The 72,089-nt window shown below is 36.7% G+C and overlaps 2 protein-coding genes across 4 annotated transcripts; both read right to left on the reverse strand.

Annotated features, from left to right (window-relative positions):
- Positions 1 to 17,894: 17,894 nt before the first annotated feature.
- LOC149830285 (cycloartenol-C-24-methyltransferase-like) lies at positions 17,895 to 33,803 on the reverse strand. 3 transcript variants are annotated; one of them, XM_090016420.1, is made up of 15 exons: positions 33,715 to 33,803; positions 32,903 to 32,946; positions 32,383 to 32,466; positions 27,016 to 27,082; positions 24,983 to 25,056; positions 24,698 to 24,782; positions 24,545 to 24,600; positions 23,697 to 23,751; positions 22,979 to 23,026; positions 22,581 to 22,664; positions 22,337 to 22,453; positions 21,637 to 21,720; positions 21,333 to 21,458; positions 18,557 to 18,654; positions 17,895 to 18,189 (listed from the first exon to the last, which is right to left on the reverse strand). In XM_090016420.1, exons 3-15 carry the CDS (start codon positions 32,463 to 32,465, stop codon positions 18,129 to 18,131), a joined length of 1,038 nt encoding a protein of 345 aa, XP_089872546.1. In that variant the 5' UTR covers position 32,466; positions 32,903 to 32,946; positions 33,715 to 33,803; the 3' UTR covers positions 17,895 to 18,128. The 3 variants fall into 3 exon arrangements, with proteins under 3 accessions (XP_089872546.1, XP_089872544.1, XP_089872545.1); XM_090016418.1 differs by lacking the exon at positions 33,715 to 33,803 and adding an exon at positions 33,513 to 33,646; XM_090016419.1 differs by lacking the exon at positions 32,903 to 32,946 and having other exon boundaries at positions 33,715 to 33,752.
- A 12,458-nt stretch (positions 33,804 to 46,261) lies between these two features.
- LOC149830286 (sterol 24-C-methyltransferase erg6-like) lies at positions 46,262 to 67,230 on the reverse strand. Its single transcript, XM_090015417.1, has 8 exons — positions 67,014 to 67,230; positions 66,424 to 66,471; positions 66,026 to 66,109; positions 65,782 to 65,897; positions 65,085 to 65,168; positions 47,908 to 47,955; positions 46,647 to 46,730; positions 46,262 to 46,282 (listed from the first exon to the last, which is right to left on the reverse strand). Exons 4-8 carry the CDS (start codon positions 65,827 to 65,829, stop codon positions 46,262 to 46,264), a joined length of 285 nt encoding a protein of 94 aa, XP_089871543.1. The 5' UTR covers positions 65,830 to 65,897; positions 66,026 to 66,109; positions 66,424 to 66,471; positions 67,014 to 67,230.
- Positions 67,231 to 72,089: the final 4,859 nt, after the last annotated feature.

Genomic DNA, 72,089 nt, shown 5'->3' on the forward strand with positions numbered 1-72,089 from the left:
ATGGAGCAATGTAGGATCGTCTGTTGGATTTGCACAGAAGTAGAGAGAGAAGGAAGAGAGAGTGAGAGGGTTGATGTTCATGGCCTTCTCCAGGGAGAAGTCTTTGCCTCTCTTGATTTCTTCTCTAGAGAGAGAGAGAGAGAGAGAGAGAGAGAGAGAGAGAGAGTTTTACAGTGTTTTACGGAGAAAAAAGAAGACTTTGAAGAGTCAACATCATCCTCGACTTTCTGGATGGAGGACACGTTTGTCCTTTTTTTGAACGGAGAAAGAAAAAGAAGACTTTGAAGAGTCAACATCATCCTCGACATTCTTGATGAAAGACATGTTTGTCCTTTTTTTAACTGTTTGTTTTTTCTTTTTTGAAAGAAGGGCATTTTTGTCATTTTCTCAAACCATCACTTTATGAGAAGAATAGCAAAAAAGGGTACTTAAGTCTTTGCAACAACACCAGAGTCTGATGCAAAGTTATGTCAACATACAAGGGAATACGAGCCCCATGTGCTTGATTCAAAGCCCCGAACACAGACTTGGGATTCAGTGAATCATCGGGGGGGACATACACCACCCTCTCCCACATCACTTATGCTGTACCAGATAAGATTCCCTGCACATCCACCATTTGCGTGCATGCATGTGGGTTTCTCTGACCAATCAAACGCCCCTCAAAGGTCGACCCACATGCCTTTCAATTTCTAATTAAAACCATTAACCGTATCATCCCATCATTCACATCCTTGGGATCAACGTCTTACCAACTGCATTTATCTTGGTTGCAACCATACACATAAATCTTGTGAGAAATCCCTGCACTTGTCTTGGGTTACTGTCGTAGACATAAATCTTGTCAGACAGAAAATCTTATGACATTATTGACATTCACAACCTATGAAATTCCACGGTATTATTGTAATCTTTTTAGAATATCACCCGTTGCGAGTCCATTACAGTGTTGCTGGTTTTTTTTATATTTTAATTTTTTTGTGCATGTTTGTTTATATTTCTTGAAACGGTATATATAGTCACATTTTTCAAGATTTATGTGCATGTTAGTTAGCTGGGCAGATGGCAAGTGTTACACCCCCATCCGACTGCAGTCAGCTGAGGTAGACTAAGGACAAATAAAAAATAATAATATGATGAAATGGGGTTGATGTCAGTGGGTTTTTGCCCAGCCGATTGTCATCCGCTAAGACCCCTATTCACCTTTGTTTAATCCTGCTATTTAGATCAACATCAAAATCACCTTTAAAGTTTTATCTTGAATTCTAAGTTAACATCAAGTATGCTGCTGCATGTGATTTGTTTTTTTGCTGTCACGTGAACTGTCCTAAGTCTGCTTTTTTAGCCTACACTATTATGCCCAATATATATATATATATATATATATATATATATATATATATATATATATATATATATATATATATATATATATATATATATATATATATATATATATATATATAGAAACCTACCAGATATATAGAAAATGTACTAACCCTACCTACTAAGATTTTTTTGGTATTTTATGTGTTCAGCATGATTGATTTACTAGAAATTGACACTTGGATCATGTATTTTGAATGGAAAAAATGATATATAAAACCTCAAAAATTTATAAAAATTATAGGTTATTGATTTTTGAACCTGATAAAAAACTATCCATGCATAGGAATAAAATGATTCAAGTATCAATTTCTAATAAATCAATCATTCTAAACACATCAGTAAGGTCAAAATTTTGAAAAAATACCAAAAATTTATGGTTCCAAGTAATTGGGTACCATCTGGTAGGGATGGAATCCAGTAGCTTTTCACTATATATATATATATATATATATATATATATATATATATATATTACATCGGGCTTGTGCACGTTCATAAGAAATAGTGAATTTAGAGGTAGTTATGACCATCGCTAAATCTATTTTTTTTGCCAAGACATTTAATGACGGTTAAAGACTGCCACTAAAGGTGCTTTTACATTACATTCAGATGTATTGAGGCCCCTTTGATTTTTGTCTGATGAAAGAGGGTTCGTCATTCATGTATATATACTGTGTAGGTTTCACACCATTATCTCTTAGTCCTTGTCTCAAACCCCTTTAAAAAAATGCATGTGTTTTTTACTTAATCCAAACCTATAAATGTGTTCATCATTACTAACTCACTAAGAACCACACTTTGATTCAAATTAATTTAACAAGATTTCTTGATTTTTAGTTACTCAAGTTTTTTGTGTAACACTATTGATTTTTTTTGTTAAGCTAAAAACACATCTAAACATAAAAAATTTAAACTAATACATATTTTTTAAAATAAACTAATAAAGTATTAAGATAACATATATTGTAATGACCCCAACTCATCCCCATTGAAAAGTGATTTTTTCTTTAAACAATTGCGGAAACCAAACCCAAAAATCCGAGGCCTTACAGACATAATACAATCCAAACTATAAGAAATTTTACATTAACCCAATAGTCAACTAATTAACTATATTCATCATTAATTAAAGTTTAAGATTATAATCAAATAAATATAAATAATAATAGAGTCACATTATCCCAAAGAAAATATCAGAAAATAGTCACGCAACCTCGTAAGCCTTATATAGCAGATGTCAGGTCCTATGAAAAACATAAAGGGTACAAGGTCAAAAACAAAGATCTTGCGTATGAATTTTTCTAAATATCCAAATAGGCAAGAAACACATAAATCAAATCTATGCAATATTTTTAATGGAACATAAACTACAACTATCTCATAATCCAAATAATCAATCATGCATTTAATAATAATTAGCATGCAACAACAATATCTCACATGAAAAGAGAACATGTAAAGATGCATAAACTAATTGCAAAATATTAAATATGAATGATATCAATGCACATGCTTGAGTAACTTATTAAATTATCATCAAAGTTTTTTCTTGTATGCATGTTTCTATTAAATGCACACAAATTTAGTTTCACTTTTCATTAAAACTCGCGCATACTAAAAACAAGCACAATAATTCTTGAAGTTCAAGATAGGTTCTCAGTTTTAGCTTAACACACAATTTATATTTTATTACTGAGTTTCACACTTGACCTTCAACCAATATTATGAATCAACATTATCTATCAGAACATTAGAAATCATCATCTAATGTTGGGATACTAAAAAAATCAACATCCACTGATGCCACTTTCTTGGTATACAAATAACAACAACTTTGTCTACACACCACTCCCAAGCAAAGTAGTAGAAACTCCTTAAAACTGTGGCCGAGAGGTGAACCGCCATATCGGATTCAAGGGCACAATCGCACACAAAGTTTTAGTATCATCACAATTCCCCAAAATCACTACCCAAGATTCCTACACTATAAAAAAGACATCTAGAAAGAAACATTATTTACATTGTTTTATTTCTTTTATCTTTTTATCAAAAGACAGGTTCTTTACAAAAGCTTCATTTTGTAAATCAACATGTAAAACACAATACGTGACCTTTGCCTGTTATAAAATTTAATAGTGCAATTAATTTAGAAATCAATAGTTTAAAATAGATTTTGCAATGCATAAAATAAAACTTAGAGCAACACCTGTTTGTGGCCCACATGGCCTACAATGGTTCACATCTAACCATTGATGCATCTTATGTAAAAACTACAGTGAACATGTTATCACACAATTATCCAAATATGTCCACAAATGCACATTTATTCACACACACTATGAATATACATGAATAAACAATTTAAATATGCATATGAACACATACCTGAAATATACATTTTTATTTTCATGATTCACCTGATGCATATCATGCAAACATGCACATGATCATTCTAATGCAACAACAATGTAAATTTCAGAATTCACGTGTTCACTATATGCATATTTAAGCCAACATAATATTAAAGTTTATGAGCATATGTAAATAACCATATCTTTACCAAATTCGGGCACGCTCGGGTTTCCAATCAAAACATACTGAGCCCAAACCTATCCTGCATGGTACAACACTAAAACTTCATTGGCAATTGGCTGGGCTTAAGCAAAACCATCCCAGCCCCAACCAATAATCATATGCAAGTCTCATGTTACCTTCTGCACATATGTGGTCTCTTCACGACACTTACCCATATAATTTCATTTTGTGACATGTTATGACACATGAAGAGTCATATAAAAGTATGCATAACAGTTGCATAAAAACATGCCTAACAGTCACATAACATAGTTTTAGTAACATTAATAAGGCATGACAGTCCTGTAAAAGTGTGCATAACAGTCATATAGAAGTATGCATTATGTAACATTTTATAGAGCATGAACAGTCTTATCATGACATACATGAACAATCACATGATTATGCATTTAAAATTTATCATGTAATAGGTTGAAAATAAACTATATGACAGGTTCAAAATTTTGCTATGTAACAGGCCATAAATTGGTTATATGACAGGCTAAAAACCTGCCATATATCAGGCCAAGAATTCGATCATGTACAGGCTAAAATGGTCAGACGTGTGTCCATGATTAATTTGTGACAATTAGGGTGGTCACGACCACCACTAATTGTCTTGGTGAAAAACGACAATTAGCAGTAGTGCTGTTGCTAGTTATTTTTCAATTAAAAAAAATCATCTGATGTTGATCCACACACGATCAACGACATAAGTTTGTCCGATAACAATGAATGATTTGCTCATCCACTGTTACTGGTTACTCTATATGTATAAAATAAGAAAATATATTTGTTACAGTCCATTGTAAATATGATAAACTTGAGAAAGTGACAAAACTCTTTTTTTTTTTCAAATCTAACACCATAATGTGATCTACACGTGTTATTTAGTGGGAACCAACTTTTGGATCACAATAATCTGACCTCTATACAGGTTTTTTCAGCAATCCAAAAAATCAATACTATCAATCTATCAATTTTTCTCAACTCATAAAAATATGTTTTTGCGTCAAAAAAGCATGATCCAAGAGACAAACATACTAAATATAGCATGCTGAACACACCTAGTCTAGATTGTGTCAAGACAACTCATTCCAACTCGATTGCAGGTACAATCAATTATAACAAAAGGAACCCAATAAGTGTAAGTTCAATGGTAAAAGGTTTTCAAGTCCTTTCTTGATAAGCAAACTAGTGATAAGCAATGCAGTGTGACCTAACCATCTAACTATCTCATTCGACCCCTCCTAAAGTGCTCACCTTTTTAGCATAAAAATGTGAGTTTGAGTCTTGGAGTTCTTATCAAAACACAAAAATGCTAAGATTGACTTTAATCCAGTCCTCCCCAAAACACTGAAGTACGAGATTGCACTGAGCGTATGGGCTTCTTTTTTTACTTAAGACACCTTAGATCGAGTGCTGGTTTCTTATTAGCAAGCTGAACAGGTCTGTTCCTGTGTTTTCCCAACGGGGATAAGTTGACTTGCTTCCACATATCCTACCTTTGATAAGTTTAACGCATGACCTGGACACAAATATGGATCTTAGTTTCAACCCACACAACTCGAATATCAATTGGACAAGTTTGGATTGTATTTTAATGTTGAAACTACAGACAACTAGCAACAAAACAACAAAGCCTACTCAACCAGGATCCGCAGGATTCGAAGAAACCACCGTTGAGTGAACGACGTTCAGATGAGAGGAGAGGTCTCTAAGATGCATACGTAATATTGCATATACATCAACCAGGATTTTATGGACAAGATGATTAAAGATGACCGGAATTTGACGGAAAGTAGCATCATTGCGTGCCATCCAAACAAACCACCAAGTAGTAAGCAACCATGTCTTCCAGATCAGTCTCCACCGCTTGCATCACGAACATTGACATGAAGAATTCAGAGATAGAAGAAAGAACATGTTTGATTAAAGTCAGACGGCCAGCAATGGAGAGATAAGAAGCCTGCCACGAAAGAAGCTTGCTTTTCACTTTTTGAATAGTTGGAGACCAAGCAGCGGAAGAGAGGCGTTTCACTTGTAACGACAGACCCAAATATGTCATCGGAAACTCAGAGATTGCACAATTAAAAATCTGTTTACCCACTGCAAGCATAGGAGACTGAACATTGAACATAGTAAGAGAGCATTTGCTATCATTTAGGGAAAGCCCAGAAAGAGAAAGAAAGAACTAGAGAATAAGCTTGAATCTAAGCATCTGCTGCACGTTTGCTCGCCCAAAAATAATTATATCATCAGCATAAATAAGAATATGGTCCAAAAAATCTGGAACATCTAGAGGATCTATCAGGCATTTCTCCGCAGCATGCTTGAGCAACACCACGAGACCCTCAGCAATGGCATTGAACAACAAAGGCGATAGAGGGCAGCCTTGCCTTAATCCACGCCCCAAATTGATCTGGCCACCTCTAGTGCCGTTAATCTTAATCATGGCATGAGCATTAGAGACCAATTCCCTCACCCACCTAGAAAAATGACGACCAATGCCAAAATTGTATAACATTTGAAATAAGAAGGGTCAATGCACAAAATCAAAGGCTTTATGAAAATCCAATTTAAGTGAAAAATAAAGTTGCCCACTAAGATGTAAGGAGTGAATGACTTCAGAGGCCAAGATGAATGAATGATGAATCCTCTTATTGTGGATAAAGGCGAACAGAGAGTTCGAAAAAATTTGGTGAGCCATGACCTTCAACCTATTAGCCAATACCTTAGCAATCATCCAATAAAGAGCACTCATAACAGAAATCGGGCGAAACCTAGAGATATCAGTGGCATCATCCTCTTTCGGAATTAAAGAAATAATTGCCAAGTGGGTTTGAATAGGCAATCTAGAGTTGAGATAGAACTCATCAAACATGTTAATAATATCAGGCTTCACACAAGATCAAAATTTTTTGAAGAAATCCACATGAAACCCATCAGAACCTGGAGCTTTCCACCCCGACAAACCTTTGATGGCCCTAAAAATCTCATCTTCAGAGAACCTCATTTGCATAATTCTGGCTTGATCTTGCCAAATCGAACCGACAGAAACAAGGCCAATGACACCCTTCGCAGTAAGTGAAACAGAATATAAATCTTTAAAATATTGAGTAACAGCTGAAATAACGTGTTGATTAAGGTACAAAACGCTCCCAATGGTGATTGATGAGACAACATTCCTCCTATGACGATGAGAAGCATATGAGTGAAAAAATTTAGTATTATCGTCTCCGGCCGCAAGCCATTTCACCCTTGTCCGTTGCTTCCATCTAATTTCCTCTTTGACCCTCCAGTTTTTCAAAAGCGTTGATAAGTCAGTAGATTTGTCCTGCAAACTCTGCATGTGAGAATCAGATAGAGACTCCCGGGAAGACATAGTTTGATACAATGTTGAAATCTCTTGCTCCCAAGTAGCCATTTGATGAAATTTAGCCACATCTTGATTATGGAGCCAAGCTTTGATATCCTTAGCGAGAAGAGACAACTTCTCATGACACCGGATAGCTGCCCACTGCTCATTGGAAGGCTTGTTCCAAAAGTCTGAAATAATAGTGTGAAAGTCTGGCTCTTGGAGCCACCATTGTTCAAACACAAAACTCCTGGCTTGTTTAAAACCATCCCCTCAAATAGTGATTAACTGACCATGGTCTGAGATAGAGGGAGCCATCAAGACACACTTGACATCAGGAATGAGATCCAACAAATTTGGAGTGACAAAAACCTTGTCAAGAACTCTGCAAGTTGGTGACATTTATATTTAATGCACTAGTTGGAGAGAGAGAGAGAGAGAGAGAGAGAGAGAGAGTCTTCAATTCATAGCATTAGGACCACTAGACCTTCAATCCTCAAAAAAATGGACCACCACCGGAATCAGTTAACTCATAATTACTGAGGCAACTCTGAATCGTGAGTAAGAAGAGACCCCTTGTGGTCCTACGCATTCTCTTGTCACCCACATGCCAAGTATATAATTGCTTTCACATTACCAGTGGGGTGGCTGTGAGGGTGCTGAGATGTGGGACGGTACCTTTCAGAAGTGGGCCATGTAAGGCATGGTGGTCGTCGGCCTCACCTGGGGTTTTGCCTTGCTTTCAAGTCTCGCTAGTAGTTTGGATCAATCCATTCTAGAAGACCAGAACCAAAGTTTTGCATTTATCAAGAGTAGAGCTCAAAATTGATAGGATATGGTCAAATATCCGATCCGAGTTTGACATGGTATTTCCATATATGGATCCTTTAAGTAAAATCTGAATGTGCATTCGGATTGTATTAGAGTCTGTCTGTTCAATAGAATTACTTTCGGATCTGGATCAACATTTTAAGTCGGATCTGGAATTTATCTAAATCAAATTCTGATCTGTTTGCATTTTTACATGTAAATAGCTTGCTTTAGTTCTATTTTTTCTGGATCCAGTACTGCCACATGCATTTCAGATTCAGATTCAACCTTGCCACCTTGGATCTGGATTTGAATCCCGATCTACAGTTAAAGATGTGAATTCAGATCTTGCCTGAATTTGACCTGTTTGCACCCCTAAGAGTCAGGAGTACAATTTATTCAGATCCAAAACATCCAGTCCCTCTTTTAATGGGCAGTGTTCCCAATTTTGCACGAACCAGTGTAGGACTCAGCGTTAGTCCTCACTAGATCCATTATATGCACACTGTTGGTTAAATTTCAAGTCCATGTAGATCCAGATCTAAGCTGAAACTTGATATTGTAGCATATTACTGTTGAAAAAGGATGGAAAACAGAGGTTTGGAATTTAGATATCGAGTTAATATGGCTCATTTGAACTAGGCAATTAATTTTCCGATTACTCCTTCCTACTTGAGACCCATTTTTTGTCTTGTATTCTCATTGTACCTGGGTTGGAAATGAAGCATTAATTGTAGCATTTATATTTAATGCACTCGGTTCTAGGTACAATCAAATTAGAATCTTATGATGCAAGTTGTTTTTTTACTATGATGCAGTCCAATGGGCCTGCAATGCCAGGGGTCTGGCCCTGTTTTTTTTCTCAAGCCATGGCCAGCATATCCATACTTTCAAGAGGCATTCCACCACACTGCACACACAACTTCATGCTCGTTGCTGCTTCTGTGCATTTGCAGATGCACATGTCATGCGCTTAAACAACTTACTGCTGAACCTTGGTACAAAGACACATACAGTGACATGCCCTTAGGCACACGCACCTCTTTGGCACCTTGCACTGCACTACGTCCCATACTGCAACATATTACAAGGGCTTTCAAAGTTGGTGCACAATATATATATATATATATATATATATATATATATATAGGGTAACTAAAATATTATTATCAACCAAATATGTTTACTTGTATGAACAAAGATTTTCATAGTTATTTATTTATTTAAAATTTCACAGTATGGGTGTGATCTAGACGCTTGGTTTTATAGAAATAGACTCTTGATCAGAGTTGCCAGTCGAGGAAGCGGGAGCAGGAAGCGATACGGGAAGCGGAAGCGGGAAACGGGAAGCGAGGCACTTTCAAAATTTTAGGAAGCGGGAAGCGTGGGACCACTTAGGAGCGAATCGAGAAGCGTCTCGGAAGCGACATAGGAAGCGAACCGGAAGCGACCTAAGAAGCTATAAATTTCTAAATTGTAAATTATAAGCTACAAAGTTCTAAACTCTAAGTCTAACCTTAAAATTAACATAATCCAGTACTTCACTTCATCATGCAAGATTCAAAATAAAAGTATACCAAAAAAATGTTATAAGACCATGACAAAAAAGTAACATAAAAGTTTTTAAGTTGGACTACTCCAACTACATCATCAAAAAAACAATTAATAATTCAAGAGTTCATTAATCTGTCATCTTTCTCTTCCCCTTCAAGTCAGCAATAGATCGTGAACTTTCTGCATCATCACGTGCTTCTTGTCCTCCACGACCATGTCTTCTGCTCCTTCCTTCATTTCTTATAATGAATACCTTAAAAAATTAAAATGTTCAAAAACCATAATTTAAAATATAAAAAACACAATATCAACATACCTTGCCTAAGTCTCCTGCTAAAGAAACGATCAATCCGACCTTGAGGAATTGATGGTCGCTCTTGTATATCTGCAGTTCTACTAGCTCTGTTGGATTGATTTGTATCCTCTTCAAATTCATTTGTACGTATGATTATTGGAGATAATGGAGCTCTTGGTTGTGCATCTTTATGTTTGGATTTGAAAATAGTGCTTGATTGTTGTGCACTATCATCCAAATCTCTCCATCGCATATCCTCTAATCTCAACATATTTTCTTCTACAATAGGAAGTTCTGGATTGATATCCCATTTTCAACTAGGCCCTTCTTTGTAGCGATTGTTGCACCTTTTATAACAAGAATATAAAATATGAATGCTAATAAACAATCAAATATAGAAAAAGAGAAAAAAAAAATACCAAAACAAAAGTACAACACAGTTTAATTATACCTGTCAATCAATCGAAGATTGGAATAAATATACACTAAGGTATCAACACGATCTTCATTGAATCTATTTCTTTTAACATTGTGAATGTAACTATAGGTGCTCCATACTCTTTCTGCAGAAGATGTGCTAATAGGTTGAGATAAAACTTTAATGGCTAATGCTCTCAACTCAGGTGTATCACCACCATAAAAACGCCACCAATTAAGCACCGACATTGTAGGATTCAGTGCATCTATTCTTGCTGCATTTCGGCTAAATCTTCCACTTCTTGATGCAAAAGCCATAAGTTGTGACCTATAAAGTGTAGATAGCTCTTCATTTCCAAAAGATATGACTTCAAGCGCGAGCATTGCACTGTCTAAGATATCATTATCCTTTTCTGCAAAAAAAAAAATGTTTAGTAACTATAACAAGAAAATACAAATGAAATAATAAAATAATTAAATCATTAAACATTAAACTTTAAACTTTATTAAATAGATAGAATAAAATTTTTACCAGGAGAAACTCGTTTGACCTCTCCTACTGCTGGGATTTTGAGATACTCCGACTCGTAATATTTTGGAGTAAGCATGTGGGCTAGACTATGGAGAGGCACATTCATTCTATCCCATCTATTTGAGACAATCTTATGAATCTGTTCATATAAATCTGGTTGTCCCTTTAGATTGTCTTTGATTTCCCCCAACATGTTGTCCATGCCTTCATACACTTCACCAATTATAGGGCCTTCCTGATCACAAAATTTAATCATCTTATATATGGGTTTTGTAATCAATAATGCTAATCGTACAAAATCCCAATATTCTTCATCAAGAACAGTTGTTTCTGTTGTAACAACCCTTTTTTTCATAGTGTCATCCGTGCATGATTGCTTCCAATCGCTCCATCTATCTGAAATTACCGTGAGCCTTAAACTCTCCTTCACATCAAGCAAGCGTTTTAAAGTAGTATAATGTGAAGCAAACCTTGTTTTTGCAATCTTTATTAATTCTAATTTTTCATTACTTCTAAAGATTGCTAGTGCTTTTGAATGATTTGTGATATACTTCACAATTTCTTTACTCTGCAAATATGTTTCTCCCAACCAATGAAACTCATGTGCCAAATCCTTGAAGATCAAATTAAGTGTGTGCACAACACAAGGTGACCAAAAAATATACTTGTACGTTTGTTTTAATTCTTCACCTGCTAACTTGCAATTTGCTGCATTGTCTGTAATCACTTGCACTACATTAGAAGGCCCCACAAGTTTAAATCCCGTCTTCAAAAACTCGGCAATGTTTGCAGCTGACTGTTGCACATTAGAAAAATTGCTTGCATATAAGAACATCGAGCCAAAATAGTTTGAGGCAAGTATATTTATCAAGTGTTTGTTCTTGATATTTGTCCAACCGTCTGAGACAATGGAAACTCCAAACTCCTCAAACTTTTCTCGAAATTCATTTAACTCCCTGTGCACACACTCTTTCTCACTGTCAAACAACGTTGTTCGCGTTTTTTCATATGATGGGGGTTTATATCCAGGCACTTTACTAACTGTAGATATAATCTCTTCTCAATATGGTGATCGAAGCACATTGAAAGGTATGCCATTTGCACACAAAAATCTGATAATTTTGTGATCTACATCATCTCTTTCTACCTTTTTAAAGGTATCACGAATATCAACTGTTTTTCGGCTTCCACTAGATGATGTAGTCATACTAATAGGCTTCTTCGGAGTATCAATTCTTGATCTCCTCAACTCAAATGCACTTGATGAAACCTCCACTCGACGAACTTGCCTCTTATTTTTTTTGCCAATTCTGCATTTTTTGTAACTACAGGGCAAAAGGCAATCCCAACACTTTGTCCCTTTGGAGATCCCATGAGATGTGCAAAAACTCGAGTATATGACCCATGATAGTTTTTTTTGCAGTGCCTGCACATAAAAACTTGGGTTCCGCCTTGCTTTCCTTGCCCACTCTTCTTTTGTTTCAATACATGGCGCCATAGCACTATTGTTTTATGCATGCTAGGTGGTTCATCATCTTGGTCATCTTCAGAATAGTAGTCATATTCTTCTTCATCTTCCTCATCAAAACAATTTTCATTTCTGTCCTCAAACTCATATGGACAATCAGAAGACCTCTTGGTCTTGCCCTTTCTTGCATTATCCTTCCCAACATCACTAGACGATTCATGCTCCAAATTGTAAAAAGAATCATCATCGTCATCATAATTATCATGATCATAGCTTGTGATGGTCATTAATGAAGCAAAGAACATGCAAATATACCAGCATCATAAAAGTATAGGAATCATTTTAGAACACTTTAAAAAAACTATTATTAACAGCAAAAGATGGAGAGTGGAATGCGAAAACAAAAGGAAAAAAAAAGACTCAAAGTGAACCATGAACGCCCCTTGCAATCGAATTCCCGTAAAATACCGTGGGGTTTACTAAACAACTTCAATGTCAGCGCACATAAACTAATCATGCTCATTTCTTAAAATAATCCAGACAATATGTATCACACAGCTTCGCAGTCACAATCTAAATTTCAGAACTATGAAACCAATCAGATTTCCTTTTTCTAATAGCATTAACACCCGTAATGAATACAGAAGAAAGCATCAAGCCTTAAAATTTAAGTTTAATCAAACTAAATCTCAAACAAACATGACAGTTGAAACTTGAAACACTATAGATTTAATTTAACCCAAGAAATCACAAATAGGTAGAAGCTTGATAAATCCAATCTAAAAAGAACTGCATACTAGTTCTATTTATTCTTATCAGAATATGCCCATCAAATCAAATTTAACAAATCAGTACATGAATCAGCCAAGAGTCCAAGACTCAATGAATATAGCAAAATTTGTGAATCAGCCAATTTTTTTTTTTGAGATAAAATAAAAAATGGCTACAATTATTAATAAAAATCTATTTCATATGGACAAATCGAACTATTTGCTGCAGTCAGGGTTAGGTACTGGGCTGGGCTACAAAAATGGATAAAAATCTATTTTATATGGAATCAGGGCTTGGTTAGGACTGGGCTTTTAAAAAATAAAAAATAAATAACTGTTTCGGGAGGCTACCATAACAGTTATTTATTTATTTTTTTAAAAAGCCCAGTCCTAGCCGGCTAGCCCAACTCTGATTCCATATGAAATAGATTTTTATTCATTTTTGTAGCCCAGCTCAGTCCTACCCAGCCCTGACTGCAGCAAATAGTTCGATTTGTCCATATGAAATAGATTTTTATTAATAATTGTAGCCATTTTTTATTTTATGTCAAAAAAAAATTCGGGGACGCTGCCCCCGAAGTTCAGGGGCAGTGTTGTGAGAGGCGTACGCCTCATTACCTACCAGAGGCGTGCGCCTCATTACCTACCTGAGGTGTGCGCCTCATTACCTGAGGCGTGCGCGTCATTACCTGAGGCGTACGCCTCAGAGGCGAAGCGAGGCGCTTTGCCTCATTGATTCAGTGCAGTGGCGTAGCTAGGATTCATGTGTGTGTGTGTGGGGGGGGGGGGGGGGGGCAGTGTTGTGAGAGGCGTACGCCTCAGAGGCGAAGCGAGGCGTTGAGCCTGTGCACTTACAACCTTGCTAAGCAATGGAAGAGATCGCCGGACGTCAGTGGAAGAGAGAGGAACATACCTGAACAGAGACATTGCTCGATCGAGGTCTTCAGATGTCAACAAAGGAGGAGGTCGCCGATCGTCAGAGGTCGCCGATCGTCGGAGGTAGCAGATCGGCGTAGGTAGCAGATCGTCGGAGGTCGCCGATCGTTGGAGGTCGCCGATCGTTGGAGGTCGCAGATCGTCGGAGGTCGCCGGTCGTCGGAGGTCGCCGGTGGTCGAAAATGAGAGAGAGAGAGAGAGAGAGAGAGAGAGAGAGAGAGAGAGAGAGAGAGAGAGAGAGAGAGAGAGAGGAGTCGGGTGAAAAAGAAAAACCCTGCCTTCGCCCTTAAGTTTTCACAATTTTTTTTAAAATGTCTGTTTTACCCTTATTCAGATTTTTTTTTTGTTTCTTGTTTTTCACGTGTCAATTTCGTTTTAAAAAAGGGTAAATTTGGTATTTTGTAAAGGCGTCCCCCTATAAAGGGGGACGCAATTCCCTTTAAAGGGGGACGCGATTCCCTTTAAAGGGGGATGCGTTTTCCTTTAAAGGGAAACGCGTCCCTTTTTAAAGAGGGACGCGTCCCCCTTTAAAGGGGGACGCGCTTCCCTTTAAAGAGGGACACGCTTCTTCTTTTTTACGTGCGCTTCCCTGTGTGTTTCGGAAGCGCCGCGTTTCGCGCTTCCGAAGCGCGTCTCGGGGAAGCGCGCTTCCCCTTTTAGCTAGGCGCTTCCGGTAACCCTGCTCTTGATCATCTAATTATAATGTATAAGAAGGATATTTTAAGGGTTGAAAATCAATGACTTAGATTTTTATAAATATTCAAGCATAAAAAATCACATTTCTTGATCCGATTACGATGATTCAAGAGCCGATTCCTAGCAAATGGACCATGCCGAATGCATTTACAGAGTTAGATTTGCAAAAAAAAAAAAACATGGAAATCTCGATTCATACCAGCAAACATATTTGGTTGGTAAACATACTTCATTTTTCCTGTATACATACATACAAAGTTACTAGAATATGAGAACTGAAAATATGTATGAGAACTATTTTGTGAACCGTGATTTTCATGGATTTTTTGTTCTTCTCTTTTGAATCTAACCATACAGATGTGATCAACATGTTTAGTTTTATAAGAACCCTCCCTTGAATCATCCAATTTTGATTCATAAATGAGATTTTTTTTAAAGCTTTAAAATCAATGGCTCATACTCTTCATAAATATTCAAGCATTAAAATATTACAGTTTTTTCATAAAAAAATACACGATCCAATGGTTCACCATGCCAAGAACATCTACATGGTTGGTTTTGCAAAAAAAGTGTTGAAAATGCCCATATTTTTAGTTCTCATATTCTAGTTCTTATGAGAACTAATGCCTCAACTATGCTTTTCATGGATTTTTTGTTATTGTCTCTTGTGATCTACATGCTTGGTTTTATAATAACCTGCTCTTGAGTCATCAGATTTTAATGCATAAATGAGATTTTTTAAGTCTTTAAAATCAATGGTTCATAATCTTCATAAATATTTAAGCATTCAAAAATCACATTTTTTAAATAAAAAATACAGGATCCAATGTTTGATTCCTAGCAAATTCACCATGCCAAGTACATCCACATGGTTGGATTTGCAAAAAAAGTGTTGAAAATTCCTATATTTCTAGTTTTTCATATTCTAGTTCTCATATTTCACTTCTCATATTCTCTTCTATCATAGCCAAGTTGATTTATTGTCTAATAACGAGTGATTTATTGGCTAATAGCAGGTATTGTTGCTTAGAAATTTTATCAGAGGTCGTGGGAAGCTCTATTCTTCGGTTTAGCCAGGTGGGCATTTAGGGACTTTGTAAAAGCTTTGTTAACCGTTGACAAGCCACTGTGATAAAATGGCTGTAAGATTATTATAAGCTTTAATCAATAAAATCATAAGAAAGCCCAGATCAATCATCTTACATAAGGACTATGTCACTAAAAATTCTAGCTCAATATGTTTAAATTTTTTTAGAAAAAAGTATCACCAATTAGAAAATCTCAAAGGTAAAAAAAAAATTATAAGAAACTTTTCAGTTTCAATCAAAATTTTATATCAAAACAATAGAAAAAACCCTTTCCATAACAGAAAAACAAGTATCCTTACAATTGTTTGGCGATAAGAATATAGAAACAATGAAAGCTAAACAAATGTACAAATATGCCCATCCGTGACTTGTATAAGTCGCTAAAAAGGATTAAACACAACAGTATTAGTCAGTTTAACGGACTGTCAAGATCTAAAATTTACATATTCTCTTTCGGGCCTAGTAGAAGCCAGCCTTAGCCAATGACTCATATTCTTTAATATTTTTACAGATTTCTCTGTGGCCCTGACAGGTCCTCATCTTCCTAAGGTCAACTCTAGACCTAGATACTTCTGGGTTTAATATGTAACCCATTACAGATTATATACCAGTATCTTACAGGATATATTACAAAGTTAAAGACAGTGTTTTTCATAATATTTTGATCATAATTTTATTTCAGGATCCATTTAATTTGCTTGGTTTGAATACCGAGATACTGGGTTTTTTCAATGTGGGAGTTTTAATTTGAATGGTAGTAGCAGATACTTCTGTTGAATTTTTCTTTTTTTCTTGAACCACATTACTTGTTTGCTTACCTATTGAGTGTAAGAAGATGTGTAAATACTTTGTTCCCAATGTCAAACGTCTTTTCAGTTTCTGTTGTAAAATTAAATCTGATACTGAACCCGATGGGTCAATACCGAATCCAACCCAATTACCCATTTCAATGTGAAAACTGTTACCAAACCTGACCAAATGGGTTTCGTTCAGTCAGAAATCAGACCCCCTCATACCAATAACATCCCTTGCTTCAAAACCTGCCTTTAGTAAAAATTGGATCCAAATTGTTCACCGCAGTTGGTAGACACAAATGGGTCAGGTTCTAACCTGGGTCTAAACTGAACCGCCATGTCGATTTGGATAGTATATATCCTAGTCTGGGGTCAGATCGATAACATAAATAGTTGGGTATATTAATATCCTTGTCAGAATTCCGGATAAGCATACATAATCAGATCCAAGTCAGAGTTGGGTCTGAGTGACCAGCTTCTCAATTTCCAGTTAAAATAATAGATTTTATCTGTATTCACTGGATCCAGTACCATAGTATCTCATTTTCCAACATATCTGAAACTTCATTATAGGTCCAATTCATATCCAAATACAAAGCCAGAGACACTATTCAAATACCACATCCAGTCTAACCTGAGTCAACCCACCATCGATTCATTTGCAACCCTATTTGTCCATAACTATTCAACACCTATGCACGAATCAAGGGCGTAAAATCTCGATTGGTCTTCAAGATGAGGTCAATCTTGTCAGATCTAACATAAGTACATAAGATCTAGGTGGGACACCCAGTGAGACTCCTCTCCATCAGGGAGATCAATCTTGTATAGACTCTAAGAAGCTTATTAATTGTAGAGTCCTTCCCACGGTGGATTATACTAATGAGTGACTTAAACAAAATCTCTCTTGTTATTTAGTTAAAGTTATCCTCCTTCCTCTATGCATAAGCAGAGAAAGAGAGAGTATTTTCCGTGGACATAGGTCACGATATAAGAACCATGTAAAAATGTTGCGTGCGTTGCATTCTCAGAAATTGTGTCTTTGATTCTTTACAATGATCAAATATGAGAAATTGTGTGTTTGATTCTTTACAATGATCAGATATGAGAACTGAAATTCTGTGTAAAAAAAGTCAACCACAACTAAGTTTCTATAATTTTGAAACAATTACTTAACATCAACTACCATTCAAAACACTGAAAATTATGATCACCACAAATTACTAAAACGTTGACAACTTTTTAGACAAAAACATACAAGTCCTTGCATTGAAACATCACTCAATGCAATCTAGTCACAAAAACGAAAGAAAAAGAAACACAAATGCTGAAAGGACGACACTGTCTTGCAGGATGTCACATCTTACGCAATTCAGCATAGACAATAATGCTACAACCACATCCATAAAATTTGGCCTAAAGTTTGGCGAACCGCATGCACATCTTTTTAGGAGGGCGATAAGGGCTTCCGAACCAGGAAGAAGTACAAAGGAGTGAAGAGCTCTTTCCTGAAAAAGATAAGAAATAAATGTTTAGATAACAGTTAACAAGGGATGTAGTTTCGTTACAATGATTTATGATTCATGACTAAATGGACTGTTTCTTGATGAGATGTGAGCCCACTAGAAATCTAAATGGCTACTTTTCATGTTTGACAGTCCATGCAAAGTGCTAAACTTTCATGTCTTTATAATGTTTATTTTGCACTCCTTGAGTTTGCTTGTGTGCATATGTGCATGCACGCATGCAAGAAACTATAGGTCATGCAACAAAGTATGTTGGTACACAGCAAAAGAAAAAACAAAAACAATTCACTTGATATTATAAACTGAATGTTGATTATAATTCTATGTTATGATTATCGATATAACTCACCTTGCAGCTGCATCAAGACCCTCCTTAGCCTTTTGAAGAAGTGCTGCAACACGCTGACTTCCTTTAGGTGCCAAGCCTACGTATTCAAAAGTCTTGATCTGGATTCATAGATGATAAACAATCATAAGCCTTTGGTTGTGCTGATATATCCATTCGCCAAAAAAATAACGGGTATGCGGGTATGGATATATATATATATATATATATATATATATATATATATATATATATATATATATATATATATATATATATATAAAAGGTGCACCTAATAGAAGATTTAATTTTTCAAATTTCTTTAATTTTTTTATTGATCAGACCCTATAGATATGATCTCATAGCATTTTTTAGTCGAAAACAAGTTCTGGATCATGTGATAGTTTGGGTTTGGACCAGGTCTTATCAGACCCAATTCTGAATCGAGTCTAATAGTAAGACCCAAACCCGACACAATCTAATTCGGGGTCAGGTACAACTAGAAGTTGTGGACCCTTATTCATACTGGCCAAACATTTTAGGTTGAAACAAAAAGAATGATATATCATATTAAAAACTATATCAAATTCAATGAGTTCTCAAGTATTATTTTGGGATGCACTTCGATCCAAAATTTCCATGCCAAAAGGGCAATAGGAAGTATATGCAAAAAAGTAAAGTTTAGATTACAAAAATGCAATGCATATTAATTCTAAGCTTATTAACAGCTTTAAATGTTTAATTGAAGATATAATATTTACCAATTAGAAACTTTCAAATGGATCAGGTGTGAAGTGGGTTCGGGTATGGGTCGATTCAGGTGTATAATCAGTTTGGGTTGGTTCAGTTTTAAAATATGGAGAACCATTTGAGCCCAGATACATAATCAGGTTGGATCCATTCTGGTTTGGGCCTTCATTTACAATACCCAAGACCTGACCCATTTTCACTATGGGTATATTTTGTAGCGGACCCAAACTCATGGGTCTACCAATATAAGTTTGGGTCGAGTATATATGTGTGTGTGTACCCGACCGAGTATATGGTTTCTATTCGGTATATATATATATATATATATATATATATATATATATATATATATATAGATAGATAGATAGATAGATAGATAGATAGATAGAGAGAGAGAGAGAGAGAGAGAGAGAGAGAGAGAGAGAGAGAGAGAGAGAGAGAGAGAGAGAGAGAGAGAGAGAGAGGATTATCCTATTCATTTTTTCCATCAGGTCAAAGTTATGACCCTCCAAAAATCACATTTTTTGGTGTTCTATGCTAGATGACAGTTTTAGGTGTTTTATGATAGATGATGCATTTTATCAAATAAATAGAATGAGTTGAGTCAAGTCCAAGACTCAGTTGACCCATACCTGATGTTCCCAAGTGTGAGTATGGATATATATGACATGGATACAAGAGGTTGGTAGAAGTACCCATGTTACATGGGTCAATATTAACTAACCATTGCTAAAATTGGAAAGAATAGAAAACTCTTATTCTTTTGAAGTTGGGCCCAAGTCATAAAACAGGGCCAAGTTAAGACACCAAAGTCCCAACTAGGTGGACATCGGGTTGGGAAGCCCGCGGGCTCTCAAGTACCTGGCTGACTCCGGTCAGGCTCGGCCCCCCTCTTGAGAAACTTGTAGGAAAATTGCCAAGCTCGAGCTTGGGTCCAGGCCTCAGTGGGTCTCTCATAGAACCTATTAAACTAAATATTGAATCACATAATGGGTCATGTTTTATTAAATCCACAACATAAACCCGTTTGGATTTTAATGAGTGTATGTGTTAAAGTAGTAGAAGGCTATTCCTTTTATAGCTAATGGAGAGCCTTCAACTTCCTTCAATCCATTCATATGAGTGTTCTTCCTTAAGGTATTAATGTAAAAGCCACCTTTAATAAGTACATTACTATTAATGTCCTCTTTATCTCTCTCATATAAAGTCATATTCTCTTTCTCAAAACAAAGAGTATTGATATTCTTTTATACTTTTAAGCAAACATTGAAAAGGTATGTTTCTGGTATAGGTCCCATATTGATCAAGGAGAAAAGGAAAGACCTTTCCTAAACCTATAGATAAAGGGTCCTTGAAACATACAACCTTGGGTTTTTGGGCTCTTGGGTTACTTTTCTCTGACCCGACCCATTTTCTTATTCGGTGGGTTTTGGGTAAAGCCCTGATACCGGAGTTCAAATAAATAAAGTCGGGGTCTCGGCAAACTGAAATTCATGTCGAGAATGTCAGGCTCTAATAGGGTCTGGATCGGGCCGGCCAGACACGACCCGATGTCCACCCTTAATCCCAATAGCACCTGGACTTTTCTTAAACTTGGTACTCAATGTGCATAGATCAAGAGCTGAACCACAAACAGTCTTTGTAGTTGGGTGTCTAATCAAAACCAATCAAGCACAATCCCATTTTTAGCAACACCTTTTGCATACTACGTACGCCTGACTTTTGCCAAATATCAGGTGACATCAAGGTAAGGGATGTAAGTACCAGAAACAGGTCCTTGCACTACATAAAATAATGATGCAAGCTTAAACACAGAGTCCAAGTAGTTGCCTACTTGAATGGGCTCAAACCTTCAGTGTGGGCACTAGTGTATATTGTATGTCTACCATCTAGTGAAAGTTATTGCATAAATAGATGACTATTTTCGCATGTTATCAAATTTCCAGATAAACTAAATGAAAATAAACAAACCAAGTTAGTAAGAAAAGAACATCCTTTATTAAGCATGGATTGCTAGTTTTCAAAAAAAGTAAAAAATAGATATTAGTACCATGGCCTTAGTAATGAAACGACCGAGCGCTGCTACAGGCAAGGTACCAACAGCGAAAATACTCGAATCAATTGTCGAATGCCAGGGAACAGGAGAACTCAATGCAAGATCCATCTCTCTCAAAACCTGCACGTCAACCAAGAACCAATTGTATCTAGGTTTTTATGTTTGATGCTGACATTTATATGTCTACTTGCGCTAGTGCGACCAGGTCTTTGTGCCAGGTGCAGTTTCTTCATGTCATAAATATAAGAAAAAAATAAAAGCCAACAAAGTATAAGGCCAACGAAGCATGAAGTGTTACCTCAAAGCCAGCCTGCTTCAAAGCATCCAGGCACTGCCCAGTTGTTCTTAAAACTGGAACGCCAATACCAAGCTCTAAATCCTCCTGTCATGAAAGAAAAAGAAAAAGAAAAAGAAAAAGAAAAGAATGTCTCATTCTGTTTGTGCTTAGGCCTTACCGGATTAAACAAATATTAATATCATCTTTCCTATTGGATGTATGGTTCTTTGCGAAAAGTTTTACAATATTTCAGTAGGTTTTAGATTAAATGCAAATAATCCATACAACCAGTCTGATGCCACTGATGCATTGAGAAGATATTGAATTATTTACAGAAAAGAAGAAAATAATTATAGCTTTTAAAAGCGATTAATAAAAAATGGGAAGCAGTTAATTTAGTGTGCAAACTGCCTTCAACTAGATGGGTTAGCCATCAAATATCCTGAAGCTTCTTATGTAGTAATTCTCCACGTTTCCCTTCAAAATTTCAGGGGTTTTAGGAGACAACTTTAGTGGATCCCATTTCAGTCACATTCTAGAAAATACAGTGCTACATATATATATATATATATATATATATATATATATATATATATATATATATATATATATATATATATATATATATATATATATATATATATATATATGAACATAAACATGATCACCAATAGGGCGTGAAAAAATGTATGCACTGAATAACTTCATTTCAGGTCATCACCTTTATTTTCTGGTGTTCAGGGTTGTTGGGATCGTAGGAGTTTGTCATACATAACTCATATGCAGCAAAACACTGACCGGGCTTTAAAACTCTGTAGACCTCCTTATAGCATTTACCCTGTTTCCACCAAATTATATCATCAAGTTAAATTAGAGAATCATATCAATCAACATTCAGTGATCTACACTATTATATTAAAGGACAAAGAAAGAAAAAAGCCTAGCAAGGCCATGAGAACACATACTGCATCTGGAGAATAGCAGGTGGCTTCAATTGCATATATTGCATCAAAAGTATTGTCAGGAAAACGCATTTTCATGAAGTCAGCCTATGGCAAAAACATGAGAAGTTAATAATTTTTCATGTCATGTCTCTCAAACATGATCTGCGCAAAATTATGTTGTTTTTTGTTGTTAATTGAATGGAGAAACCACATCCAGGATCGGATTCCTGGTGGCGCTGGTCTTAGCCTGCTGTACCTACGGTCACCATCTGGGCTGTGTAAAACTCCATGGGCATACAAAACTATACTACTACTTGAATAGAGTTTAAACCCTAAAACAACAAAGTAAAGAAAAAGAGGAAAATGAAATATTGGCAAGAGAAGAAGAAAAGATGGCAACCATATTTAAGGAAACAAACCTTTACAAGATTACAGAGCTTGTCCATTCCATTCACACGGTTAAGCACCTGTTTTGTCATGAGCAACTTAGCACAATAAGCTTCGAGGTCAAATAATAGGGTCCTGTCTTTATGTATAAAAAGAAAGGGCATACTGGAAACTCTGGAACTTGCAAGTGCATATAAAGAACTTCTTTTTCTCAATACAAGGTTACTACATTTTCCCAAAACAACACATTTTGGTCATGTGCATAAGATACCATTGGTTTCAGACTGTCTAACATCTCAAATACACTGAATCTCTCTCTCTCTCTCTCTCTCTCTCTCTCTCTCTCTCTCTCTATATATATATATATATATATATATATATATATATATATATATATATATATATATATATATATATATATATATATGTGTGTGTGTGTGTGTGTGTGTGTGTGTGTGTGTGATCATGCAATTTTTATCAATTTTAATTTTTTGTTATTCTGTAATTTTCTGCAAAAAAAGTCACTTCTTCTATAATGTTCTGAGATACTGCTATGTTCTGCTTCTTTTGTGTGTGCGTGCGTGCACATGCACATTAACCTCTTCAAACCAAGCTTTAAAAAGGCACACAATTATTCCATTACAATTCCCAATCAAGCAATAGCTTGAAATGTTTATTAAATTTTCAAAACCAAACTCTATAACCATATGTTCAAACTCACAAAGCAACCAAAAAAGAATGAAGGCTTACATTTGCTCTTGATATCTGGTATTCACTGATGTTCAACCCTGTAATATATACATGACTGCAAATATGGCAATAAAAAGATAAACCTTTTATATTCTTTCTGTGGATTATATCAACATACAACTAACATAGATGAGTAAAATTTACCTCTACAGTTTCAATGCAATGAAGAAGTCCATAAATTTAACACATAAAAAGTACTAAAATAAGAAATCTATAAAACATTTTTATGTCATGAACATCTAAAATAATTGAATAAAATTGGAAATTTTGAGAATGGGCAAATATAATATTTTCTACATTTCGGAGTTTTATTTCGAAGGCTATCTGTAGCAAGACCCATGATGTCCAAATAGTTAGTTCCATGTTGGAAGGTAATTCACCATCTACTAGAAAATATGAAGGATAAAGTGGTGGTATAGACTTCTGGCAATTCTTTGGCTACTCCACACTAAAAAACAAGAGAAGAAATAATTTCCTCTTATTATTCACCAATGCCCTAGTTCCATTCACCAACAAAATTAAATTCTAACTATGCTTTTCTCTAAGTTTTTCTTTTTGATGACAAAGGAAAACCCTCACCTAGATGGGCCCACCTTCGTATGAGGTAAAACTCCAGGTTGAGGACTCAACCATCGAGTCTTACATGCCCCAACCGATTGGACCCTCGGCCATCAGCCAGGCACAAGACCCTATTGACCACATGGGTTACTGTCGTGGTAAAACATTTTTATGTCATGAACTCTAAGTTAAATGTGTATAAATCCAAATAGAATCATCGATCATCATGAATACATAATACTAAAAAGAAGAGTTCTGATACCTAAAATAGAGTTATGCATCGAAAATACCTGAATCTAGCAATTTCTCGAAGTGGTCCTCCAATACCACAACCGACATCTAACACCTGCAGCCAAAACACATTTCACTTCCAGACCACCAACTACATAGAAGAATAGGAGGAACTTGCCAATGGTTACTGAACAAATATTTTCTAGATGCACCTTCATTCCGGGTTCTAAACGAAGTTGTAAAGCAAGAAAGTGTTCATGACGCTTTATACTTTCCCGAAAAGATTCTCCTTTCCACCTGCAAAATGCAAGAGTTGCAGGTCACTTAAACAAAACATTGAACACAAAGATATGGGCAACTAAAAACGAAAAGTTAACTCTGCTGTTTTCTGCAAGAATCCTCTTACATGTGTTGTTGTACTCAAGAAAAGTGAATGCATGCACATATGAACTTAGCAAAAGCGTATTGATCAATGTAAGAAAAGTAGGATTGCAAACCTAGCAGCAAAATGAAAGGACTCTCCCCAAGTAAATTCAAAGAAGCATGTCGTAAGATCAAAATATATCTTCACCTGGTACAGAAACGAGAAAAACACATCAAATGCAAATTGCAACAGAAAAAGGTGCTTATATGTTAAGCGAAATACTGATTAAGATTCAAAAACTGAACAAATTGCAAAGATAGCACAAAACTATCATTATCCGTGTTGTAGTAGTATAAACCAAAGTTACCGAAAGCTTCTTAGACACGTAGGATGCTCGCTTCTCGAAAACTCTTCCTGAAAACTCGCTTCAGAAGCACAATACTCCTCGCTTCCGAAACCTGATGAGAACTTTGATTCTCCCACGCTTTTCCTATGCTTTCCACACGCTTCATCTATTCTTCTTATATGTTTTCTTAACTTTTCATATTTTTATGTGTTTTCTCACTTTTCCCACTCACTTCCATGTACGTTGTCTAAATTGGTAGTCATCATTTTTAGATTTTGTTAAAAATTTAATTTTTACACTAAAAAATCATTGAAGTTTAATATTAGTCACTTTTATTTAAGTTTTTATTTGTGTGTCATTTTGATTCCCATTCAATTCTTATATATATATATATATATATATATATATATATATATATATATATATATATTATTCCTCACTTCCCGCTTCCTATACATTTTAAATTGCATCGCTTCTTGCTTTCCCGTATCATTTCCCACTTCCACTTCCTAATATGGTAACCTTGGTATAAACTAAATGTCCATTAAGCAATGTAAACATTAATATATTTTAAGTTTTAGCTTTTTGTTAGCCCCAAAGGGTTTGGCGAGTGGAGGGGAGCTTGCCATTTGGTGGGTGGTCAGGGTTCCATTCCCATGAGCATCAGCCCCTGACATTATTCAAGACAAGGGATAAGCCCTTGCTCAGTCACAGCTTGCCGGCCCCCAAGCACATGGGGTGTACCACGGGTTTACACCATCGAGACAATGACTGTAAGTACCGCAGACTTAGCCGTACGAGACTACGTCCTCGATCTTGATGGTGGTTTCCACATCTTTTGTGAAAAAAAAAGTTTTTTGCTTTTTGTTGTTGCATATATTATGGTGTGATACTGAAATTCTCTAGTTAACTGTTACCAATATTAAATTAGATAAGGGAAAATCACCCTATATGAAATCAGAAAGGTTCCTATTAACATTTAATTACACCAATTCCCTTGGAAAAAAAGTCTAAAATCAAGTCAAATCTACAGTTTTGCTGATCCACCAAAGACAGTGCATGAGAAAGAAAATATTTAGTTCCCCATCAACTCCAGTTGCATTTTTCTTTTCCTTTTGCCTTCCATTATTTAATCGGTGGCTTGGTTGCTTGATAGAACTCGGACACATTAACATTGTGATTAAGTAGGCATTTATCCAGGCTCACAAAATTTTTCTGTAACTAAGCTCAACAAGTTTTAGTGTAGTCAAACTGGTCAAATCTTATTTCTCCATTTGACTTACAGACAATGTTTTGAGGTCCAATAAGATTTTAATGATATTACTTCAAAGTTTTAAAAAGATATTTGATTACATGCACTTGAAAATAATTCAATACTCAATGGCACATATCGTTCCTTGAAATTGCAAACTAGCTGAAGAAAGTGTATCCATTTGATTTGTAACACTGGTATGTATCTATACAATACCCAGGAGTGGAATAAGTAGAAGCAAGCAGAAATTCTTGATATTTATTTCTTAAAATAGATTATCAAACTAACTGAACATGACAAAAAATATAAAAATTTCAAAAGAAGGGAATCAACTTGGGCCAACTCATTCAATGTTTGGGATACTATTAATTCACAACCAGAGAAAATTCACAAATCAGAAATGCAAGTGCTGTTGTAAGAACTATGGCTTTTAGTGGTCAATAGCTTAATCACTAAAAATTATAATAATGAAAAAACTAAAAGCATAAAAAAAAGGAATTAAAAATAAAAGGGAAGGAAATACCAAATCTATACACAAATTTTTTTTTGGTTTAAACAGAAATATTACCAATTCTTCATAATTAGATTTTCTGTCCTCCTCTTCACCTCCAAAAGAAGCATGATATTTCTCATATCTAATATATCAGAAGAACAAAAGGTCAAATTATGTAAACAAGGCTATAAATATGCAGATTATTATTTGCATAGTGCAAATAAACAAGAGAAATAAATACAAGAAAAAATTAACAGTGAAATCCACAATATGAGGATGACAAACAGAATATCAACTACTAGAGACCAGTATCTGATGCTTATGAAAAATTTAATTTTTTTTCTTTGGATAACACTTGAAAAAAATGTAATAATAATAATATATCATTGTGTTCAGTATCTAAGCAAGAGTCTTCACCTGATTACCTCTGGTTATAGAATACGACTATGTAGTACTGTTAGACCACGAGAGTGAAGGGGTCAAGTTTCGCAACATTGTAACGCGCCAGAAACAATGAAATTTAGTGGCGCAGTGCATAATTCGCCAGTAAAAAACAGTTTTTCACTGGCTCTAAGCAAAATACTGCCAGTGAAAAGGTTGTTATTTCTTGTAGTGAGTCAAGGTGATCCCTTCATCCCAAAGCCAAGACCACATAAATCAAGCAATGTACCAAATTGTGTTCTCCAAATGGCATAAATTGTAATATATTCTTACCAATGCATGGCAGCCAATGGGGTTTTCATACTACTATTATACCCAATCAGATACTTACCCGAACCAGTTAACCCATATGGGTCCACAATTTCTAGCAGCACCCGAACTGATTACACCCCTAACCATCTACTTAAGAGAGAGAGAGAGAGAGAGAGAGAGAGAGAAGGCCCTTTTTATAGCAAGTGTTCGACTTCATGTTTAAGACACTTAAAAGCATGGTTTAAACAAGGTTGACATGAAGTGTCCGACTTCATGTTTGAGACACTTAAAAGCGTTGAACGGGCAAAACTAAGTGTATTTTTTCTTAGACACTTGTATGTAAAAAAATCAAGTGTCTAGAAGTATCGGCGTCAGTATTAAGTGTCCAAAGCGTCCAGCACTGACTTATCGCCCCTCTAAAAGACTCAAAGGTAACATGGCCAAAGACCTTCCTTTTTTAACTTTGAATTTCTGGATGTTTTCTTCAGAGCTATTGAACGATGGTCAAAATGGATAGTTGTCTGTCCCTCTAAACTAGCAAATATGACATGGACCATGCTGTCTCTGAACAGCAGAGTTACAACTTTTGCTTTTGTGACATTCTGTAAAGCAAGATTTTTCAACTTTGTAATTTTGCACTATGTTTCTTTCAAGATTTTCACAAGTTATGGAAAAAATCTCCACATTTTGAACTATGCCCAATATCATCATTTTATCAACTCATGATACGTCAAGAGAGATACTTCTACTGTGCTCCCTTTCTTCTATCTATACTTCTACACTACTTAAAGACAGAAGAGGGGCAATTGTGTACAAAAATGTGTTGCTATGAAAACATCTTAAAAATGACACAAACATTTTATGGGATGTGGTTGTCTTTTTCAAAATTGTTTAGCAATGCTGTTACGCACAAGGGAGAGAGAGAGAGAGAGAGAGAGAGAGAGCCGAAAGAAGATCAACATTAATACTTGATGAAGATCAACAAAATGTTGAACCCATGAACCGAACAAAATAGAAAACAAAGAGAGAGAGAGTCCAATAATAACTCCTCTAAATTAAGATAGAAAACTGGAAGATGAGAGAGAGAGAGAGTCCAATAATAACTCCACTAAATTAAGAGAGAGAGAGAGAGCCCAAACACGATTTCAACATATCCACAGAAAGAGTCAACAGAGTTGAACCCAAAGAAAACAAAAGCAAAACAACAAAAACAAACAGAAATAAGCATGAGCAAAACAAACAAAAAACAAGCACGCAAGAGCCAAAAAATCAATAATGTCCGAAGAGAGCGAAGCAACAGTAAGAAAAAACCTAAGATCGAGAATATGAATATGCAGAATCGCGTAAACATTTACTAGGTTTTTTTGCACAAAAAGATTAATGTGAACCAAAGATTCTCGAAAAACAGCATCGTTGCGGGCCATCCAAACGAACCACCAAGTGGTAAACAAAAGAGAAAGATAGAGAGAAAGAGAGTATTCATCCCAAAAGAGTAGCCATTTAATTTGTTTGTAGAGTCCTTTCTTCATGTTTTCCTGCATTTTGGTTCTTAATTAGAAAAGTGGCCATTTAATCGAGAAACAAAATTTTGTGAAAATTATAGACTTAGCCAATCACTTGACACTGAACACGAAACAAGGGTTTAAAAAGGGAACATTGAAAAGATGCCAAAAGAGTTTTTGTTTTCATTTGGCCTTAGGTTTTTCTTTTGCATTACTGTAAGTAGTGATATGAAGGATTCACTTTGGTCTGGTACTGTAGCATTGTAATATTTATTTCTCCCGATTCACAGTTGTTCGTCATAATTCATTGTGAACCTCGTACTAACACCAGTGATCAAGCCCAAAGAATTAATGTCTCTTCTTTTCTTTTCTGACAACTGTCTTTTTTTTTAAATGGGTACAGTTTTTGTATAGTTTAATTGGCTAGGGTGTCAACTGGGTTCGGGTTTACGGATCCGACCAGGACTAAACCCTATAGTGTCTGGGTACGGTGATAAATAAGAAGACCTGATTAAGACCCAGGTTCAGACCCGTCTGATTGATACTTGGATCAGGGTATTATTTTATCCGGTCTGGGCTCAATCTGAGTTTCGATTAAGACCCACAATTTTTCAATGTATAATTGATAAAAATATCATTTTACCAGGTATGGTCTGGGTTTGGTTCTTATCGAGTCCGGGTATGGTTTCTCTTATAGTGATTCTGATTAGACCTGAGTCCGGATCCAAGACCATACCCAAAATCGAATCCAAATCTAATTTCACCTGGGTCCTAACCAAAACCGAACCTTTGACACTCATGTTCTTAAATAGGTTTGCTGATGTTTCATCATACTTGCGTGAGTAATAACAATAAAACCACTAGTTTTTTTTTCTCAGATTTCTTTCTTTGGTGAAACAACCTACAGATCTCATCTACAACAAACCGCTACACAAAAAGTTCTTTTTAATTTTTGATTTTTTTTATGGTGAACGGCTCCAAAATCAAGAACAAGGCACAAGATAAAAGGGACCAGAATATGAAAATAACTTCAATGTCACGTTAATATCGATTAGCCTAAAGAAACAACATGAGTCTAAAGCTTATGATGTTGAGGACCTCTACAAAGAAAAATCTTTCTTAACCATACTTACTACTAACAATTTAATTTTTTAAGTTAACCAAACAGCTGGTCAAAGAAGAAAAAACTTGTCAGATATTTATTGGATGCTTTTCCGTTAACCATCCGTATATTTCACCTTATTTTTACCCGTCCGTTAGGACGGGCTAGGGGTGTAACCGGGGGTTGGGTCTTATCAGACCCGATTCTAAATCAGGTCTAAAAGTAACACCAAACCTAACCCAATCTAATTCGGGTTCAGGTACAGCTAAAAACTGTGAACCTATATGGGTTAACGGGTTTGAGTATACATGGGGTCGGGTACATCCATGTTGGGTATATTAAGTTGGGGTCTTTAGTAGACTCATTTTGATTGGGGGCAAGTTCGGGTCTGGGTATGACTGAAAGAAGTAGACCCATATAGGTTAACGGGTTCGGGTCTTAACGGGTTCGGGTCTTAACAGGTTCAGGGTTTAGCTCGGATCTTGATATGATCTGTGATTCTAGACCTAGTTACACACTAATAAAATATTTGTAAATTAATAGAATCAACTGTTTATTAAGGAAATTACATGCTCATAAAATATAAGATTAATAACTATTCTAAGTAATGTCAAAATATGAATATAACATGCATATATCATATTGAAAATGTATCAAATTCAATGAGTTCTCCAGTATTACTCAGGGATTCACTTCAACCCACAATTTTCATGCCAAAAGGGCAATAGAAAGTATATGAAAAAATGAATGAAAGTTTAGATTATTAATTAAAGTTTATCAACATCTTTAAATGTTTATTTGAATATATAATATTTACCAATTAGAAACTTTTAGATGGATCGGGTATGAAGTGGGTTTGGGTACAAATCCGTTCATGTATATAATCGGGTTGGGTATGGATTGGTTCGGGTTCGGATGTATAATCAGTTCGGGTACAAAGGTTTGGGTGCATAAATGGGCCGGGTTCGGTTTTAAAATATGGAGAACCATTTGAATCTGAGTACATAATCAGGTCAGGTACATTTGGGTTAGAGTCTTCATTTATAATACCCAAAACCCAACCCATTTTCGCTACAGATCTATATTTTGAACCCACCTCAAACCCATGGGTCCACCAATATTGGTCCGGACGGGTATACCCAAACCAGTTACACCCCTAGGATGGACCGCTTATTTATTAAATACGATGGTTCCAATCACTCATTTATATAACAGCAGGTGTGTAAACTTCTTTTAAACGAAACAATACTCCATGTCCATATCACAGCCAAAACTTTCAAATTCTGTCACTTCGTTCATCAAGTGCCATTACCAAAATATACAGAATGTACATACCCTCGTGGGGTCGTTGATGTGGCCAACGGGATGGGCCTTGAGATGATGATTAGGAACAAACCATGTTGGTGCAGGGGTGTCTTTAGCTTTTAGAAGTTAGACCACATAAGTTGACAGGGTGGTAATTAATGGCCCCATTACAGGTTTTCCTTGCTTCAATGAGGCTTTCTCATCATTATATATATATATATATATATATATATATATATATATATATATATATATATATATATATATATATATATATATATATATATATATATATATATATATATATATATATAATATGGATATTTCCAACCCTTTTTTGCAAATCCAACCGTGTAGAGGTATTCGGCGTGGTGAATTTGTTAGGAATCAATGGTTGGATAGTGTATTTCCCATAAAAAAAAATATGATTTCTGAATGCTTGATGATTATGAGTAGTTGATTTTATAGCTTTGAAAAAATCTGGTCTATGCATCGTAATTGTATGATTCAAGAGCTGGTCCTTATAAAACCAAGTATGTAGATCATTTTCGTACGGTTAGATTTAAGAGAAAAGAACAAAAAATTCATAAAAGTTGCTGTTCATACGTTAGTAATCATATTCTAGTCTCTTATATATATATATATATTCACTGAATGTATAAACTATAAGAGCATTTATCATTGTGCAAATATGTAAAAAAATAATGATAAAGAAAAAACATGACATCAACTACAAGCAATCTAATAGGTAGGTAAGAAGAAAAGTAGCGTCAAAAGTGCATATACGGAATTCAATCAGAGCATCCTATGAGTTAACCACTATATCATGCATCAACATACGTATGGACAGCCGAAAGCACCTCCTTCCTATCCATCTTTCCTCCAATGCCTGTAGCAAGATCTAGTGCTCCAGATTTCGACATCCTGCACCAGGACAGAAAAGAAAAGAAGCCGGATAAAAAATCTATAAAATCAATTGGAAGCCAGAATAAGTATCAGAAATTAAAACAGCCGAGAATAAAACAAAATTTGACGCCGACAGCAATAGATACATACATCTTCTTTCCTTCTTTAGAAAAAAAACAAAAAAAGAAGGAAACAAAGTTTCATTTGAACTCTTAGTAGACAAAAGTAACCAGAGAAACGACCAAATTTCACAGTTATTTTCCTATTTTCCAAATGAATATGCCAAGAAAGAGAAATCCTGCATTCCGTAACTTCCCGAGAATTGAGAAAACCTATTCATTAAAACAATCCATCGGCGAAATTTAAACGCTCAAGAGAGAGAGAGAGAGAGAGAGAGTAATCTCATCATATCTCTTGATCTCTCAGCACTACAAGAAGAAGACGAAGAAGCCACCTTCTCGAGCGATTCTCCCAGTTCACGACAAACCTCTGAAGAAGCTGAAAATAAAGGAAAAAGAACTCAATAAATAGAAATTGTTGCTCCATTTCACAATCATCTTCAGAGCAACTTGGTGACAGGCCATTTTGCCAAGAGGGGCCGGCAGAATTTAAATGCGTGGGCTCCATAGTCGTCCTGCTTGGACACATTCGATGTATTCGGGTTGATAACCAATAATAATCATGTGGGTCCTAGTCTGGCTAGAATACGAACCGTGTTTGTAGAGATGAGGGCCGATCAGGTACAATCAACATCGCACCACTACACCTTACTGCCCTCCATCTCTAAGTACAGCATGTCAGCTGTGGGGCTCAACAGTAACATGGAGGGCAACCAGGTGCAGTGCACACTTTTGGTGTGCAATGTGATTGCACTTAATACATGGGGACAGGGTGTGGAAACATAAACCTCCGGATTAGTTTCGCACTCCTGATGCATTGTAATGAATATCAAGTTTTTCTGGCTGACACCACCTTCTCTCTCTTTTTTCTCCATAATCAGAGACGTAAATCACACTAGTTCTGTCTGCCAGCTTTTCTGGTAGCGTAAAACTCATGGAGCTTACCTCTTGCCCCCATGGAGTCGCCAAGCTTTGGCTTGTGCAGAAGAGGGTGATGCCCATAGGATTTGAAACCCCGTCTTGCAGCTTAGGGGGCCACATCCCACTACGCCAAACCCCTTCTAGCCAATACAAAAAATGAAAGTCCAAGGGTGCCCAACCTCTATTGACACCCATATAGAGGTGAACCGTGAAACAACGGACAAACCTGTGTAGAACATTCATGTCTGAACACTGTTGTGTTGGCTGGCGCAGAGTTATTCTGGACAAACCGACTTGAAGTACACCTCTATTTTTTCTTATTTTATATACTTATTCAGTTTTTGTCCAAAGTTATTATGGACAAACCATAGACCCTTTCAATTTCTAATTAAAACCATCTTTTTCCCAAAAATAAATAAATAAAAGCATTAACAGCAACATCCCATCATTCCATAACCTTGGAACCAACCTCTAACCAATTGCATCAATACTGCATTTATCTTGGGTTGCAACTATAGCCATAGATCTTAACGGTATCAATCCAGCAACTATCTTGGGTTGCAATCATAGACATAAATCTTGTCACACACACACACACAGCTGTCAACGGGTTGGGTTGGGTCAGGGTTAACCGGTACACTGTCCATATAACTAATAACCCGGTTTGACTTTTGTCGGGTCATGAAAATAGAATCCAAATGAGAACTCACATAATTTTAGAAATTTATTTTTATTAAAAATATATATAAAATACTCGAGTTGGGTTAGGCACCCAATAAAAATCATGACCCAAAACCGGCCCACATATTGCTTGGGTTGGGTTCAAGTCAACCCAGATATTATTTGGGTTGGTACTTTTCGTGCCCATACCCAAAAATTTAGATTGGACATCCGATACAAACCGCACCTGTTGACAGCTATATATATATATATATATATATATATATATATATATATATATATATATATATATATATATATATATATATATATATATATATATAAAGAGAGAGAGAGAGAGAGAGAGAGAGCTGAACATATTAGACCCCATTTCTCCATCTATTCCATTCTGCCCCATAAGTTTTAGGTGTTTTATGGTAGATCTGAACTGTTAAATGTGTTTAGCATGCTCGATTTAGTGTGAATCAACTCCTGAATTATGCTTTTTTTTTATGAAAAAAACACATTTTTTTTAGCCGGAAAAAAACTGGTGCCTTCATAGCCATTGATTTTGGATAACCAAAAAAACCTGTTTAGGTCAGATTCCTGCGATCCAAAGTCAGTTCCCACTAAACAAAACCTATAGATCGGATCTATGGTGTTAGACGTGAGGTAAAACAAACTTAAAACTATGACTTTTGAAAGGGGGCCTAAGAAACACATTACTCATAAACCGATGAAACCAACCAATCAATCACCAAACGATTTTTCGAATGAAAAATAGAAGAAAAGCAAACACTAATTAATCATCAACGATTACAATACAAAACCCTTAAAAAAATCATGAGTGTACTAACCCTGACCTTGAACAAACCCTAATTAACAAGCATTCACTCAATAGACTGAAAAATTGGAGTTTAAAATGCAAAATCAAGACCTGAGAAAAGATTGCCAGAGAGAAAGGACCATTGAAGAGAGGTTAAATAAAAGGTGAGAGAGGCGAGATGAGAGAATGGGGGTTCAGGGTCGGGGTGAGAGAGCAAGAGAAATGGAGTTCGGGGTCATGTGGATGCGGTGAACGACCTTTCACATGTCCGTCGTGTCTCACGTTTGTTAGAAGACTTGTGATGAATAACCATTTAATGGACAACTTTGACTCGTGAGAGCAAGCGACCCCTGCGCTTCTACCAATTCTCTCGCAACGGCCACATGTCAAGCCACTCACAATAATTGCTTTCCCACTCATAATATTTGCTTTCACATCTTACTTGCAATTCGGATCAATCCATTCTTTAAGACCAAAACCAAAGTTTGGTATTACCTAGAGTGAGTAGGGTAGAAAATGAATCCGGTATGGTCAAATATCAGATCTGAGTTTGACATGGTATTTGCATATATGAATCCTTCAAATAAAATCTGAATGTGAATTCAGACAAGAAATCAAATTATTTTCATATTGGGATCAGAATTTTAATTCGGATCTATAGTTTATCTGAATCAAATTTTGACCCGTTTGCATTTTCACCCGTAAATAGTTTTTTTGTTCTATTTTCTTTTTAAATCTAGTATTACAACATGTATTTCATAGTCGTATTCAACATTACCTCCTTCGATCTGTTTCGGATCTGGATCTGATTCCAGATTTACAGATGACATTTCATATTCGGATCTTGAAGGATCTGACCTGAATTTGATCCATTTGCACCCCTAAGAGTAAGGACTTCAGTTTATTCAGATCCAAAATCTTCAGTGCCTCATTTAATGGCCAGATTATTCGTGTTCCCAATTTTTTACAAGCTGGTGTAGGACTCGCCATTAGTCCACACTAGATCCATTATAAGCACACTGTTGGATGAATTTCAAATCCATGTAGATCCAGATTGCAACTGAAACTTAATATAGTATAGGTTTAAAATTTAGATATCTAGTTCAGTGAATGGGATTATGCTTTCCCTTTTTCATTAGGCCACTCTTAAGATCCTTCAAAATTTATAGTTTTAGGTGTTTTATGCTATATTTGAACCATTAGATGTGTTTATCATTATTTACTCAAAAGAAAATATGTTTTTGATTAATCATCATTATGCTCAGGCGTTTTTCTTTAAATATTTTAGAAATTCAGTGGTTGATATCTAATAAAATATCCACATTTTTACATCAAATCAGTTGAAATAAAGCTTGTTTATTAATAAATGAACAATGATAAACACTTCTAACAGTTAATATCTAACATAAAACACCTAAATGTATGATTTTTGGAAAGTCTTAACGAAAAAGGGGCAGCCCAATCCCTATTCTCTCTCGTTCAAATGACTCATTTAAAGTAGGCAATTATTTTTTCCATTACTCACTTTTTGTGCCCTATTCTTTGTATGTCTATTTCTCATTGCATTAGGGTTGTTAATGAAGAATTAATTGCAGGATCTATATTTAATGAAGTCAACTGCGTATCTAATCCAGCTGAAATGGCATGATGCAAAGTTGTTTTGACTCAACCTAGTTTTTGTGCATGATTCTAATATTTGTCCATTATCATTGTACCAGGGCAGGAAATGATGCATTAATTGTGTGGGTTATATTTAATGCAGTCGATTGTAAGTATAATCTATTTGTAATCTCATGATGCAAGTTATTTTGACTCAACTTCACCTTGCAGATTTGTTCAACTCACCATCATCCTTAGTAATTTTTCGGAAACTATCCTCGTCAATGAATCATGATTAATCGACAAACAAATCAGTCAATCTTGACATTTGGATTACTCAGTAAATTGTGATTAATCAGATAAAAATCATGATTATTTGATAAAAAACAGTAACTTAACTAGGTAATTATGTGTCTAATCATGATTAATGGACTATGCAATTATGGATCCTTAAATTTTTTATAGGAGCCAGCCCTACAAGCCCGATATTTGGAGCTGAGCAATATTTCAGTATTGTCAAGATGCCCGAGGAGGACCGGGTGGCCTTTGTCTCGATCTACCTCGAGAAAGATGTCATTTTCTGGTACTACTAGTTGGTGTCTCAGCTTGGGATACCTACTCGGGAGGGTTTTTAAGATCCCTAGTAATATGATTTTGTCCTTCTGCTTATGCCAATTACTATTTCTCATTATCCAAGATTCGTCAACTGGGCAACGTTATCGACTACCAGGCAGAGTTTGATAGGTTAAGTAACCTCATCACCGGTTGGTTCCAAGAATCACTAATTGGAATGCTTATTGTGGGTCTTAAATCAGACCTGCAAGTCAAGGTTCAAGCCGCAAGACCAATATCCTTGATGCAAGCTTTCAAATTGGCACACGTGGCTGAGGAGAAGCTGTTACGAAAAAATTCGAGTTGGACCTAACCAGGTGAAATGTCCAATCAAAAGTACACATCCCTAGGGAACCTGGCTTGTAGTTGGACTGTGTCCTTCCCCATAGAGGAAGCCGCCCCTCCTAGGTCTACTGAGCGGGCCACGATTTGCTTATGGCCACCTAGTCGATCATCTGAACCATAACCCAATGCAAGTAAAGTGACTCCCTCAAGAATGCATAGAAGAGCACCACAAGAATGGCTTGTGTTATCACTGTGACAAGGTATGGACCAGGGACCACACGTGTAAGGTCATGAACCTATACCTTATCAATAGTGAGGACGAAGTCTATGAGTTCAGTGATTTTGAGTTGATCCATACATGTGATAACATTTTGGAGGAGGCTCAAAAATACCATGTGCTAGCCGGTGTGGAGGTGCGTCAGACGATAAGGGTACCTAATAGAATCAATATATTAATGATTTTAGTGCTGATTGATATTGATTTGACTTAGATGGCTAAACGAGCCAAGTACACAACTACCTCTCAGCAGTCCTTCGAGGTAGTGGTCAGAAATGATAGCAAACTCCAGTGCACCGCTCTATGTCCTGGACTTCAGTTGGAGATCCAGGAAACCATCCCGACCACGAATATATATGTACTACCAATTAAGGGTACAAACATGGTTCTTGAAATATAGTGGCTGCAACCCTTGGGTTCTGTTCGTTAAAGCTTCAAGGACATGATGATGAAATTTGAGTATAGAAGCCACCAGGTTTTGATTCAAGCTCGTCCCAAGACACCTTCTCTGGCTGAGTTTAAACAACTCGCTAAGTTCATTCATGAGGGTGTATCTCAAGTGTTCTTGATGGTGGCGGCAGATGGGGTACCCACGACCCCTACTGAGACCTTGGTCGACCTATAAGCCTTGCTTCAAGAGTTGGGCATAGTGTTTGATGAGCTCAAGGGCTTACAACCCTCTCGGTCTCATGACCATGCGATCTCGATAGAGCCTAGGGCCAAGCCGACCAATGCTCAATCGTACAAATTTGCACACACTCAAAAGTTGGAGATTGGGTGGCTAGTGAAAAATATGCTCTTAGATGAGATCATTAGAGCTAGCAAGAGTCTGTATTTTATTTCAACTTTGTTGGTGAAGAAGAAAGAAAAATCTTTGCGGTTATGTATAGATTACCAAGCCCTTAATCAAATCACGATTAAGGATAAGTACCCAATTCTGGTAATCGATGAGTTGCTAGACAAATTACATGGGGTGCATTACTTCTTAAAGTTGAATCTTCCATTCAACTACTACCGGATCTGCATGACCCCAAATAATGTGCATAATACCATATTTCAGACTCACAATGGTCACTACAAATTCCTGGTGATACATTTTGATCTCACCAATGCACCAACAACTTTTCAAGGCCTGATGAATGATGTTTTTTGGCCCTACCTATGACAGTTCATACTAGTCTTCTTTGACGAAATCTCAATCTACAACCACTCTTTAAAAAACCATATGTGCCACTTGCGGATTTTCCTAAATACCCTAAAGCATTGATTATATGCCAAGCGAACCAAGTGCAACTTTGGTCAAACCTGTGTCTATTACTTGGGACATGTTATCTCGGGTTAGGGTGTAGAGATGGACCTCAAGAAAGTTAAAGCAATACAAATTTGGCCAGTACCCCAGTCACTCAAGGGTCTACGGAGATTTTTTGACCTTACCAAGTACTACCGAAAGTTTGTTTAGGGGTATACCCAGACCGCCAATCCCCTGACGACCCTCTTGAAGAAGGGTGCCTTTCACTAGAGCCAAGAGGCTACCGCGACCTTCGAGCCTCTGAAGGCGACCATGACTCGGGTGCTCATTTTAGCCCTTCTAGATTTCATGAAGACTTTTATGGTTGACACTGATGCATCTGGGCTTGGTATAAGGGTTGTTCTCATGCAGCAAGAGCACCTCATGGCTTATTTCACCAAGGTCATCATATATGGGGAGCGAGGTCTGTTCACATAAGACATAAAGTTTATGGATGTCATCCTAATTGTGGACAAGTGGTGACCGCATCTGATTGACTGATACATTATAGCCCAAACAAACCATAGGAGTTTCAAGTTCATGCTTGTATAGCGAATGATCACTCTTATCCATTAGAAGTGAGTCTTAAAGCTTCTGGGGTCTGACTTTGACATCAAGTACCGTAAAGGGGTTAGCGATCAGGTAGTTGTCACCCTCTCACGGTGAGGACATGAGGATGAGTTGACATGCCTCAGCATGACCACCATCACCTTCCCCTTCTTGGATGACCTCCAGCGGGAGTATATATAGTGTGAGTTCCTCTCTACCGTATAGGCACAAATCCAGAGGGAAGAGGCTACCAGACTCGAGATTCAGGAGAATTTAGTGATGCACCATGGGTGGATAGTAGTTCTTCCCAAGTTCAATTTGATGACTCTTCTCATAGAGCATTATCACATGACTTCTACAATGGGCCATGAGAGAGTCCAATAGACCTATCAACGTTTGGGTAGGGAGTTTGCATAGAGGGGTATAAAGAAGAAATTTCAATTGTTTGTGGGGCAGTGTGATGTATGCCAAAGGGTCGAGTATGAGACCGCCTCCCCCACTAGATTATTGCATTCTCTTTCGGTGCCAGACCGTTTTTGGGATAACATATCGATGGGCTTCCCTCTATGTAGAGAAAGTTATAATCATGGTTGTGGTGGACTGTCTGTCCAAGTATGAACACTTCTTGGTCGTATCTTACTCATACACTACCACATCCATCACAGAGTTATTCATATGAGAGGTGTTCTACCTGCATAGAATGTCCCATACTATCGTTAGTGATAGAGACCCGATGTTCATCAATATCTTTTAGGTAGAGTTCTTTCGGTTACAGGGTTTCGAGCTGGTCATGAGTACGTTCTATCATCCTCAGACAGACGAATGACCCCTTCCCGCCATAGCCGACTATGTTGGTGGAGTTGTGAAAGCGAACACAATTGAGTTGGCCTTGCTATAGAGACCACATCTTATGCTTGTTGCGTAAGAATATGGTTGCTACACAGGAACAAATGAAGCAAACATATGATTAGAGACATTGACCATGATAGTTTCAGGTAGGTGACTATGTAATCCTTAAGTTGCTACCCACCGGCAAGGAATAGTACAACGAGTACAACAACACTAGTTGGCACTTGGAGAGGGTCGACATAATGTCTTATTACTTGGACCTACCGATAGGAGCTCAAGTTCACCATGTGTTCAACATCTCATGCCTTAATCCATATAAATGGGAGCTGCCCGACGAAAGTCTGACCCTACTTGACCTTGGTGATACCTCATTTCAACCATTTAAAGCTCTTGCAAAGAGGAGGTAAAGGAAGGATGGTCGCCTAGTTACGAAAATATTAGTCTAGTGGACCGACAGTGGTATCAACAAAGCGACGTGGGAAGAAGAAGACTAGATAACTGCTTAGTATCCAGAGTTTTCACCTTGAGGAAAAGGCATGTTTGAGAGGAGTAGATTGTTATGGACCCACACTTGACTAACTGGATCCATCCCTAGGACCCACCTCACTGGAGTTTCGCTCAACTGAGACTACAGAGAGAGAGAGAGAGAGAGAGAGAGAGAGAGAGAGAGAGAGAGACCACACTTCTTCCAGGATTTTCTAAGAGACCCACCCAACTTGAGTCCTGCCTAGGCTGGGACTCTGGTGGGATGCCCCCCAGAGTCCTCTCTAGGGTGGATTACAGATGTGTATTTTACTCTTTTATTCTTCCTTGTTTCTATAAATAGGTATGTATAATTTCTTATTTTCTTAATGAGATTTATTATGTTCAACCTCTAAATTTTGTTCTGGTTTGTGTGATTGCTCTTTGAGGAAAAGGCTCTGCTCACTCACCTGTTCGTCTATCATTTCTCGTCGTCGGCTTACAAAAAACATGTTTGTCCCTTCCAAATGATGCTCGCCACCCGCTTTTCCATCTGCCTCATTTTTTGTGCCCGCTAGCATGTCAGCATCCTCTTGGACATGCCTCCACACCCAACATTGTTGTGGTTACTGGTGCTGCAGCATCCCAGCTTGATACCAAGCCATAACCACCCCTTTTGCAGCTTGTGCACATTTCCCCTAGCCATGCTTCATTCATCATACAGGATCCGTCAAGGCCGACCTCCCAGGGATCGGACCTTGGCATGTTCTTTCCTCTTCCAATGAGTAGGTATTAGTTGCTCCAAGAACTTCGGAGTCTTTGACTTCAAGTTTTAGCTTGCAAGGATCACATACCTCCAAAACAAATCCTAAAAAAATGTGTGGTTGATAGTGTATTGCACCACCAATGCTAAAAAAACATGAACAAAAGAAAATATGCTAAAAATTAAAGGCATTAGGCTATCTATGACCGGCTAGTAGGTACTTTGGGCGGAGCTTTCTCGATCCACTAGTTGACTTGTGAAGATAATAATCACTCATAGCCTAATACACTCTAAATTAATCAAGTCAAATAAATAAAGTAAAAATAAAATGGAAGTAAATTCAGCACCGACTTAGGTAGCCCTCCTATGATGACTCCAACAAACGTAGAAATTCTGGCAGCACCTCCACAAGGCATGGACTTAGAGAGGTTTAGATCCAGCATAATGGACCCTTAAGCTTGTGCCTCAAATTGCCAAGCGAGTTTGACAACTTGAGGTTACATAGTCTAAGTTAGACTCTCACAGTAGTAAAACTTTCACACTCAAGGTTTGGATGTTGTGGGAGGGAAGCCTAGGTCTCTATTTATGTATTTTTAAGTGGATCATGGATCTAATCCTATTAGGTTTAGATATAACTGTTGCACAACAACCAACATTTGATTAGTAAGATGGTTTGCATGGTTTTTTCTCATTGGCTTTGGCTAAAAGGTTGCATCTTATTTGTTAGAGTTACCTAACTTAAAAATTAAGAAATCTATAACTATCTGTCTAAGTTCACTAAATGCTTCTAAAGATAAGAATAGTGAGTTGGGATGAGGCTTATCTTCATTTGCCATGCGCTCTAGGCCAAATAGAGACAAAACCATGATAATGATAATTCATTGACGGCAAAAAGTTTTATGACAACATGATAACAACAATTAGGTTAGTTCTTAACAAGTGTGCCTCTCAAGTCTATTCTTAAGGATAATTAAATCAATTATTAATGGCAATTATGTTTTTAACTACAATTCATGGTCATGTCATTAAAAACAGGCTCCTTCGATTACATTGACCGGTTAACTTGTTTTGGCCATGTTTTCTTATTAAAATATAAGATCGAGATACAGTTTGGTGCATTGACTCTTTGAAGTGAAAATCAAAATTCCATCTTTTGACAGTCAAAATCACACTGAAAGTAGAACCTACCTAAAAGGTGTTTTTTCAACTGAACAAGTCATTTTGTTTTTATCATTACTTCATATTTTGATGTCGTATTGACCTGATTTTTGTCACATTGAAAGGCTAAGTTTTTTTAATTTAAGCTCTATTTATGAAAAAAATCTTGAAGATGTCACTTTAAAGGAAAAAAATACACTTAAATTAAGAAATATTTTATGAAAGACCCAAAATGCCTTGTTTTAAAAATGAAGACTTTTGCCAAAACTATTTTGGTCAAAATTTAGGTGTTTACAAATACTTATTTTTTGTTTCCAGCATGCAAAGCTCAATCGATAACAAAGAAGTAGATACATTGATTTTGTTTCAAGCTTTTTCCAAAACAAAAAAAAAAATTCTGAAAAGACAATTGTTCGAAGAAGTGTGCTATGTAGTTTTATGTATGTGCATAACTTTGTCTGGGTCTCTCTATGGCACTATTCTACATGAGCAAATAGATCATGGCTGAATGACACTATACTGAAGACAAAGCTAGCACTTTGCGCTACACGAAGGCTTTTTGTTGAACTTTGTTAGATGAGTGAGAAGTCTTTGTTGAGCGAGGTCATGCAAAAGATGAAACACGTGCCTAAAAGCATAAGATTGCACAAAAAGATTGTTGGCGAAGACAACAAATAAGACTTTTTTTGAACAAGAAGACACAAGAGATACATCTCATGACAAAAATCGCAGCTTTGACCAAAATTAATCAAGGCCACATATTTGCTTGGGAAATGATGATGGTTATGCCTAAGTCCTTCTTTACTTGGAGAAACCATCTTAGAATCAAAGACCTAGTCATGTTGGTTCTGCCTGAAGTACTTATGGTCATTGTTTTGGTAGAGTAAAACTTTGAGGGCTTACCCCTTGTCCCTGTGGAGTTGCCAAGCTTTGGCTTGCATAGGGGGTGATGCCCATATGACTTGAAACTAAACCACTCGACTAGCAGCCTAGGCCCAATCCCACTACACCAAACCTCTTCTTGTTGCCAATAATAATAAAAAAAAGTCCAAGGGTATCAATGGGTCGGATCTGGTTCTGACCTAGATGAGTCCAAACTCGACTATGTTTTTAAGTTTCTAGTACTAGGTCTGCATTTGGATCCTTTCAGGTCTGCTATAAGAAAACCCATATTCAGATTCTACAAGATTTGCATGAATCAAATCCTATTCATACCCAATAAAATAATATATATATTTTTATCTTTTTTTATATTGAAAAATCATGAGTCTTAATTAGAACTAAGGTTCAGACCCACATCTAGCTAGTATGAAAATTCACAAACCATACCCAGTTTCATATATTAATCAGACCCATTGGGTCCAACCTGGTTTGTAATGAGCCCTCTTTTTTCATCTTGAAACCCTGACCCCATAAGGTTTGGTACGGGTCGTCCATGGGCCAAACCTGACCCATTGACACCTTGAAACAACACGGACAAAATTGTGTAGAATAGTCCTGTTTGAAAATTGCTGGCCAGCGAAGAGTTGTTCTGGACAAACCGAGTCGAAGTACACCTCTGTTTTTTTCTTATTTTTATTTACTTTTTTGGGTTTTTGTTCTGAGTATTTCGAACACCACAGCAATGATGCTGTATCAGATAAGATTCCCTGCACATCCACCATTTGCGTGCATGCATGTGGGTTGATCTGACCAATCAAACGCCCCTCAAAGGTCGACCCACATGCCTTTCAATTTCTAATTAAAACCATTAACCGTATCATCCCATCATTCACATCCTTGGGATCAACGTCTTACCAACTGCATTTATCTTGGTTGCAACCATACACATAAATCTTGTGAGAAATCCCTGCACTTGTCTTGGGTTACTGTCGTAGACATAAATCTTGTCAGACAGAAAATCTTATGACATTATTGACATTCACAACCTATGAAATTCCAGGGTATTATTGTAAGCTTTTTAGAATATCACCCGTTGCGAGTGCATTACAGTGTTGCTGTTTTTTTTTTATATTTTAATTTTTGTGTGCATGTTTGTTTATATTTCTTGAAACGGTATATATAGTCACATTTTTCAAGATTTATGTGCATCTTAGTTAGCTGGGCAGATGGCAAGTGTTACTGCAGTCAGCTGTGGTAGACTCAAGGACAAATAAAAAATAATAATATGATGAAATGGGGTTGATGTCAGTGGGTTTTTGCCCAGCCGATGAGATTCACCTTTGTTTAAGGCTGCTGTTTAGACCAACATCAAAATCACCTTTAAAGTTTTATCTTGAATTCTAAGTTAACATCAAGAATGCTGCCACATGTGATTTGTTTTTTTACTGTCACGTGAACTGTCGTAAGTCTGTTTTTTTAGCCTACACTATTATGCCCAATATATATATATATATATATAGAAACCTATTTATGTGTTTGATTGATTTACTAAAAATTGACACTTGGATCATGTATTTTGGATGGAAAACATGATATATAAAACCTCAAAAATTTATAAAAATTATAGGTTATTGATTTTTGAACCTGATAAAAAACTATCCCTGCATAGGAATCAAAGGTCAAAATTTTGAAAAAATACCAAAAATTGATGGTTCCATGTAATTGGGTACCATCTGGTAGGGATGGAATCCAGTAGCTTTTCACTATATATATATATATATATATATATATATATATATATATATACATCTAGCTTGTGCACGTTCATAAGAAATAGTGAATTTAGAGGTAGTTATGACCATCGCTAAATCTATTTTTTTTTTGCCAAGACATTTAATGACGGTTAAAGACTGCCACTAAAGGTGCTTTTACATTACATTTGGATGTATTGAGGCCCCTTTGATTTTTGTCTGATGAAATGGGGTTCGACATTCATGTATATATACTGTGTAGGTTTCACACCATTATCTCTTAGTCCTTGTCTCAAACCCTTTTAAAAAACACATGCAAATGTGTTTTTTACTTAATCCAAACCTATAAATGTGTTCATCATTACTAACTCACTAAGAACCACACTTTGATTCAAATTAATTTAACAAGATTTATTGATTTTTAGTAACTCAAGTTTTTTGTGTAACACTATTGTTTTTTTTTTGTTAAGCTAAAAACACATCTAAACAAAACAAATTTAAACTAATACATATTTTTTTAAATAAACTAATAAAGTATTAAGATAACATATATTGTAATGACCCCAACTCATCCCCATTGAAAAGTGATTTTTTCTTTAAACAATTGCGAAAACCAAACCCAAAAATCCGAGGCCTTACAAACATAACATAATCCAAACTACAAGAAATTTTACATTAACCCAACAATCAACTAATTAACTATATTCATTATTAATTAAAGTTTAAGATTATAATAAAATAAATATCAATAATAATAGAGTCACATTATCCCAAAGAAAATATCAGAAAATAGTCACGCAACCTCGTTAGCCCTATATAGCAGATGTCAGGTCCTGTGAAAAACATAAAGGGTACAAGGTCAGAAACAAAGATCTTGCGTACGAATTTCTCTAAATATCCAAATAGGCAAGAAAAGCATAAATCAAATCTATGCAATATTTTTAGTGGAACATAAACTACAACTATCTCATAATCCAAATAATCAATCATGCATTTAATAATAATTAGCATGCAACAACAATATCTCACATGAAAAAAGAACTTGTAAAGATGCATAAACTAATTGCAGAATATTAAATATGCATGATATCAATGCACATGCATGAGTAACTTACTAAATTATCATCAAAGTTTTTTTTTGTATGCAAAAAAATAAAAGCCAACAAAGTATAAGGCCAACGAAGCATGAAGTGTTACCTCAAAGCCAGTCTGCTTCAAAGCATCTAGGCACTGCCCAGTTGTTCTTAAAACTGGAATGCCAATACCAAGCTCTAGTTCCTCCTGTCATGAAAGAAAAAGAAAAAGAAAAGAATGTCTCATTCTGTTTGTGCTTAGGCCTTACCAGATTAAACAAATATTAATATCATCTTTCCTATTGGATGTATGGTTCTTTGCGAAAAGTTTTACAATATTTCAGTAGGTTTTAGATTAAATGCAAATAATCTATACAACCAGTCTGATGCCACTGATGCATTGAGAAGATATTGAATTATTTACAGAAAAGAAGAAAATAATTATAGCTTTTAAAAACGATTAATAAAAAATGGGAAGCAGTTAATTTAGTGTGCAAACTGCCCTCAACTAGATGGGTTAGCCATCAAATATCCTGAAGCTTCTTATGTAGTAATTCTCCATGTTTCTTTTCAAAATTTCAGGGGTTTTAGGAGACAACTTTAGTGGATCCCATTTCAGTCACATTCTCTCTCTCTCTCTCTTTCTCTCTCTCTCTCTATATATATATATATGAACATAAGCATGATCACCAATAGGGCGTGAAAAAATGTATGCACTGAATAACTTCATTTCAGGTCATCACCTTTATTTTCTGGTGTTCAGGGTTGTTGGGATCGTAGGAGTTTGTCATACATAACTCATATGCAGCAAAACACTGACCGAGATTTAAAACTCTGTAGATCTCCTTATAGCATTTACCTTGTTTCCACCAAATTATATCATCAAGTTAAATTAGAGAATCTTATCAATTAACATTCAGTGATCTACACTATTATATTAAAGGACAAAGAAAGAAAAAAGCCTAGCAAGGCCATGAGAACACATACTGCATCTGGAGAATAGCAGGTGGCTTCAATTGCATATATTGCATCAAAAGTATTGTCAGGAAAAGGCATTTTCATGAAGTCAGCCTATGGCAAAAACATGAGAAGTTAATAATTTTTCATGTCATGTCTCTCAAACATGATCTGTGCAAAATTATGTTGTTTTTTGTTGTTAATTGAATGGAGAAACCATATCCAGGATCGGATTCCTGGTGGCGCTGGTCTTAGCCTGTTGTACCTACGGTCACCATCTCGGCTGTGTAAAACTCCATGGGCATACAAAACTATACTACTACTAGAATAGAGTTTAAACCCTAAAACAACAAAGTAAAGAAAAAGAGGAAAATGAAATATTGGCAGAAGAAGAAGAAAAGATGGCAACCATATTTAAGGAAACAAACCTTTACAAGATTACAGAGCTTGTCCATTCCATTCACACGGTTAAGCACCTGTTTTGTCATGAGCAAGTTAGCACAATAAGCTTTGAGGTCAAATAATAGGGTCCTGTCTTTTCGTATAAAAAAAAGAGCATACTGGAAACTCTGGAACTTGCAAATGCATATAAAGAACTTCTTTTTCTCAATACAAGGTTACTACATTTTCCCAAAACAACACATTCTGGTCAGGTGCATAAGATACCATTGGTTTCAGACTGTCTAACATCTCAAATACACTGAATCTCTGTGTGTGTGTGTGTGTGTGTGATCATGCAATTTTTATCAATTTCAATTTTTTGTTATTATGTAATTTTCTGCAAAAAAAGCCACTTCTTCTATAATGTTATGAGATACTACTATGTTCTGCTTCTTTTGCGTGTGCGTGCATGCACATGCACATTAACCTCTTCAAACCAAGCTTTAAAAAGGCACACAATTATTCCAGTACAATTCCCAATCAAGCAATAGCTTGAAATGTTTATTAAATTTTCAAAACCAAACTCTATAGCCATATGTTCAAATTCACAAAGCAACCAAAAAAAAATGAAGGCTTACATTTGCTCTTGATATCTGGTATTCACTGATGTTCAACCCTGTAATATATACATGACTGCAAATATGGCAATAAAAAGATAAACCTTTTATATTCTTTCTGTGGATTATATCAACATACAACTAACATAGATGAGTAAAATTTACCTCTACAGTTTCAATGCAATGAAGAAGTCCATAAATTTAACACATAAAAAGTACTAAAATAAGAAATCTATAAAACATTTTTATGTCATGAACATCTAAAATAATTGAATAAATTTGGAATTTTTGAGAATGGGCAAATATAATATTTTCTACATTTCGGAGTTTTATTTCGAAGGCTATCTGTAGAAAGACCCATGATGTCCAAATAGTTAGTTCCATGTTGGAAGGTAATTCACCATCTACTAGAAAATATGAAGGATAAAGTGGTGGTATAGACTTCTGGCAATTCTTTGGCTACTCCACACTAAAAAACAAGAGAAGAAATAATTTCCTCTTATTATTCACCAACGCCCTAGTTCCATACACCAGCAAAATTAAATTCTAACTATGCTTTTCTCTAAGTTTTTCTTTTTGATGACAAAGAAAAACCCTCACCTAGATGAGCCCACCTTCGTATGAGGTAAAACTCCAGGTTGAGAACTCAACCATCGAGTCTTACATGCCCCAACCGATTGGACCCTCGGCCATCAGCCAGGCACAAGACTCTATTGACCACATGGGTTACTGTCGTGGTAACAAAAGTTACCGAAAGCTTCTTAGACACGTAGGATGCTCGCTTCCCGAAAACTCTTCCTGAAAACTCGCTTCGGAAGCACAATACTCCTCGCTTTCGAAACCTGATGAGAACCTTGATTCTCCCACGCTTTTCCTATGCTTTCCACACGCTTCATCTATTCTTCCTATATGTTTTCTTAGCTTTTTATATTTTTTATGTGTTTTCTCACTTTTTCCACTCACTTCCATGTACGTTCTCTAAATTGGTAGTCATCATTTTTAGATTTTGTTAAAAATTTAATTTTTACACTAAAAAATCATTGAAGTTTAATATTAGTCACTTTTATTTAAGTTTTTATTTGTGTGTCATTTTGATTCCCATTCAATTCTTATATATATATATATATATATATATATATATATATATATATATATATATATATATATATATTATTCCTCACTTCCCGCTTCCTATACATTTTAAATTGCATCGCTTCTTGCTTTCCCGTATCATTTCCCACTTCCACTTCCTAATATGGCAACCTTAGTATAAACTAAATGTCCATTAAGCAATGTAAACATTAATATATTTTAAGTTTTAGCTTTTTGTTAGCCCCAAAGGGTTTGGCGAGTGGAAGGGGGGCTTGCCATTTGGTGGGTGGTCAGGGTTCCATTCCCATGAGCATCAGCCCCTGACATTATTCAAGGCAAGGGATAAGCCCTTGCTCAGTCACAGCTTGCCGCCCCCCAAGCACATGGGGGTGTACCACGGGTTTACACCGTCGAGACAATGACTGTAAGTACCACAGACTTAGCCATACAAGACTAGGTCCTCGATCTCGATGGTGGTTTCCACATCTTTTGTGAAAAAAAAAGTTTTTTGCTTTTTGTTGCATATATTATGGTGTGATACTGAAATTCTCTAGTCTAGTTAACTGTTACCAATATTAAATTAGATAAGGGAAAATCACCCTATATGAAATCAGAAAGGTTCCTATTAACATTTAATTACACCAATTCCCTTGGGAAAAAAGTCTAAAATCAAGTCAAATCTACAGTTTTGCTGATCCACCAAAGACAGTGCATGAAAAAGAAAATATTTAGTTCCCCATCAACTCCAGTTGCATTTTTCTTTTCCTTTTGCCTTCCATTATTTAATCGGAGGCTTGGTTGCTTGATAGAACTCGGACACAATAACATTGTGATTAAGTAGGCATTTATCCAGGCTCACAAAATTTTTCTGTAACTCAGCTCAACAAGTTTTAGTGTAGTCAAACTGGTCAAATCTTATTTCTCCATTTGACTTACAGACAATGTTTTGTGGTCCAATAAGATTTTAATGATATTACTTCAAAGTTTTAAAAAGATATTTGATTACATGCACTTGAAAATAATTCAATACTCAATGGCACATATTGTTCCTTGAAATTGCAAACTAGCTGAAGAAAGTGTATCCATTTGATTTGTAACACTGGCATTTATCCATTTGATTTGTAGCTGAAGAAGGGCAACCAGGTGCAGTGCACACTTTTGGTGTGCAATGTGATTGCACGTAATACATGGGGACATGGTGTGGAAACATAAACCTACTGATTAGTTTCGCACTCCTGATGCAATGTAATGAATATCAAGTTTAGTTTGTAGCTGGATGGGGTCTGGCTGACACCACCTTCTCTCTCTTTTTTCTCCATAATCAGAGACGTAAATCACACTAGTTCTATCTGCCAGCTTTTCTGGTAGCGTAAAACTCATGGAGTTTACCTCTTGCCCCCATGGAGTCGCCAAGCTTTGGCTTGTGCAGAAGAGGGTGATGCCCATAGGATTTGAAACCCCGTCTTGCAGCTTAGGGGGCCACATCCCACTACGCCAAACCCCTTAGTTCTCTGCCCAACCCCTTCTAGCCAATACAAAAAATGAAAGTCCAAGGGTGTCAATGGGTTGGGTTTACCGGGCCTCGACCAGACCAAACCCTATAGGATCAGGGTATGCTTACAAATAAGAAGACCCGATTAAGACTTGGGTCCGGACCTGAAGGTCCGATTATATAATACATGGACCCAGCATAGTTTGTGAAATTTTATACAAGACCCAGGCCCGACCCGAGTTCCGATTAAGACCCACAACTTTTCAATATAATAAAAAATATTATTTTACCGGTTATGGTCTTGTTCATGTAGTTCTTCCGGGTATGATTTCTCTTATAGTAAACCCGATTAGACCTGCATCCAGACCTGATACCACACCCGAAAACCTGGTCTAAGTTTCGTTCCATCTGGGTCCGAGTCCAAACCCAGATCTGTTTTAAGGTGCCGCTACAGGTCTGGATTAGGTTCGTATAATCAGGTTAGCTATAAAAAATACCATACTCGGATTCTATAAGGATTGCATGAATGAGATCCAATACATACCTGTTAAAATAATATTTTTTTATCTTTTTTATATTAAAAAATCACTAGTCTTAATCAAAACTCGAGTTCAGACCTAGGTCTAGGGATGGCAGTGGACAGGGGGAAAGCGGGGCCCCGCCCCGCCTCACCCCGTTTGGACCGGGGATGAAGGGTATGAAACGGGGATGGAGGCAGGGACGAAGGTTAAAATCCATCCCTGTCTGAGGGTGGAGGCGGGGATGGACGTGCACTTTTCCCCGCCCCGCACCGCCTCATCCCCGTTTGAACCGGGGATGGAGGACATGGAACGGGGATGAAGGCGGGGGTGGAGGATAAAATCCATCCCCGCCAGGGATGGAGGCGGGGTGGAGGATAAAATCTTGAGGCGGGGCGGGGGTGGAGACCTTGTCCCCTGCCCCGCCCCGCCCCACTGCCATCCCTACCTAGGTCTAGTATGAAATTTCACAAACCATACCCATCTCCATATGTTAATCAGACCCTTTGGGTCCAACCTGTTTCTAATCGAACCTTCTTTTTGATCGCCAAACCTGGAGTCTATGGGTTTTGGTCAGGGCCGGCTCTAGGTCAAACCTGACCTATTGACACCCATATAGAGGTGAAACAACGGACAAACCTGTGTAGAACATTCATGTCTGAACACTGTTATTCCGGACAAACCGACTTAATTAAGTACACCTCTATTTTTCTTATTTTATATACTTATTCAGTTTTTGTCCAGAGTTATTATGGACAAACCATCAACCCTTTCAATTTCTAATTAAAACCACCTTTTTCCCAAAAATAAATAAATAAAACCATTAATAGCCTTGGAACCAACCTCTTACCAATTGCATCAATACTGCATTTATCTTGGGTTGCAACTATAGCCATAAATCTTAACTGTATCAATCCAGCAATTATCTTGGGTTGCAATCATAGACATAAATCTTCTCACCCACACACAGCTGTCAACGGGTTGGGTTGGGTTGGGTTGGGTCAGGGTTAACCCGTACACCGTCCATATAACTAATAACCCGGTTCGACTTTTGTCGGGTCATGAAAATAGAATCCAAATGAGAACGCACATAATTTTAGAAATTTATTTTTATTAAAAATATATATAAAATACTCGAGTTGGGTTAGGCACCCAATAAAAATCATGACCCAAAACGGGCTCACATATTGCTTGGGTTGGGTTCAAGTCAACCCAGATATTATTTGGGTTGGTACTTTTCATGCCCATACCCAAAAATTTAGATTGGACATCCGATACAAACCGCACCTGTTGATATATATATATATATATATATATATATATATATATATATATATATATATATATATATATATATATATATATATATATATATATATATAAAGAGAGAGCTGAACATATTAGACCCCATTTCTCCATCTATTCCATTCTGCCCCATAAGTTTTAGGTGTTTTATGATAGATCTGAACTGTTAGATGTGTTTAGGATGCTCGATTTAGTGTGAATCAACTCTTGAATTATGTTTTTTTTTTTTTATGAAAAAACACATTTTTTTGAGCCGGAAAAAACGGGTGCCTTCGTAGCCATTGATTTTGGATAACCAAAAGTCAGATTCCTGAGATCCAAAGTCAGTTCCCACTAAACAAAACCTATAGATCGGATCTATGGTGTTAGACGTGAGGTAAAACAAACTTAAAACTATGACTTTTGAAAGGGGGCCTAAGAAACACATTACTCATAAACCGATGAAACCAACCAATCAATCACCAAACGATTTTTCGACTGAAAAACAAAAGAAAAGCAAACACTAATTAATCATCAACGATTACAATACAAAACCCTTAAAAAAATCATGAGTGTACTAACCCTGACCTTGAACAAACCCTAACAAGCATTCACTCAATAGACTGAAAAATTGGAGTTTAAAATGCAAAATCAAGACCTGAGAAAAGATTGCCAGAGAGAAAGGACCATTGAAGAGAGGTTAAATAAAAGGTGAGAGAGGCGAGATGAGAGAATGGGGGTTCAGGGTCGGGGTGAGAGAGCAAGAGAAATGGAGTTCGGGGTCATGTGGATGCGGTGAACGACCTTTCACATGTCCGTCGTGTTTCACATTTGTTAGAAGACTTGTGATGAATAACCATTTAATGGACAACTTTGACTCGTGAGAGCAAGCGACCCCTACGCTTCTACCGATTCTCTCGCAACCCACATGTCAAGCCACTCACAATAATTGCTTTCCCACTCATAATATTTGCTTTCACATCTTACTTGCAATTCGGATCAATCCATTCTTTAAGACCAAAACCAAAGTTTGGTATTACCTAGAGTGAGTAGGGTAGAAAATGAATCCGGTATGGTCAAATATCAGATCTGAGTTTGACATGGTATTTGCATATATGAATCCTTCAAATAAAATCTGAATGTGAATTCAGACAAGAAATCAAATTATTTTCATATTGGGATCAGAATTTTAATTCGGATCTATAGTTTATCTGAATCAAATTTTGACCCGTTTGCATTTTCACCCGTAAATAGTTTTTTTGTTCTATTTTCTTTTTAAATCTAGTATTACAACATGTATTTCATAGTCGTATTCAACATTACCTCCTTCGATCTGTTTCGGATCTGGATCTGATTCCAGATTTACAGATGACATTTCATATTCGGATCTTGAAGGATCTGACCTGAATTTGATCCATTTGCACCCCTAAGAGTAAGGACTTCAGTTTATTCAGATCCAAAATCTTCAGTGCCTCATTTAATGGCCAGATTATTCGTGTTCCCAATTTTTTACAAGCTGGTGTAGGACTCGCCATTAGTCCACACTAGATCCATTATAAGCACACTGTTGGATGAATTTCAAATCCATGTAGATCCAGATTGCAACTGAAACTTAATATAGTATAGGTTTAAAATTTAGATATCTAGTTCAGTGAATGGGATTATGCTTTCCCTTTTTCATTAGGCCACTCTTAAGATCCTTCAAAATTTATAGTTTTAGGTGTTTTATGCTATATTTGAACCATTAGATGTGTTTATCATTATTTACTCAAAAGAAAATATGTTTTTGATTAATCATCATTATGCTCAGGCGTTTTTCTTTAAATATTTTAGAAATTCAGTGGTTGATATCTAATAAAATATCCACATTTTTACATCAAATCAGTTGAAATAAAGCTTGTTTATTAATAAATGAACAATGATAAACACTTCTAACAGTTAATATCTAACATAAAACACCTAAATGTATGATTTTTGGAAAGTCTTAACGAAAAAGGGGCAGCCCAATCCCTATTCTCTCTCGTTCAAATGACTCATTTAAAGTAGGCAATTATTTTTTCCATTACTCACTTTTTGTGCCCTATTTTTTGTATGTCTATTTCTCATTGCATTAGGGTTGTTAATGAAGAATTAATTGCAGGATCTATATTTAATGAAGTCAACTGCGTATCTAATCCAGCTGAAATGGCATGATGCAAAGTTGTTTTGACTCAACCTAGTTTTTGTGCATGATTCTAATATTTGTCCATTATCATTGTACCAGGGCTGGAAATGATGCATTAATTGTGTGGGTTATATTTAATGCAGTCGATTGTAAGTATAATCTATTTGTAATCTCATGATGCAAGTTATTTTGACTCAACTTCACCTTGCAGATTTGTTCAACTCACCATCATCCTTAGTAATTTTTCGGAAACTATCCTCGTCAATGAATCATGATTAATCGACAAACAAATCAGTCAATCTTGACATTTGGATTACTCAGTAAATTGTGATTAATCAGATAAAAATCATGATTATTTGATAAAAAACAGTAACTTAACTAGGTAATTATGTGTCTAATCATGATTAATGGACTATGCAATTATGGATCCTTAATTTTTTTATAGGAGCCAGCCCTACAAGCCCGATATTTCGAGCTGAGCAATATTTCAGTATTGTCAAGATGCCCGAGGAGGACCGGGTGGCCTTTGTCTCGATCTACCTCGAGAAAGATGTCATTTTCTGGTACTACTAGTTGGTGTCTCAGCTTGGGATACCTACTCGGGAGGGTTTTTAAGATCCCTAGTAATATGATTTTGTCCTTCTGCTTATGCCAATTACTATTTCTCATTATCCAAGATTCGTCAGCTGGGCAACGTTATCGACTACCAGGCAGAGTTTGATAGGTTAAGTAACCTCATCACCGGTTGGTTCCAAGAATCACTAATTGGAATGCTTATTGTGGGTCTTAAATCAGACCTGCAAGTCAAGGTTCAAGCCGCAAGACCAATATCCTTGATGCAAGCTTTCAAATTGGCACACGTGGCTGAGGAGAAGCTGTTACGGAAAAAATCGAGTTGGACCTAACCAGGTGAAATGTCCAATCAAAAGTACACATCCCTAGGGAACCTGGCTTGTAGTTGGACCGTGTCCTTCCCCATAGAGGAAGCCGCCCCTCCTAGGTCTACTGAGCGGGCCACGATTTGCTTATGGCCACCTAGTCGATCATCTGAACCATAACCCAATGCAAGTAAAGTGACTCCCTCAAGAACGCATAGAAGAGCACCACAAGAATGGCTTGTGTTATCACTGTGACAAGGTATGGACCAGGGACCACACGTGTAAGGTCATGAACCTATACCTTATCAATAGTGAGGATGAAGTCTATGAGTTCAGTGATTTTGAGTTGATCGATACATGTGATAACATTTTGGAGGAGGCTAAAAAATACCATGTGCTAGCCGGTGTGGAGGTGCGTCAGACGATAAGGGTACCTAATAGAATCAATATATTAATGATTTTAGTGTTGATTGATATTGATTTGACTTAGACGGCTAAACGAGCCAAGTACACAACTACCTCTCAGCAGTCCTTCGAGGTAGTGGTCAGAAATGATAGCAAACTCCAGTGCACCGCTCTATGTCCTGGACTTCAGTTGGAGATCCAGGAAACCATCCCGACCACGAATATATATGTACTACCAATTAAGGGTACAAACATGGTTCTTGAAATATAGTGGCTGCAACCCTTGGGTTCTGTTCGTTAAAGCTTCAAGGACATGATGATGAAATTTGAGTATAGAAGCCACCAGGTTTTGATTCAAGCTCGTCCCAAGACACCTTCTCTGGCTGAGTCTAAACAACTCGCTAAGTTCATTCATGAGGGTGTATCTCAAGTGTTCTTGATGGTGGCGGCAGATGGGGTACCCACGACCCCTACTGAGACCTTGGTCGACCTATAAGCCTTGCTTCAAGAGTTGGGCATAGTGTTTGATGAGCTCAAGGGCTTACAACCCTCTCGGTCTCATGACCATGCGATCTCGATAGAGCCTAGGGCCAAGCCGACCAATGCTCAATCGTACAAATTTGCACACACTCAAAAGTTGGAGATTGGGTGGCTAGTGAAAAATATGCTCTTAGATGAGATCATTAGAGCTAGCAAGAGTCTGTATTTTATTTCAACTTTGTTGGTGAAGAAGAAAGAAAAATCTTTGCGGTTATGTATAGATTACCAAGCCCTTAATCAAATCACGATTAAGGATAAGTACCCAATTCTGGTAATCGATGAGTTGCTAGACAAATTACATGGGGTGCATTACTTTTTAAAGTTGAATCTTCCATTCAACTACTACCGGATCCGCATGACCCCAAATAATGTGCATAATACCATATTTCAGACTCACAATGGTCACTACAAATTCCTGGTGATACATTTTGATCTCACCAATGCACCAACAACTTTTCAAGGCCTGATGAATGATGTTTTTCGGCCCTACCTATGACAGTTCATACTAGTCTTCTTTGACGAAATCTCAATCTACAACCACTCTTTAAAAAACCATATGTGCCACTTGCGGATTTTCCTAAATACCCTAAAGCATTGATTATATGCCAAGCGAACCAAGTGCAACTTTGGTCAAACCTGTGTCTATTACTTGGGACATGTTATCTCGGGTTAGGGTGTAGAGATGGACCTCAAGAAAGTTGAGGCAATACAAATTTGGCCAGTACCCCAGTCACTCAAGGGTCTACGGAGATTTTTTGACCTTACCAAGTACTACCGAAAGTTTGTTTAGGGGTATACCCAGACCGCCAATCCCCTGACGACCCTCTTGAAGAAGGGTGCCTTTCACTAGAGCCAAGAGGCTACCGCGACCTTCGAGCCTCTGAAGGCGACCATGACTCGGGTGCTCATTTTAGCCCTTCTAGATTTCATGAAGACTTTTATGGTTGACACTGATGCATCTGGGCTTGGTATAAGGGTTGTTCTCATGCAGCAAGAGCACCTCATGGCTTATTTCACCAAGGTCATCATATCTGGGGAGCGAGGTCTGTTCACATAAGACATAAAGTTTATGGATGTCATCCTAATTGTGGACAAGTGGTGACCGCATCTGATTGACTGATACATTATAGCCCAAACAAACCATAGGAGTTTCAAGTTCATGCTTGTATAGCGAATGATCACTCTTATCCATTAGAAGTGAGTCTTAAAGCTTCTGGGGTCTGACTTTGACATTAAGTACCGTAAAGGGGTTAGCGATCAGGTAGTTGTCACCCTCTCACGGTGAGGACATGAGGATGAGTTGACATGCCTCAGCATGACCACCATCACCTTCCCCTTCTTGGATGACCTCCAGCGGGAGTATATATAGTGTGAGTTCCTCTCTACCGTATAGGCACAAATCCAGAGGGAAGAGGCTACCAGACTCGAGATTCAGGAGAATTTAGTGATGCACCATGGGTGGATAGTAGTTCTTCCCAAGTTCAATTTGATGACTCTTCTCATAGAGCATTATCACATGACTTCTACAATGGGCCATGAGAGAGTCCAATAGACCTATCAACGTTTGGGTAGGGAGTTTGCATAGAGGGGTATAAAGAAGAAATTTCAATTGTTTGTGGGGCAGTGTGATGTATGCCAAAGGGTCGAGTATGAGACCGCCTCCCCCACTAGATTATTGCATTCTCTTTCGGTGCCAGACCGTTTTTGGGATAACATATCGATGGGCTTCCCTCTATGCAGAGAAAGTTATAATCATGGTTGTGGTGGACTGTCTGTCCAAGTATGAACACTTCTTGGTCGTATCTTACTCATACACTACCACATCCATCACAGAGTTATTCATATGAGAGGTGTTCTACCTGCATAGAATGTCCCATACTATCGTTAGTGATAGAGACCCGATGTTCATCAATATCTTTTAGGTAGAGTTCTTTCGGTTACAGGGTTTCGAGCTGGTCATGAGTACGTTCTATCATCCTCAGACAGACGAATGACCCCTTCCCGCCATAGCCGACTATGTTGGTGGAGTTGTGAAAGCGAACACAATTGAGTTGGCCTTGCTATAGAGACCACATCTTATGCTTGTTGCGTAAGAATATGGTTGCTACACAGGAACAAATGAAGCAAACATATGATTAGAGACATTGACCATGATAGTTTCAGGTAGGTGACTATGTAATCCTTAAGTTGCTGCCCACCGGCAAGGAATAGTACAACGAGTACAACAACACTAGTTGGCACTTGGAGAGGGTCGACATAATGTCTTATTACTTGGACCTACCGATAGGAGCTCAAGTTCACCATGTGTTCAACATCTCATGCCTTAATCCATATAAATGGGAGCTGCCCGACGAAAGTCTGACCCTACTTGACCTTGGTGATACCTCATTTCAACCACTTAAAGCTCTTGCAAAGAGGAGGTAAAGGAAGGATGGTCGCCTAGTTACGAAAATATTAGTCTAGTGGACCGACAGTGGTATCAACAAAGCGACGTGGGAAAAAGAAGACTAGATAACTGCTTAGTATCCGGAGTTTTCACCTTGAGGAAAAGGCATGTTTGAGAGGAGTAGATTGTTATGGACCCACACTTGACTAACTGGATCCATCCCCAGGACCCACCTCACTGGAGTTTCGCTCAACTGAGACTACAGAGAGAGAGAGAGAGAGAGAGAGAGAGAGAGAGAGAGAGAGAGACCACACTTCTTCCAGGATTTTCTAAGAGACCCACCCAACTTGAGTCCTGCCTAGGCTGGGATTCTGGTGGGATGCCCCCCAGAGTCCTCTCTAGGGTGGATTACAGATGTGTATTTTACTCTTTTATTCTTCCTTGTTTCTATAAATAGGTATGTATAATTTCTTATTTTCTTAATGAGATTTATTATGTTCAACCTCTAAATTTTGTTCTGGTTTGTGTGATTGCTCTTTGAGGAAAAGGCTCTGCTCACTCACCTGTTCGTCTATCATTTCTCGTCGTCGGCTTACAAAAAACATGTTTGTCCCTTCCAAATGATGCTCGCCACCCGCTTTTCCATCTGCCTCATTTTTTGTGCCCGCTAGCATGTCAGCATCCTCTTGGACATGCCTCCACACCCAACATTGTTGTGGTTACTGGTGCTGCAGCATCCCAGCTTGATACCAAGCCATAACCACCCCTTTTGCAGCTTGTGCACATTTCCCCTAGCCATGCTTCATTCATCATACAGGATCCGTCAAGGCCGACCTCCCAGGGATCGGACCTTGGCATGTTCTTTCCTCTTCCAATGAGTAGGTATTAGTTGCTCCAAGAACTTCGGAGTCTTTGACTTCAAGTTTTAGCTTGCAAGGATCACATACCTCCAAAACAAATCCTAAAAAAATGTGTGGTTGATAGTGTATTGCACCACCAATGCTAAAAAAACATGAACAAAAGCAAATATGCTAAAAATTAAAGGCATTAGGCTATCTATGACCGGCTAGTAGGTACTTTGGGCGGAGCTTTCTCGATCCACTAGTTGACTTGTGAAGATAATAATCACTCATAGCCTAATACACTCTAAATTAATCAAGTCAAATAAATAAAGTAAAAATAAAATGGAAGTAAATTCAGCACCGACTTAGGTAGCCCTCCTATGATGACTCCAACAAACGTAGAAATTCTGGCAGCACCTCCACAAGGCATGGACTTAGAGAGGTTTAGATCCAGCATAATGGACCCTTAAGCTTGTGCCTCAAATTGCCAAGCGAGTTTGACAACTTGAGGTTACATAGTCTAAGTTAGACTCTCACAGTAGTAAAACTTTCACACTCAAGGTTTGGATGTTGTGGGAGGGAAGCCTAGGTCTCTATTTATGTATTTTTAAGTGGATCATGGATCTAATCCTATTAGGTTTAGATATAACTGTTGCACAACAACCAACATTTGATTAGTAAGATGGTTTGCATGGTTTTTTCTCATTGGCTTTGGCTAAAAGGTTGCATCTTATTTGTTAGAGTTACCTAACTTAAAAATTAAGAAATCTATAACTATCTGTCTAAGTTCACTAAATGCTTCTAAAGATAAGAATAGTGAGTTGGGATGAGGCTTATCTTCATTTGCCATGCGCTCTAGGCCAAATAGAGACAAAACCATGATAATGATAATTCATTGACGGCAAAAAGTTTTATGACAATATGATAACAACAATTAGGTTAGTTCTTAACAAGTGTGCCTCTCAAGTCTATTCTTAAGGATAATTAAATCAATTATTAATGGCAATTATGTTTTTAACTACAATTCATGGTCATGTCATTAAAAACAGGCTCCTTCGATTACATTGACCGGTTAACTTGTTTTGGCCATGTTTTCTTATTAAAATATAAGATCGAGATACAGTTTGGTGCATTGACTCTTTGAAGTGAAAATCAAAATTCCATCTTTTGACAGTCAAAATCACACTGAAAGTAGAACCTACCTAAAAGGTGTTTTTTCAACTGAACAAGTCATTTTGTTTTTATCATTACTTCATATTTTGATGTCGTATTGACCTGATTTTTGTCACATTGAAAGGCTAAGTTTTTTTAATTTAAGCTCTATTTATGAAAAAAATCTTGAAGATGTCACTTTAAAGGAAAAAAATACACTTAAATTAAGAAATATTTTATGAAAGACCCAAAATGCCTTGTTTTAAAAATGAAGACTTTTGCCAAAACTATTTTGGTCAAAATTTAGGTGTTTACAAATACTTATTTTTTGTTTCCAGCATGCAAAGCTCAATCGATAACAAAGAAGTAGATACATTGATTTTGTTTCAAGCTTTTTCCAAAACAAAAAAAAAAATTCTGAAAAGACAATTGTTCGAAGAAGTGTGCTATGTAGTTTTATGTATGTGCATAACTTTGTCTGGGTCTCTCTATGGCACTATTCTACATGAGCAAATAGATCATGGCTGAATGACACTATACTGAAGACAAAGCTAGCACTTTGCGCTACACTAAGGCTTTTTGTTGAACTTTGTTAGATGAGTGAGAAGTCTTTGTTGAGCGAGGTCATGCAAAAGATGAAACACGTGCCTAAAAGCATAAGATTGCACAAAAAGATTGTTGGCGAAGACAAATAAGACTTTTTTTGAACAAGAAGACACAAGAGATACATCTCATGACAAAAATCGCAGCTTTGACCAAAATTAATCAAGGCCACATATTTGCTTGGGAAATGATGATGGTTATGCCTAAGTCCTTCTTTACTTGGAGAAACCATCTTAGAATCAAAGACCTAGTCATGTTGGTTCTGCCTGAAGTACTTATGGTCATTGTTTTGGTAGAGTAAAACTTTGAGGGCTTACCCCTTGTCCCTGTGGAGTTGCCAAGCTTTGGCTTGCATAGGGGGTGATGCCCATATGACTTGAAACTAAACCACTCGACTAGCAGCCTAGGCCCAATCCCACTACACCAAACCTCTTCTTGTTGCCAATAATAATAAAAAAAAGTCCAAGGGTATCAATGGGTCGGATCTGGTTCTGACCTAGATGAGTCCAAACTCGACTATGTTTTTAAGTTTCTAGTACTAGGTCTGCATTTGGATCCTTTCAGGTCTGCTATAAGAAAACCCATATTCAGATTCTACAAGATTTGCATGAATCAAATCCTATTCATACCCAATAAAATAATATATATATTTTTATCTTTTTTTATATTGAAAAATCATGAGTCTTAATTAGAACTAAGGTTCAGACCCACATCTAGCTAGTATGAAAATTCACAAACCATACCCAGTTTCATATATTAATCAGACCCATTGGGTCCAACCTGGTTTGTAATGAGCCCTCTTTTTTCATCTTGAAACCCTGACCCCATAAGGTTTGGTACGGGTCGTCCATGGGCCAAACCTGACCCATTGACACCTTGAAACAACACGGACAAAATTGTGTAGAATAGTCCTGTTTGAAAATTGCTGGCCAGCGAAGAGTTGTTCTGGACAAACCGAGTCGAAGTACACCTCTGTTTTTTTCTTATTTTTATTTACTTTTTTGGGTTTTTGTTCTGAGTATTTCGAACACCACAGCAATGATGCTGTACCAGATAAGATTCCCTGCACATCCACCATTTGCGTGCATGCATGTGGGTTGATCTGACCAATCAAACGCCCCTCAAAGGTCGACCCACATGCCTTTCAATTTCTAATTAAAACCATTAACCGTATCATCCCATCATTCACATCCTTGGGATCAACGTCTTACCAACTGCATTTATCTTGGTTGCAACCATACACATAAATCTTGTGAGAAATCCCTGCACTTGTCTTGGGTTACTGTCGTAGACATAAATCTTGTCAGACAGAAAATCTTATGACATTATTGACATTCACAACCTATGAAATTCCAGGGTATTATTGTAAGCTTTTTAGAATATCACCCGTTGCGAGTGCATTACAGTGTTGCTGGTTTTTTTTATATTTTAATTTTTTTGTGCATGTTTGTTTATATTTCTTGAAACGGTATATATAGTCACATTTTTCAAGATTTATGTGCATGTTAGTTAGCTGGGCAGATGGCAAGTGTTACTGCAGTCAGCTGTGGTAGACTCAAGGACAAATAAAAAATAATAATATGATGAAATGGGGTTGATGTCAGTGGGTTTTTGCCCAGCCGATTGTCATCGGCTAAGACCCTATTCACCTTTGTTTAATGCTGCTGTTTAGACCAACATCAAAATCACCTTTAAAGTTTTATCTTGAATTCTAAGTTAACATCAAGAATGCTGCCACATGTGATTTGTTTTTTTACTGTCACGTGAACTGTCGTAAGTCTGTTTTTTTTAGCCTACACTATTATGCCCAATATATATATATATAGAAACCTATTTATGTGTTTGATTGATTTACTAGAAATTGACACTTGGATCATGTATTTTGGATGGAAAACATGATATATAAAACCTCAAAAATTTATAAAAATTATAGGTTATTGATTTTTGAACCTGATAAAAAACTATCCCTGCATAGGAATCAAAGGTCAAAATTTTGAAAAAATACCAAAAATTGATGGTTCCATGTAATTGGGTACCATCTGGTAGGGATGGAATCCAGTAGCTTTTCACTATATATATATATATATATATATATATATATATATATTACATCTAGCTTGTGCACGTTCATAAGAAATAGTGAATTTAGAGGTAGTTATGACCATCGCTAAATCTATTTTTTTTTGCCAAGACATTTAATGACGTTTAAAGACTGCCACTAAAGGTGCTTTTACATTACATTTGGATGTATTGAGGCCCCTTTGATTTTTGTCTGATGAAATGGGGTTCGACATTCATGTATATATACTGTGTAGGTTTCACACCATTATCTCTTAGTCCTTGTCTCAAACCCTTTTAAAAAACACATGCAAATGTGTTTTTTACTTAATCCAAACCTATAAATGTGTTCATCATTACTAACTCACTAAGAACCACACTTTGATTCAAATTAATTTAACAAGATTTATTGATTTTTAGTAACTCAAGTTTTTTGTGTAACACTATTGTTTTTTTTTTGTTAAGCTAAAAACACATCTAAACAAAACAAATTTAAACTAATACATATTTTTTTAAATAAACTAATAAAGTATTAAGATAACATATATTGTAATGACCCCAACTCATCCCCATTGAAAAGTGATTTTTTCTTTAAACAATTGCGAAAACCAAACCCAAAAATCCGAGGCCTTACAAACATAACATAATCCAAACTACAAGAAATTTTACATTAACCCAACAATCAACTAATTAACTATATTCATTATTAATTAAAGTTTAAGATTATAATAAAATAAATATCAATAATAATAGAGTCACATTATCCCAAAGAAAATATCAGAAAATAGTCACGCAACCTCGTTAGCCCTATATAGCAGATGTCAGGTCCTGTGAAAAACATAAAGGGTACAAGGTCAGAAACAAAGATCTTGCGTACGAATTTCTCTAAATATCCAAATAGGCAAGAAAAGCATAAATCAAATCTATGCAATATTTTTAGTGGAACATAAACTACAACTATCTCATAATCCAAATAATCAATCATGCATTTAATAATAATTAGCATGCAACACCAATATCTCACATGAAAAAAGAACTTGTAAAGATGCATAAACTAATTGCAGAATATTAAATATGCATGATATCAATGCACATGCATGAGTAACTTACTAAATTATCATCAAAGTTTTTTTTTGTATGCAAAAAAATAAAAGCCAACAAAGTATAAGGCCAACGAAGCATGAAGTTGTTACCTCAAAGCCAGTCTGCTTCAAAGCATCCAGGCACTGCCCAGTTGTTCTTAAAACTGGAATGCCAATACGAAGCTCTAATTCCTCCTGTCATGAAAGAAAAAGAAAAAGAAAAGAATGTCTCATTCTGTTTGTGCTTAGGCCTTACCAGATTAAACAAATATTAATATCATCTTTCCTATTGGATGTATGGTTCTTTGCGAAAAGTTTTACAATATTTCAGTAGGTTTTAGATTAAATGCAAATAATCTATACAACCAGTCTGATGCCACTGATGCATTGAGAAGATATTGAATTATTTACAGAAAAGAAGAAAATAATTATAGCTTTTAAAAACGATTAATAAAAAATGGGAAGCAGTTAATTTAGTGTGCAAACTGCCCTCAACTAGATGGGTTAGCCATCAAATATCCTGAAGCTTCTTATGTAGTAATTCTCCATGTTTCTTTTCAAAATTTCAGGGGTTTTAGGAGACAACTTTAGTGGATCCCATTTCAGTCACATTCTCTCTCTCTCTCTCTCTCTCTCTCTCTCTCTCTCTCTCTCTCTCTCTCTCTCTCTCTATATATATATATATATATATATATATATATATATATATATATATATATATATATATATATATATATGAACATAAGCATGATCACCAATAGGGCGTGAAAAAATGTATGCACTGAATAACTTCATTTCAGGTCATCACCTTTATTTTCTGGTGTTCAGGGTTGTTGGGATCGTAGGAGTTTGTCATACATAACTCATATGCAGCAAAACACTGACCGAGATTTAAAACTCTGTAGATCTCCTTATAGCATTTACCTTGTTTCCACCAAATTATATCATCAAGTTAAATTAGAGAATCTTATCAATTAACATTCAGTGATCTACACTATTATATTAAAGGACAAAGAAAGAAAAAAGCCTAGCAAGGCCATGAGAACACATACTGCATCTGGAGAATAGCAGGTGGCTTCAATTGCATATATTGCATCAAAAGTATTGTCAGGAAAAGGCATTTTCATGAAGTCAGCCTATGGCAAAAACATGAGAAGTTAATAATTTTTCATGTCATGTCTCTCAAACATGATCTGTGCAAAATTATGTTGTTTTTTGTTGTTAATTGAATGGAGAAACCATATCCAGGATCGGATTCCTGGTGGCGCTGGTCTTAGCCTGTTGTACCTACGGTCACCATCTCGGCTGTGTAAAACTCCATGGGCATACAAAACTATACTACTACTAGAATAGAGTTTAAACCCTAAAACAACAAAGTAAAGAAAAAGAGGAAAATGAAATATTGGCAGAAGAAGAAGAAAAGATGGCAACCATATTTAAGGAAACAAACCTTTACAAGATTACAGAGCTTGTCCATTCCATTCACACGGTTAAGCACCTGTTTTGTCATGAGCAAGTTAGCACAATAAGCTTTGAGGTCAAATAATAGGGTCCTGTCTTTTCGTATAAAAAAAAGAGCATACTGGAAACTCTGGAACTTGCAAATGCATATAAAGAACTTTTTCTCAATACAAGGTTACTACATTTTCCCAAAACAACACATTCTGGTCAGGTGCATAAGATACCATTGGTTTCAGACTGTCTAACATCTCAAATACACTGAATCTCTGTGTGTGTGTGTGTGTGTGTGTGATCATGCAATTTTTATCAATTTCAATTTTTTGTTATTATGTAATTTTCTGCAAAAAAAGCCACTTCTTCTATAATGTTATGAGATACTACTATGTTCTGCTTCTTTTGCGTGTGCGTGCATGCACATGCACATTAACCTCTTCAAACCAAGCTTTAAAAAGGCACACAATTATTCCAGTACAATTCCCAATCAAGCAATAGCTTGAAATGTTTATTAAATTTTCAAAACCAAACTCTATAGCCATATGTTCAAATTCACAAAGCAACCAAAAAAAAATGAAGGCTTACATTTGCTCTTGATATCTGGTATTCACTGATGTTCAACCCTGTAATATATACATGACTGCAAATATGGCAATAAAAAGATAAACCTTTTATATTCTTTCTGTGGATTATATCAACATACAACTAACATAGATGAGTAAAATTTACCTCTACAGTTTCAATGCAATGAAGAAGTCCATAAATTTAACACATAAAAAGTACTAAAATAAGAAATCTATAAAACATTTTTATGTCATGAATATCTAAAATAATTGAATAAATTTGGAATTTTTGAGAATGGGCAAATATAATATTTTCTACATTTCGGAGTTTTATTTCGAAGGCTATCTGTAGAAAGACCCATGATGTCCAAATAGTTAGTTCCATGTTGGAAGGTAATTCACCATCTACTAGAAAATATGAAGGATAAAGTGGTGGTATAGACTTCTGGCAATTCTTTGGCTACTCCACACTAAAAAACAAGAGAAGAAATAATTTCCTCTTATTATTCACCAACGCCCTAGTTCCATACACCAGCAAAATTAAATTCTAACTATGCTTTTCTCTAAGTTTTTCTTTTTGATGACAAAGAAAAACCCTCACCTAGATGAGCCCACCTTCGTATGAGGTAAAACTCCAGGTTGAGAACTCAACCATCGAGTCTTACATGCCCCAACCGATTGGACCCTCGGCCATCAGCCAGGCACAAGACCCTATTGACCACATGGGTTACTGTCGTGGTAACCAAAGTTACCGGAAGCTTCTTAGACACGTAGGATGCTCGCTTCCCGAAAACTCTTCCTGAAAACTCGCTTCGGAAGCACAATACTCCTCGCTTTCGAAACCTGATGAGAACCTTGATTCTCCCACGCTTTTCCTATGCTTTCCACACGCTTCATCTATTCTTCCTATATGTTTTCTTAGCTTTTTATATTTTTTATGTGTTTTCTCACTTTTTCCACTCACTTCCATGTACGTTCTCTAAATTGGTAGTCATCATTTTTAGATTTTGTTAAAAATTTAATTTTTACACTAAAAAATCATTGAAGTTTAATATTAGTCACTTTTATTTAAGTTTTTATTTGTGTGTCATTTTGATTCCCATTCAATTCTTATATATATATATATATATATATATATATATATATATATATATATTATTCCTCACTTCCCGCTTCCTATACATTTTAAATTGCATCGCTTCTTGCTTTCCCGTATCATTTCCCACTTCCACTTCCTAATATGGCAACCTTGGTATAAACTAAATGTCCATTAAGCAATGTAAACATTAATATATTTTAAGTTTTAGCTTTTTGTTAGCCCCAAAGGGTTTGGCGAGTGGAAGGGGGGCTTGCCATTTGGTGGGTGGTCAGGGTTCCATTCCCATGAGCATCAGCCCCTGACATTATTCAAGGCAAGGGATAAGCCCTTGCTCAGTCACAGCTTGCCGCCCCCCAAGCACATGGGGGTGTACCACGGGTTTACACCGTCCAGACAATGACTGTAAGTACCACAGACTTAGCCATACAAGACTAGGTCCTCGATCTCGATGGTGGTTTCCACATCTTTTGTGAAAAAAAAAGTTTTTTGCTTTTTGTTGCATATATTATGGTGTGATACTGAAATTCTCTAGTCTAGTTAACTGTTAACAATATTAAATTAGATAAGGGAAAATCACCCTATATGAAATCAGAAAGGTTCCTATTAACATTTAATTACACCAATTCCCTTGGGAAAAAAGTCTAAAATCAAGTCAAATCTACAGTTTTGCTGATCCACCAAAGACAGTGTATGAAAAAGAAAATATTTAGTTCCCCATCAACTCCAGTTGCATTTTTCTTTTCCTTTTGCCTTCCATTATTTAATCGGAGGCTTGGTTGCTTGATAGAACTCGGACACAATAACATTGTGATTAAGTAGGCATTTATCCAGGCTCACAAAATTTTTCTGTAACTCAGCTCAACAAGTTTTAGTGTAGTCCAACTGGTCAAATCTTATTTCTCCATTTGACTTACAGACAATGTTTTGTGGTCCAATAAGATTTTAATGATATTACTTCAAAGTTTTAAAAAGATATTTGATTACATGCACTTGAAAATAATTCAATACTCAATGGCACATATTGTTCCTTGAAATTGCAAACTAGCTGAAGAAAGTGTATCCATTTGATTTGTAACACTGGCATTTATCCATTTGATTTGTAGCTGAAGAAGGGCAACCAGGTGCAATGCACACTTTTGGTGTGCAATGTGATTGCACGTAATACATGGGGACATGGTGTGGAAACATAAACCTACTGATTAGTTTCGCACTCCTGATGCAATGTAATGAATATCAAGTTTAGTTTGTAGCTGGATGGGGTCTGGCTGACACCACCTTCTCTCTCTTTTTTCTCCATAATCAGAGACGTAAATCACACTAGTTCTATCTGCCAGCTTTTCTGGTAGCGTAAAACTCATGGAGCTTACCTCTTGCCCCCATGGAGTCGCCAAGCTTTGGCTTGTGCAGAAGAGGGTGATGCCCATAGGATTTGAAACCCCGTCTTGCAGCTTAGGGGGCCACATCCCACTACGCCAAACCCCTTAGTTCTCTGCCCAACCCCTTCTAGCCAATACAAAAAATGAAAGTCCAAGGGTGTCAATGGGTTGGGTTTACCGGGCCTCGACCAGACCAAACCCTATAGGATCAGGGTATGCTTACAAATAAGAAGACCCGATTAAGACTTGGGTCCGGACCTGAAGGTCCAATTATATAATACATGGACCCAGCATAGTTTGTGAAATTTTATACAAGACCCAGGCCCGACCCGAGTTCCGATTAAGGCCCACAACTTTTCAATATAATAAAAAATATTATTTTACCGGTTATGGTCTTGTTCATGTAGTTCTTCCGGGTATGATTTCTCTTATAGTAAACCCGATTAGACCTGCATCCAGACCTGATACCACACCCGAAAACCTGGTCTAAGTTTCGTTCCATCTGGGTCCGAGTCCAAACCCAGATCTGTTTTAAGGTGCCGCTACAGGTCTGGATTAGGTTCGTATAATCAGGTTAGCTATAAAAAATACCATACTCGGATTCTATAAGGATTGCATGAATGAGATCCAATACATACCTGTTAAAATAATATTTTTTTTATCTTTTTTATATTAAAAAATCACTAGTCTTAATCAAAACTCGAGTTCAGACCTAGGTCTAGGGATGGCAGTGGACAGGGGGAAAGCGGGGCCCCGCCCCGCCTCACCCCGTTTGGACCGGGGATGAAGGGTATGAAACGGGGATGGAGGCAGGGACGAAGGTTAAAATCCATCCCTGTCTGAGGGTGGAGGCGGGGATGGACGTGCACTTTTCCCCGCCCCGCACCGCCTCATCCCCGTTTGAACCGGGGATGGAGGACATGGAACGGGGATGAAGGCGGGGGTGGAGGATAAAATCCATCCCCGCCAGGGATGGAGGCGGGGTGGAGGATAAAATCTTGAGGCGGGGCGGGGGTGGAGACCTTGTCCCCTGCCCCGCCCCGCCCCACTGCCATCCCTACTTAGGTCTAGTATGAAATTTCACAAACCATACCCATCTCCATATGTTAATCAGACCCTTTGGGTCCAACCTGTTTCTAATCGAACCTTCTTTTTGATCGCCAAACCTGGAGTCTATGGGTTTTGGTCAGGGCCGGCTCTAGGTCAAACCTGACCTATTGACACCCATATAGAGGTGAAACAACGGACAAACCTGTGTAGAACATTCATGTCTGAACACTGTTATTCCGGACAAACCGACTTAATTAAGTACACCTCTATTTTTCTTATTTTATATACTTATTCAGTTTTTGTCCAGAGTTATTATGGACAAACCATCAACCCTTTCAATTTCTAATTAAAACCACCTTTTTCCCAAAAATAAATAAATAAAACCATTAATAGCCTTGGAACCAACCTCTTACCAATTGCATCAATACTGCATTTATCTTGGGTTGCAACTATAGCCATAAATCTTAACTGTATCAATCCAGCAATTATCTTGGGTTGCAATCATAGACATAAATCTTCTCACCCACACACAGCTGTCAACGGGTTGGGTTGGGTTGGGTCAGGGTTAACCCGTACACCGTCCATATAACTAATAACCCGGTTCGACTTTTGTCGGGTCATGAAAATAGAATCCAAATGAGAACGCACATAATTTTAGAAATTTATTTTTATTAAAAATATATATAAAATACTCGAGTTGGGTTAGGCACCCAATAAAAATCATGACCCAAAACGGGCTCACATATTGCTTGGGTTGGGTTCAAGTCAACCCAGATATTATTTGGGTTGGTACTTTTCATGCCCATACCCAAAAATTTAGATTGGACATCCGATACAAACCGCACCTGTTGATATATATATATATATATATATATATATATATATATATATATATATATATATATATATATATATATATATATATATATATATAAAAAGAGAGAGCTGAACATATTAGACCCCATTTCTCCATCTATTCCATTCTGCCCCATAAGTTTTAGGTGTTTTATGATAGATCTGAACTGTTAGATGTGTTTAGGATGCTCGATTTAGTGTGAATCAACTCTTGAATTATGTTTTTTTTTTTATGAAAAAACACATTTTTTTGAGCCGGAAAAAACGGGTGCCTTCGTAGCCATTGATTTTGGATAACCAAAAGTCAGATTCCTGAGATCCAAAGTCAGTTCCCACTAAACAAAACCTATAGATCGGATCTATGGTGTTAGACGTGAGGTAAAACAAACTTAAAACTATGACTTTTAAAAGGGGCTAAGAGACCTAACGAAAAAGGGGGCTTAAGAAACACATTACTCATAAACCGATGAAACCAACCAATCAATCACCAAACGATTTTTCGACTGAAAAACAAAAGAAAAGCAAACACTAATTAATCATCAACGATTACAATACAAAACCCTTAAAAAAATCATGAGTGTACTAACCCTGACCTTGAACAAACCCTAACAAGCATTCACTCAATAGACTGAAAAATTGGAGTTTAAAATGCAAAATCAAGACCTGAGAAAAGATTGCCAGAGAGAAAGGACCATTGAAGAGAGGTTAAATAAAAGGT

This window comes from Nuphar pumila, chromosome 8 (assembly GCF_984573655.1).
Source record: "Nuphar pumila chromosome 8, dmNupPumi1.hap1.1, whole genome shotgun sequence".
Taxonomy (NCBI): Eukaryota; Viridiplantae; Streptophyta; class Magnoliopsida; order Nymphaeales; family Nymphaeaceae; genus Nuphar; species Nuphar pumila.

Bases quoted from the DNA above. Each gene is read 5' to 3' on its own strand.
- LOC149830285 (XM_090016418.1), bottom strand. From the start codon at position 33,608: ATGTGGCCCCCTAAGCTGCAAGACGGGGTTTCAAATCCTATGGGCATC. The intron at 32,947-33,512 runs GTAAGCTCCATG...CTTTATTTTCAG, and splicing joins CGACTCCATGGGGGCAAGAG to CTTCTTCAGAGGTTTGTCGT. The intron at 21,459-21,636 runs GTAACACTTCAT...GTTGACGTGCAG, and splicing joins TGAAGCAGGCTGGCTTTGAG to GTTTTGAGAGAGATGGATCT.
- LOC149830286 (XM_090015417.1), bottom strand. From the start codon at position 65,829: ATGACAAACTCCTACGATCCCAACAACCCTGAACACCAGAAAATAAAG. The intron at 65,169-65,781 runs GTGATGACCTGA...CTTTCATGACAG, and splicing joins CTGAACACCAGAAAATAAAG to GAGGAATTAGAGCTTCGTAT. The intron at 46,283-46,646 runs GTAACACTTCAT...TGTTTTTCACAG, and splicing joins TGAAGCAGACTGGCTTTGAG to GACCTGACATCTGCTATATA.